Source organism: Cavia porcellus, unplaced genomic scaffold (genome assembly GCF_034190915.1).
Source record: "Cavia porcellus strain 051 isolate PalLab524CR breed Dunkin Hartley unplaced genomic scaffold, mCavPor4.1 scaffold_10, whole genome shotgun sequence".
Classification (NCBI taxonomy): domain Eukaryota; kingdom Metazoa; phylum Chordata; class Mammalia; order Rodentia; family Caviidae; genus Cavia; species Cavia porcellus.
In genome coordinates this window covers 5,876,185-5,948,273 of record NW_026947493.1, presented here as the reverse complement: position 1 = coordinate 5,948,273, position 72,089 = coordinate 5,876,185, and positions in this window count along the sequence as shown.

The following is a 72,089-nucleotide window of genomic DNA, read 5'->3' as shown; positions in this document are numbered from 1 at the left end:
ACATATGGAAAATTTGCTGGGAATGGGATTAACAGAAAACTAAAGCAAAGTGGAGACTCAAGACATCTTTTGACTGAAATCTGCAGATAGCATCTGAATTAGGCCCCACCTCAAATCCTCTTTGATTCATTTAGTAGCAAGAAACAAGGTTTTTCATGGTAAGTTGACCTGCCACAGTCAGGGTTCTCAGGGAGGGCAGGAGAAGGTGCCACACCCTCAGGGACACACTGCTCACACTCACATCCCAGTTAGGGAAGCCCTCTGTTGCACAGGGACCAGGAGTATCGTTTTCACTAATTGTTCAGTAATCGCTTTTGCGTATTCTGCCAGAGCTATTCTTCGGTTGCACTGGCATAAGACAAAAGAAGAGTGTAGTGAGATAGTGAAGCAGGGTCGTCACAGTGGTGGCAAAGGTGTCTGCAAGGTTGAAGTGGCCTGAGTGTAGTTCCTGCAGCAGTGGAAGCACTGCTTTCAAGCCTTTTGGAAATGCAAACTCTCAGTCCTAGAAATGCATTCTTTTTCTGGCACTCTAGGCAGGTCAGTTCCTCTGCATGGAATGCTTCAGCTCAAGTCCTGCAGGATCAAGAGCTGTCCAGCAGCTCATGGAGATTTCCATAAACTCTGAGTCTAAGGGGAAAGATGTCAAAAGCTTCTGCAGCTTTCAAGATGTGACTTCCATGCCTCTCCTTTCTTGTGCCCCTGGGGCTAACGTTTGTTATTCTAAACTGCTACAGAAGCCAAACAGCTGTTCTCACACCTAGGATATCTTCTGATACCCAGGGAAGGCTTTTACAAGCTTAAAAAAATGTGTTATGTGCAGCTCTATTAAGTCCACTGTGATGACTATTAATCAAGTTTGCAGCTAAGACAGTTAAAAGCGTCTTGACATGTGAATGATCTCACTTCACTTTATCACTTACTCCCTTTAGGAAGGAGAGAGGTTATAAAAAATAGTCTCTGATTGAATGGCTTCCACTTTTAGGTTTCAGATTTTTTAAGAACAGAATTTTGGCAATACATCTAACCTTTCTGAAGTACTTGATAGTACTAGGCAGGTAAACTCATGCATTATCAAGGGGTTTTGTGGTTTTAGTTTGGTACTTGTTATAAAATCCTTTTAAATTTTTCTTTCATAATAAACTCAGCTTTTCACAGAACAGAAACAAAGATGTCTGAATATGTATTAGGAATATAAAAACATATTTTACATAACGTATGTGCCCACCTTCTTGTAAAAGATTCAGGATTGTGAAATGCATTAGTCACAGCACACACACACACACACACACACACAAACACACACACACAAATGGGAGAGAGTGAAAATGTACTTATCAATAAAGCATCTAAACTTCACAAAGTACAGTTGTGGAAAAGGTTTAGGCAGTATCCCAAGGAGAAATCTAATTATGTAGTTTCTGGAATCACCCTGCCTGAGTTTGAATCTTAGCTCCACAATTTATTATCTCCAAACCTTTGGATAGGTTTTAAGACTGATCAATATCTGCGTCTGCAAAATGAGGGTCATAATAAAACTAGAAAAGTTAATCTGAGGATTACATTTGTTAATTCACAAAAGGCCACCAAATTAGTACCTAGCATCCATTAAGCATGCCTTACATACAGTAATACAGTGGTACCTGAGCTTAATTTGTTGTACTAGTCTGGAAAAGACGACTACATTCTTGTTTGTGTGGGAAGGAGGACTAGGGTTGTGTTTGTCACCTGGTGCAGAGTTTGCCAACAAAAAACCAAAACTTTTCCAAATGCTAAACAAAAGCACTTGACAAAATTTTGCTTCCATTCTCAAACTCTGCATTCAATGATAAATGTAACTATGGTTGTCTTCCTTGCACAAACACAAATGCTCCCCAAACAGTTACACAAATTAAATTGTAAAACAAGTTCGTGAACTGAGGTAACACTGTATTTGCAATCACAAAATTATTTTTTGACAAAACAGACAACATGGATTTCTCTTCACTTTGTCAACCCAGTTTGAGATGTTCGCAGCTGGCAGGGTTGTGGCAACTTAAAGAAGGGTTCTCCAGAAGACCGTGACAGGGAGTGTCCAGACAAGGCAGGACTGAGGACCAGTGGTGGTGTTTAACCCCACGTCTGCTGCTCCCCAGGGTTGCTTTTCTCATTCCCATTCTCAGGAACTCTCATTGGTCTGGACAGGAAAAGGGAGCCCGTCTTTGAAGTATGTGCGATTTTCTGTTTTGATGTTTACTTTGTCACTTGCAGCAGACTTCAGAGGGGCTTAGCTTTTCACTGACAGAAAACAGAATGCTATATCAGGTTCAAGCAGCCTCTCCTACATCACTCTTCACAGTTACATGCTATATGCAATGGGAAGATGACTGCACTCACCAATGGAACTATCTAGATGAGCTCCAGGTGCCTATAACATTGAAAGGAATCCTGGAGCACACTAAATCACATTGTATTTCTTAAACAGTAGAATAGACTGAAATGCAGGGTTACTCATTTTCTCATAGTCCATTTTCATGAACATTCAAAAAATAAATATGCAACGTTAAAAGAAAGGCAGATTTGAATTACATATACACAGCACAAAAACCTAACATATGCAAAAATGATGTTTACATTGAATTTTTTTCTGAAAATAGCTCATTTTATTACATTCCTAGGAAAGCAAGTTTATTTTAAAGAGTAACAGATTCATCATAACCTTTTAAATAAAAATACTTTCCCAATGAATATCTACAATTAAATTGAAAAGGAAAATATAAGTTACAGCTTTATTCAGACCAAGAAACATATGATTTTACCTCTTATAGCTTCCTTCCAAGTAGTTTTCCAATTTGAAAATCCTGCCACAGATGAGGCATGTTTTCCCTGAAAACAAAACAAAAGCCGATCCCCAGGATAATAATGTATTTTGTTTTATACAACCTTATTTAGTTTTGTGGTTCAAATAAGGATGAGTCATAGCAAACAAAATGTGGGCTAATCAAACAATTCACAATTTTCAGGAGTTTGTAAGACACAGCTAATCTGGGAAAGAAAGACTAAAGATAATGACATTGTTATTGGCTGTTCCAGATTTGGACTATTCCTAGTATGAACTTTAGTATTCATGATTTTCGATGAGGGTAAAATCGTTAATCCTTCCTCCCAAGAGGAAAATTCTTAACACAAGTGTCTGAGACTGGCTGATGCTCTCCGAAGCAATGATTTCCATGACGTAGAGGGAATAGGATTAGCTAAGGCCACATCTCAGTCTCCAGAAGGGCATCTATGGAGATATTTACGGCGAATTAATAAAATCTAAGGTTTTGTTATCACAGACAGACACAACCAAACCCTCTGGGTCCCGTGTTAAGTCTGAGAGTTTCCCATAAAGTGACTCAGCTGGTTTCATGCTATCTCACAGTGAGTAAGAGTCTCACAATGAAGCTTCACCATGAGCTGTGATATATTATACAGTAAATCAATAACATTTTACAACAGAATTACACGGTAAGCTTCTCTGTACTTTAAATCAGTGGAGATTCACAGTAAGATTCACCTTTCAGCATTCATGAACTGTATGGTACATCAGGAGTCTTTGTGCATTTTTTTCCCCCAGTACTTCGGATTGAATCCACGTGGTAGGCGAGTGCTCTATCACTGAGCTATACCCTCACCCTGAGAGTATTTATTCATTTTAAAGCCGAATAGCTGTCATCACATTAAAAGTAAAGCTGGAAGATACAATTTCTGGAAAGAATGAGGTCTTGTCATCAACATTTGATTCAAGCAAGTTTCTCAAGAATAAAGAAAGTAGGGCCAGGAATACAGCTCAGCGCTGTAGTACCTGGCTGGCAAGCCAGAGGTCGTAAATTCAATTTACAGTACAGAAAATAAAAATTAAAAAAAAAAAAAAAGAATAAAGGAAGTAGCTTCTATACTGTTAAATGTTAGAATCATTTAGAAGAAAGGAGCAAAAATTGTCAGAAGGAATGAGACAATTTGATTTTAAAATAACGTAATTTACAATCAAATGCTTTCAGACCATTCGAAGTGTGACTTTGAGCAGATACAGGAGCAAACATTTTAAGGATGTGAAAAACACCAATTGTTCCTTACTTTTGTTTTAAGGATGAAGAACCTAAGACCTGGAAAATTGTGGGACTGCTGTTAGTTATTGGCAGAGCTAAAACTTCATCTGGATCTTCTAATTCCTAGTTCAGTGCCTTACTTTTAACCATTGTACAATTGTCAGCTTTCTAGAATCCCCTATTTAAATGGAATTTTTGTCCTGTCACTGGAACTTGTAAAATATGTTTACCCTTGAATCTGTCCTTTTATCAGCATTTTGCTGTTTTAGAGTCCCATTGGTTTTCTGCCTAGAGGAATTTCAAATGAAATTGCCTTTTAGATTTTAAATTTGCTTTAAAACTCATTTTGAATAGGCTCATAAAACTAGGAGCTTGTCCTGTTTGAGTTTGGGTGCATGCGTTGATTTAAATTGACATAGATTGCAAATAATTTTTATTATTATTTTTCTATGTCCCAATCCCCAGTCAGACTGTTGCTGTTTTATGGCTTTAGGACAGAAGAAGGAAGTTTTCTCCACCCTCCAGGTGATGGCTGGGACTCACCGTCCTTCATTCCCGTATCACCTCATTGGCTTTGATGGCCGGCCCTGATGCTCAGGGGAGTAGCTGCTGGCTTCTGGTTTCCTATCAGGAATCCAAAGTACCCACCCCCAGCCAACTTGGAGCTCTTACCAGCACTGCGCAGTGGGTCCTAGAGGAACAGAGAAATGTAACATAAGCACAGTGCGTCCACCTTTGGAACTTTTATCTCTAACCTTGAATCATTTCGGAGATTTTATTTTCATTTATGTCTAGTTTCACACAGACAAAAATAGGCAAAGTCATTTGGACTCTCGAGTTCCTGATACTGCTGTTTCCTCTCCCCTGCAGTGCTGATGTGCACTCAGGGACATTGTCAGTGAATGTTTTTAATGAAGATTACATAATTCTCAGATTTTTTTTTTAGCTACTGAGAATCGAACTCAGTACCTTGTGCTTGCCAGGCAGGCACTGTGCCTCTGAGCTATGTCCCTAACCCCACATAATTCTCTCTGTTTGTCTCACAGTTTCTGTGTGACTGTAAGTCATTTGGAAGTAGAAAATCATTTGCATTTCTTTAAATGAGTGAAAGTTAATATTCACAATCAGTTTAAAAACCTGTTGGGTAAATAAGTAGAATTAGAATACATTTTTTTCTTATACATCTCAGTTTTAGACAGTGAAATACATTGATTCAGTGAAAGGCAGGACACTAAGAAACTGCAGGCCCAGTTAGTTCCTGCTCACAGCTGGAACAACATCCAGTCTGCAGACAATATTATACATCATCACATTCAGGATGACAGTGGAACAAGGAAAACAGAGACCTGAGCCAGCAGATGACTGTTCCCACCCCCTAGAGCAACAGTTCTCAGCATTGGCAATGCACTGTCCTTACCTGGAGGGCTTTGAAGAATGCAAGCTCACGTTCCATTTCCGGACATCCTGTTGTGATGGATCTGGGCAGGAATGGAGTACCAGGATTTTACAAAGGCGTGGAAGGGTGATTGTAATGTGCAACCAAGTCCTTCTTAATTTTGGCTGTAAGACATACTGGTTGTCAGTTCTGCTTCTGATGGAGATGGTGGCTTCCAAATCTCAGTGAAAGAGGATTCAGTCATTGACAGAATCTTAGACCTTTAGCCACCACTAGAGTGGCTCCATGAAATCTGCAGTTAAGCAAATACTTCTTCGATGGCATTTTATGAAGTCAGTTACTAAGAAATAGAGCATTATCATTTACCTGCTCTGACAGTCACTAGGCTGACTTGGTCTTGCATGCATCCACCAAGCTCTCCGGCACTCTGACTGAAGGTCCTGCATCTTTGTGGCATGTGAGCACAGGAGTAGAAATTAGGCCAGTGAACACTTTGTAAGTGTGAGGATGAAAAGGAGGAAAGACAGAAATGGAAGAAAAAAGTCAGTGTAAATTTAACACTATTTACTAAAAACCCTTTCTTCTGATGCATGTAGAAAGCAGTCAACGGACACTGCAGTGCTTGAGCAGGAGCTGCATTTGGGCCCTAAAGCTGCCTCTCACTGACATGGAAGTGCAGTTCATCTGTGTTTTAGCTCTGATGCCATAGATACAAGATCTCCTGCTTCGTAGGGTTACTGTGAAGTGACACATGAGAAGTGCTTTGCACAGTCTGCATGGCGCAGGTACTCAGTAAGAGGCTGCCACTACCTTTTATATTACCGTATACATAATCCCTTTCCTGAGCAGTAATATATGTAGAAAGGATGTCAGGGAAAGGAGAATAATTAAGTAGTGTCATGGTTTATGTTTGTGTCCCCCAGGCCTCATGAGTTTGCATTGTTCATTTTTTTATTTTATTTTATTTTATTTTATTTTTTTAATTTTATTTAAGGAGAAAAGAAAAAGAAGCAGAGAAAGGGTACAAGTTATACAGATTTGCAGAAAAAAAAATGAACAGTAGGAAATCACTAGTTAATGGATTACATATTGTCATCTTAGAAATAATTGTAAATTAAAGTTTGTAAAGTGGACATTCCATCAATGATACTGCAAACAGTTCTGTTCAATGATCCAATAAAACTCTGTGATATCATTTTCTATCTTATACACTTAAATATACATGCAGTTATATAGTATAGAGCACTTTCTTTTCCTCTCTTTTGTACAATGACTATTACACATTTTGGGTTTCATTGCTCCCATGGTTCTTATTACTTTTTTGGAAGAGAGTAAAACCAAATGTGACATAACAGAACAGAATCGGTCAAGTCAAAAGGGTGGACATAATAGATAATGTGAAAACATAATACAAGGTGATCAACAATGGTTACCATAATGCCTCCCGCTATCTCTAATAGAATTGCCTATATCGTTAGTTACAATACAATTGAACAAAACAGTAAAGAATAAAACCGACAAAACCAAAACATTGGAGACATTGTAGGTCTTCAAAAATAGATAAAAGTCAACGAGAATGGGCGTTATAATGAATCTCATTATCTTCACAGCTGATGCCTAAATTTTTGAACCTGATACTATCCAGCAAAACAGAATAGGGGAACATCAGTTAAAAACCAGATGGTGAGAGTAATACAGGGCTTTAAATCGAGGTAATGGAAAATCAAAGTGGGTTACTATAATATATCCTGCTATTTTTTCCCTTTAATTAAAAGGATAAAAATAAAAAAGTAAATAATGGAGTGGAGATTGAGATAAAAGAGGGCATAACAACGAAACAGCACAGATCAAAACATAACCATTTAAGCAGAATAGTGTTTCACCACCAGATAATCCTGACCTAAAAGTAGTTACCATATTATCTCTTTCCTTGAAATCCTTGAGTACAACTTCGTATACTGTAGCATTAAGTATATCAAAACAATGTAAAACCATTTAAGAGAATGACAGCATTACAGAGTATTTAGAATCGACTAACAGAAAATGAACAATGGTTTCTGTATAATCTCCTTGTCTTTAAAAGGTTTTTGCTTATACTATCGTACATAATAAAATCCAGTAAGATACAACCTATTTGGACCATTGGAGACAGAAGGACAAAAGCTAGATGAGACTTCAAAACAAGATGATACTAAATCAGTATTACCTATTAAGATGTCATTTTCTCCAAAATAGCTGTTCCTATCATCCAATCTTCTCTGCCTCATTTCTGTTGAGCTCTTATTCTGTCAGTAGCTGTCAGTTTGTCTTCTTCACTTTGTTCTCTGCTCCATTCATTGTGGCCTCCATTATTTCTGGATTCTTTGTATTTTTCTTTTTTTAGAATATCCTGCAGTACTCTCTGTAGAGTTGAATTGGTGGTTGCAAATTCCCCCAGTTCCTCTTTATCCTGTAAACACCTTGTTTTTCCATCAGTTTCCAGGGACAGTTGTGCAGGATATCTCAATCTTGGCTGGAGATTATTATCTTTCAAAGCTTGAATTATTTCCCCCCACGTTCTTCGTGATTTGATGGTTTGTGCAGAGAAATCTGCTGTAATTCTGATGGGTGCTCCCTTGTAAGTGGTTTGTTTCTTGTCTCTGACAGCTTTTAATATTCTGTTCTTGTATTGAATTTCTGGAATTTTTATTATTATATGCCTGGGTGTTGCTCTGTTTGGGTTGTAGGTAGCTGGGGTCCTGTATGCCTCATACATCTGAGTATCTTTACCTTTTGCTAAATTAGGAAAATTCTCCTGGATTATTTCTGTGAGTAGCTTTTGTAGTTCATTTGTTTGTGTCCCTACTTCTTCTTTTATGTTCTTAATCCTTAAGTTATGGATCCTCTTATCATCTTCTTGTCTTTGTATTATTGCTGTTTGTTTCTTTGTTATTTTTAAGAAGTTTTTCATTTCATTCTCCCATATTACAATTCTGCCCTCCAGTTCAGATAGTCTGTCCTTAGTTTCTTTCAAGCTGTTATGCCAGTCTTCGATAGACTTCTTAGTTTCTTGGTTGTCCCTTTGAACCTGCTTCATGTATTCTATGCTTTCCCTGTTTTCTCCATCAAACAATTCTCCCCTCTTTTTCTGTTCTTCCATTCCACCATCTGTTTTTTCTTGGGTGGTGCTTAGCATTTCTCTAACTATTTTGCATACTTCTAGCTTCAGGTCATTGATAACTTCATTCCTGAATTGGTCTATGAGGCTCTCTATATGGCGCCTTATGTGTAATGGTGCGGTGTCTGCTATTGCCTGTTTCTCAGAATTGGGGGCCGAGGAGCCTTTCTTGTTGCTGCCTCTTCCCATATTCTCTGTTCCTTATATATGCAAGCTTGTATGAGAGGCCCAGCTTCTCTCCCTGTCAGCCACAGCCTGATCGAATTGCGCCGGTCTCACTGCTGCGCACCAGGCAGCCTACGCGGGGCCCGCCCCTCCCGGCCTCCGTCAGGCTCTGGGATCTGGTTTGGGACAGCCTACTGGGTCCGCCGGCAGCATCACGCAGGCCAGGCACTTTTCACCAATCCCGCCCGAGAGGGGAATGTGTGGCTGGAGTCGCCACTGCGCCCTGCTCCCGCAGGACTGCCCGGGCCCAGAAAGTCTGCTGGAGTCAAACTGTGGTGGAGTGTCAGTTTCTCTCACTCACCTCGCCACAAGTCAGAACATGCCTCCCTGTCCGTCCTGTTTTTGACTCCGTTCGCAGACTCCCGTTCTCAGAGTTTCCGCGCGTCTCTCTCCTTGCCGAGCCGATGTAGAGGCAGCCAGCCACCGTGCGGCGGGAAACCCAAATCGCTGCTTCCAATGGCGCTGGGTCCAGCCTCAGCAGCGAGGCTTTTCTGTTCCTGTTTTAGCACCAGGACTGCATTCCAAGTTGGTTTCTCTCAGCGAGTTCGTTCCTGAGTCAGCAGAGCATAACTCCACCTGCTTATGTCTCTTTAGTCCGCACCATACCTGGCTTCTGAGCCTAGTTTTCAGAGAGCCTCCGGTAGTTGCTGTTATCTGTCCGCCATGTTCTCCCGGAAGTCTGCATTGTTCATTTGTGATGGTTCATTGTATAGTGCTTGGATTGATGGTGTCAGTGCTCCACCCACATAGGGGTGGAGCCAGGATGTGATGTAATGGCAGGAAGAAGGTGTGTTTTTCTTTTTGCTGGTTCGAGTTTTGCTGCTGGCGGCCGCCATGAACTGCAGCCCAGCCATGCCTGCCTGTCTTGGAGACAACTGAGTGTGGACTGAAACCTCCAAAAACTGTAAGAAATAAACCTTTCCTTTCCCAACTTTGGGCTTCAGGTATTTTGTCTCAACGACGAGCATAAAGTGACTAAGACAAGTAGGGTCATAGCAAGCCTGGAATAATCATAAAGCTTAATTGCTGTCTATTAAATAAAACAAAAAATTCAAGGTTGTTTTTTATTTTAGTCTCGTTATGGTACTTTTAAAATGTAGACAATCTCAAAATAAAATTTATTTTGAAATATTTTCTTTAGAAATTGTAAATATCTTCTAGCTAATCATGCCAAAATCCTTACAATTATCACCAGTATTATAATTATTGTCTATAGATTAATATTTTTTCATTTTAGATATGTAAGATAGACCAGAAGATGGCTTGGACTGTATATACTATGTTGTATTTTTCTTTTTTTTGGTTAAAATCCTATTTCTCAAATCACAGGAAAACATAATAAATGGAATTTGACTCTGAAATGTATGAAATAGCGTATCTGTTTGATATGATACATCAATGTTAATATAGCCCTGCTTCTGAGAAGTCCTTAAGTGCAGCAGGTGAGATACAGTTCTCTTGCTTCATTGGTAAAGTCTGTAATTACAATTGGCAAAAGGATTTAAAATATCACCTGATTTGGTGACAGAAAGTCATCCCAGCTACTACCTCACAGAATAAAGAAAGAGAACAAGGACACTGTATTACTGTGTGTACAGCAGATTTCCCTTTCCTAGTGTACTAGGAAATGCTCCTAGGATCCCAGCTTGAGTCATAAAACATTATTCCTTTATAAAATAATATGTGCTTGGTGATCTGTTTTAAAACATCAAGTGTAACTACTACAGACCTAGGAAAGCATATAAGAATTAAGAGAGAAAGTATGGGAGATAACTTGAGTGACTCCCCTTGAATGCAGGACAATTGCTACATTTTGATTATATGGAGACTTAGTTTCTTACACTGATACATGCAGAGCTGACTATGGTGTATCCTTCTCTCTTCATTTGGCTCTAAGCATTGCAAATAAGGCTAGCTGAGGTTCTGAAGTGTAGTCTCTAAAGCCATCAGATAGTCTCCTGTTTCCTCACTTAGTGCTTTCTCTAAAATATAGACGCATAGGGGCATGTTAGAGCCAGTCATGCGTATGAGCCTCAAGGTAAAGAGGCCTTCTGTACAGAACAGTTGTATTCCTTAATTTCTAATCTATAGTCTGCACTTCAATATACAATAACCTGTGACAACTGAACTATTTATAATTCTTGTTTTCACCTGGCATTTCTCGCTGTTGTTGGTGCCTTTTCTCTTTGGTATCTATTTCATGTGAACTTGAATTTTTATCGCATCTTTACCGATTTGGACTTTGTGTCTTCTATTCTTCAAAAGGTAGGTACAACTTTTTCTTCACCTTACTTTTTACTCACTTTGAGCAAGACATTAAACTGAAAACATATACTTTTCATTTGAACGGATTTATTTTAAACAGTAGGAAGTTTAATGGACATCACAAACTTAAACAGGATCTTGAATCCTAAACCAGACTCACAACAATAAACATTTTTCCTTACATTCGTGATGTCAAGAAATGGAAATGATCCAAGTGTCTGGTTAGCTAAAGAATGGACAAAAAATGTACATACATACATACAATGACATACCAAGAAAAGTGAAATTCATTACTTGGAAGGAACTGGAAGGCATCATGTTAAATGAAATAAGTCAGACACAGACAATGAACACCGTATGTTCTAACTATATATGGAAAAGCTAACTTGATGTCAAAGACGTGGAGGACAGAGTGGTAGTAACTAGAGCATGTTCCTGCTCAACCTAAGAAGATGTGAGTCACAGAACCAGAGAGTTCAGGGATGTGGTACCAGTCCACGGTCTTCAGCCAGAAGCGCTTTAGCGAGTCATGCATGTGAGCCTGCACTGGAAGGATGAGACAACAGAAAAATGGAGACCCCTCTCCAGAGGCCACAGCTGCAAAGGTGCACCTGCGTAGGAGGGTTGGAGCTCTTCAAAATGGGCATGCAACTTTCTTCTTTCCCTTTTTTAGTCCATCCAGTGTGGATGCTGAGTGGTTGATGTTATCCACATCTGGGGCGGTTTTTCACCCCAAAGTTTGCTGACCTACGTGTTAATCACCCAAAGACACACTCACATCTGCCAAGCATTTTGTAATCCGTTCAAGTTGACCTATCACAATTAACAGTCACAATACTTAGGAGAATGTGGTGGAAGTAAGTTTTCTTACTGAAAGAGACAAGAGGTCAGAATCTGAGAATGATGTTAGGAGAGCAGAGGCTGGAGTAATATGGTTATGAACTGCAAGAAGTAAGGAGCAGATTCTTCGCTGTAGCCTTAACGAAGGCCTATTGGAATCCAGGGGATATTTTGGCTTTAGTCAGTAAGACTGACTCTGGATTTTTTGCAGATCCTCCCTGATGTAGTGTGAGTTACTGCTTAGCCAGGAGAGAAAATGAGACTAAGACTCAAAACTGTGGAGTATTTGTTTTTATTGATAAATTCTTTATAAACCTTCATAAATATAATTAGACAGACCTCAAAATTTAAATTCCTTTTAAAGACTCAGCTATTGGACCATAATTTCTTAATTTATTTCTAAAATACTGATTTTTAGAATTTAACAAATCAAAATATATAGAAGTGTATATTATGTGTTTTCTTAGCAAAACTGAAAACAGTGTCAAGTGATATATTTGTTAATTAGCTAGATCTAGCCATTCTATAATGTATCTATACCTGAAAATATTATGTTATATACTACAAAACCATATGGTGTTACTTTAATTTTTTAATAGAACATTCACAGTGTTATAAAATTAGCATTAATAGGACATTCACACGATTGTAAGATTAAAGGTGCAAATGGTATCTTGGGTATTTTTAAGTGTATGTAGGAAATAAAATGACATTGACTTCCTCAATGATCAAGTATTTTATCAACTAATAAACAGCATACTTGTTAAGAGCAGCTGGGTGTCTGGGGTTATTTTCTGCTTGCAAGTCAACAGCGAGCCTGCCACTGTTTCACAGTGCTGTGTTGGAGTAAGGGACCTTATTACTCCAGCTTGGCATCACTGTGGGTCCTCAGCACAGCTCATGCCTGGTTCTGTTGCTCTCAAGCTCAACAGTGGAGGCATAAATGAGCTCAGACTGATGCTTGCACATGTGGTAGGTTGCAGTAGAGAAGGGGAGCCCAGTGTTCAGGGAACCTGGAAGTTTCATGGTATAGAGTAAGCACATCTAGCCCTTCTCTACAGAGGGACATACTGTGCAATGATGCTGAAGAACGTTGCTCAGGAGCATGATAACTGAGGTCATAAACCTTGATGTTCCATTAGTAGTGTGTGAATTGGGTCAGCAGTTTGCCCTCTGTGATTAGTTTTCTTAATAAGTTTCCTCAGTTGGATACTGTAAAGATCTAGTAAATTAATATGTGATTTTAATAGAGTAGGGTGAAACTCCTGGTAAAAGCAACACAACATTTAGTGTTATTTGAACTATTTTTTCCCAAAAGTTTTGAACCATATTCTTGTTTCACTGCCGCCCTGCTAAAGAGAAAACACCTTCCTTTGCACATGTCACATACAATCCCTGTGAGCACTAGTCAAGCATACTAGTTTCCAAGAGGAAATCTCTAAAGATGTCGAGAGATTTTTGTGTTACAACTCAGCTTTAAGTGGTTTCACACATGTCCTTCTCCCCAAGGAATCAATAGGGCAGGTCTTTCCCTTTCCGTAGAGTGCCTCCATGTGTCTGCCCTGAGCACCTCCCCAGATCATGTATACAACATAGAGACAAGGGGTGCAATTTCACTGAAAAGCATGATCCAGTACAAGCATGTCATACCAAGCACTGGGAAACATATTAATTTGTGACAGCTCTCCAGACTTCTGTCCAGGGCATTTTTCATGTCTCCTGAGTGGCACTTTCAGATTTAATTACATTAAAAATTATTCGTTGTTTATCTTAAATGCAAATTTAACTGGACATATTTTTCACTTGCTCCGTCTGTCAAGATTACGGATAGGGTAAGTATGCAGTTTTAAAGGATCACATAGCTTGATAACTTAAACTGAATGGAAACTTGTACTTTGTGAAGTGGGCTCTAAAGACACCATGCTTCTAACAGAATCTCCGATGTCCACCAAAGCAAGTCTCACCGATGCTCCAGCAGAGGGGACAGCTCCGCCCGCTGACGCCTCCCTCTTCTTCCTTCAGACCACACACATTAGGTTACTTATAGCTTCCCGGTCGCATTCCACACAGGGCTTGAACTTTGGGTATGACCTTTTGCTCTTACTAGTAGTGATAACAGTGTCTAAATTAGAAAAAAAAAAGAGTCAATGAAGAAAAACAAGTAGCTTTAATGTTCCTAGCAAGAAAATCTTCCCATATATCATTTGATAGAATAAATGCCTGGCATCTCCCACCATCATTTTTAGGGTTCGTGGGATTTTCATTTTTGATGTTGTCTAGTCTTGACACTTTTTCTGTGTCCTGGTGCATCCTGTTCCTCTAGCTCACTGGTACTAGTCCTTTCCTCAGCTTGTGTGAAACTTCTTCCAAGACACTCCTCTGGAAGCTTCAAGTCCAGGGGTGCTGCCCTGGCTGTCCCTCCAACTTCTTTTCTCATCCCAAGCCCTCTTCACAGGCTCCGTGCAGACAATCATCACATGTGTGTCTCTCATGTACAGATGAGTGCACATGTTCCTGGAAGCGCATGAAGCTATGACAGTTCTAGCTCCTATTTTAAAATGAAAAAGTTATTTCATCTTAATATCAGTATGACTGAATTGGGGAGGGGAAAGAGTTTCTCACGTTCTTCTTTCATAGGAAGAAAATGATTAGCTTTTATTCTGCAGACGAAGAGGTAAGGAATTTCAGATGTGAATAATTTTCTTATTGTCAACTGAAAGATCTATTTAGAGCTGTGTTTCCTTCAGGTCTATAGATGCTGCTTCCAGTTCTGTCAGTGAGGTCTCAGCCCTCAAATTATTCCATAAAACATTTAGCTTGACCAGAAGAATACCTTCAGAGGTTGTTGACATTTACTCTTTATTGCTTAAAGCAGGACCCCCCCCCAAAAAAAAACCCAATCCATTTGAGTTCAGTTTATTTTAGCAGTATTCCTTTTCTATTAGGTGCCATAGTTAATATACTGCAATACATACATTACAAAACTCTAAGAAGCTGGGCTGTCATAGGAGTTGATTTCTACCTCAGGTAACATTCCCGCTAGGCCCTGACCTCAGTGAGGTGGCCGTCCTCCATGCGACCACACGGAAACCCAAGCCCTTTTCTTCTTGGGGCTCCACCACCACCTAGAGCAGGCCATTTGTGCCTAGCTGGATGGCTGAAGACAGCAAGCCGACTGGGAGACACCTGTGTGTGGGGCACCCCTGCTTCCTAGAATCCTGGCCCAGATGACCCCTGAATCATTGCTGCTCACATTTACTGAGAAAAATTTAAGTCACATTGTTAATGGCAAAAAAATTGGAAAATTGTGTGTATCCTCTTTGACCTCTTAGCTTAAAGAAAGAGACAATGCATCTTGGTGGAGAGATAGTAGTCTCTGAACTGTGGTTTTCTTTTTTCTTTTTTTTTGTTTGTTTCTTGTCATCTGAGAGTCTACCTTAGTCCCTTCAGGGAGTGATAAAATAGGTTAGTTTCACCCTTTCCTCTCTATTACTCAGACATCATACAAAATTCCGATCCTTCATTTTTTGATACTTAGTGTCGCTGCTGTTCTCATGATACTGGTATAACCTATCAAGGGGCATCTCATTACTTCTGTTTTCTCTTTCAACAATTCCCACTCTACTTGGCATGGTAATTAATTAATATATAACCATTAAAAAGTGAATGATAGAGTGAATATGCTCTGTATTATTCCAGCTCGATTATAAATGTATACCCTTTCACCAATCACATCTTTAACTAGCAAGTGGCATCTCTGGGAAGGGCTAATTCTTTGTGGCTCCTTTGAATGGAAGCGACTCATTCCCCATGTTCCCTGTTGGAGAGGGCAGGGAGGATACTGCCTATTAGCCTGCTGCCACTTGGCCTTTGTGAAAATATGGCAGGAGATTTGTTCTGGCCCCAAAAGTCTAAGGCGATCTGCGCACAGCACTGTGAATCATCACCGTCATCTTTTTTTTTTTTTTTAATTTAAGAGGAAAAAGAGAAAAACACAAAACAAAACAAAGCAGTGTAAGGTTACATATAATACAGAACTACAAAAAAAAAACATAACAGTAAGAAATCACCTGTTAATAGATTACATATTATCATCTTGGAAATAGTTGCTCAAATCACAGTATCAAAGAATACAAAGGAGACATTCAAACAGAGAGACTGCAAACAGCTGTGTTCAATGATCCAAAAACATTAATATAGTCAGCTATTTAACACCCCTAAAGACACTTGCTGTTATATCCGTTAGAGCTCTTTTTTTTTCCCTTCCTCTCTTTTTTACAACAAAATATACACATTTTGGATTTTATTACTCCTTAGTTCTTATTACTTTTTTTTGGGGGGGGGTGAGAGAATAAAGTCAAATATGGCAGAACAAAGCTGTCAGTCAAAACCAAGGATAGACATAGCACATGATGTAGAACAGAGCACAAGGTTATTAACAATGGTTATCAACGTTGTCTCTTGTTTCCTTAAAAAGATTTGTCTATCTCATTAGATATTATAAAGTTGGACAAAACAGTATAGAACAAGACCAATAAAACTTAGGCATTGTAAACATTACAGGACCTCCAAAGGAGACAATAGTCAAACCAGAATGGGCATCTTAGTGAGTCTTATTGCCTTCAAAGTAGTTGCCTATACCCTCAGACTTGATACTATCACACAGAATGGAACAGAGTCTAATCAGTCAAAACAAGATTGTGGGAGTATTACAGGACTTCAAAACAAGTTAATAGGAAATCGAAAAGAGTTACTACTATATATCCTAATTTTTAAAATTTTTCCCTTAATTAAAATAAACATAAGAAATAACTAAATAATTTTTTTAAAGAATAGTAGTTACCATAGTGTCTGTCTTTTTCCTTGAAATATTTGAATAAAACTTCATATACTATAGCTTCAAATATTTCCATATCAAGAAGCCCAGAATAAAGCCTTTCTAATTAATAAGTGAAAATTTTATAAGGCTTCAAGGCCACATAATGGGGAATCATGATTGCCACATATTTTTATATATTTGAATCATTACTTACATTAGGGAAACTATTCAGTATTCACACATGCGAGATTGATTTTTTCACTTATGAGTATGGTCTCAAGCTGCGCCCATTTATTGATAAATATCTCAATGTGATCCTTCTTTATAGCTGAATAATGCTCCATTGTATAGAAATACCACAACTTTTTTATCCACTGCTCAGTTGATGGACACTTGGGTTGTTTCCAAGATCTGGTGATTACAAATTGTGCTGCTATAAACATAGGTGCACATAAATCACTGTGGTATGATGCTTTCAGTTCTTCTGGGAATATGCCTAGAAGTGGAATAGCTGGAATAAATGGGATTTCCAATCCCAACTTTTTGAGAAACCTCCAGACAGACTTCCACAAAGGCTGTACCAGTCTACACTCCCACCAACAGTGCAGGGGAGTTCCTTTTTCCCCACAGCCTCTCCAGCATTTGTTGTTGTTGGTTTTCTTGATCCTGGCCATTCTTTCAGGAGTGAGATGGTATCTCAGTGTGGTTTTAATTTGCATTTCTCTAATGACCAATGATGATGAGCATTTTTTCATGTATTTATTTGCCATTTGCATTTCTTCATCTGAGAATTGCGTATTCATCTCAGATGCCCATTTTTGGATTGGATCTTTGAATTTTGGAGGTCTGAGTTTCTTTAATTCTTTATATGTTTTAGACAAGAGTCCCTTGTCTGAGAGAGAGTTCACTAAAATCTTTTCCCAGTTTGTGGGTTTTCTTTTCACTATGCTGGAGATTTCTTTTGACATGCAGAAACTTTTTAGTAAGAGGTGGTCCCAGTTATTGATTCTGGGAAGTATTTCCCGTGCGGTTTGAGTCCTGTTCATGAATTCTCTACCTATTCCTATGTCTCCAAGGTTTCTACCCAATTTGTCTTCCAATAGATTTAGTGTTTCTGTTTTAACATTCAGATCTTTGACCCATTTAGATTTTAATTTAGTACATGGTGATAGACATGGGTCTAGCTTTAGTTTTCGGCAAATGGAGAGCCAGTTTTTCCAGCACCATTTATTAAAGAGACTGTCGTTCTTCCAGTGAACCTGCTTGGCTCCTTTATCAAAGATAAGGTGGTTGAGTGTGTTTGTAGTTGTGGTTGTATCTTCTAATCTATTCCATTGATCTTCACCTCTGTTTTGATTCCAATACCATGTTGATTTTACTACTGTTGCTTTGTAGTATAATTTCAAGTCAGGTATTGTGATGCCTCCTGCTTTGCCTTTGCTGCTTAGAATTGCCTTTGCGATTCTAGGTCTCTTCTGGTTCCAGATGAAATTTAGGAGTGATTTCTCTAGATCTATAAGGTATGTTGATGGTATTTCTATTGGGATTGCATTGAATCTGTATAAGTTTTGGGAGAATGGCCATCTTCACAATGTTTGTTCTTCCTATCCATGAGCAAGGGATGTCTTTCCATTTTCTGAGATCATCTTCAATTTCCTTTTTCAGTGTATTATAGTTTTCACTGTATAAGTCTTTCACTTCTTTCGTAAGAGTAATTCCTAAATATTTCATTTTTTTGCTTGCTAATGTGAATAGTCCAGTTTCTCTTATTTCCCTCTCTGTGATTTTGTTGTTTGAGTATAGGAATGCTATTGATTTCTGAGTATTGATTTTGTATCCAGCCACATTACTGAATTTATTTATTGTATCTAAGAGTCTTTCAATGGAGCTTAGGGGGTCTTCTATGTAGAGTATCATGTCATCTGCAAACAATGACAACTTAACTTCTTCTTTTCCTATCTTTACCCCTTTTATTTCTCTTTCTTGCCTAATTGCTCTGGCTAGTACTTCCAGTACTACATTAAATAGGAGTGGTGATAAAGGACATCCTTGTCTTGTGCCCGATTTTAAAGTAAAGGCTTTCAATTTTTGGCCATTTAGTATGATGCTGGATGTTGGTTTGTCATAAATGGCCTTTATTATATTGAGGTAAAGACCATCTATTCCAATTTTCTGTAGAGTTTTTATCATGAATAAATGTTGGACCTTATCGAAGGCTTTTTCTGCATCTATAGAAATGATCATGTAATTCTTATTTTTGGCTTTATTGATATGGTGGATTACATTTATTGATTTGCGTATGTTGAACCATCCTTGCATTCCTGGGATGAATCCCACTTGGTCATGGTGTATAATCTTCTTGACGATTTGCTGCATCCTATTTGCCAATATTTTATTGAGGATTTTTGCATCTGTGTTCATTAGGGAGATCGGTCTATAGTTCTCTTTTTTAGTTGTGTCTTTCTCAGGTTTTGGTACTAGAGTAATATTTGCTTCCAGGAATGACTTAGGAAGGATTGCTTCCCTTTCAATTTCATTGAATAGTTTGAGGAAGTGTTGGCATTAGGTCTTCTTTGTAATTCTTGTAGAATTCTGCAGTGAATCCATCTAGGCCTGGGCTCTTCTTGGTGGGTAAGGACTTAATTACATTTTCAATTTCAGTAACAGAGATTGGGTTATTCAACAGTTTTACATCCTCTTGATCTAGCTTTGGCACTTCATATGCTTCTAAGAATCTGTCTATTTCTTCTGTGTTATCAAACTTTTGAGAGTAGAGGTTTTTGAAATAGGTGTTGATGATCTTCTGTATTTCTATTGGGTCTGTAGTGATTTCTCCTTTTTCATTTCTTATTGCATGAATTTGAGCTTTTTCTTCCCTTTTTAAAATAAGGTTGGCTAGGGGCTTATCGATTTTATTTATTCTTTCAAAGAACCAACTCTTTGATTTGTTGATCCTTTGGATTGTTTTCTTAGTCTCTATTGCATTGATTTCTGCTCTGATTTTTATAATTTCCTCTCTTCTTTTGGCTTTGGGCTTGACTTGCTCTTCTTTTTCTAGCTGTTTGAGGTGTAGCATCAAGTTATTTATTTGTATTCATTCTGTTTTCCTGATGTGGGAACTCAGTGCAATAAATTTTCCTCTCAGGATGGCTTTCATTGCATCCCACAGATTCCGGTAAGTTGTATCTGTATTTTCATTTTCTTTTAGGTATTGTTTGATTTCTTCTTTAATTTCTTCTGTGACCCACTGATTACTCAAGAGTGTGTTATTCAGTTTCCATGTGTTTGTGGGATTTTCACAGTGTCTTTTATCATTAATTTCTAATTTCAGAGCGCTATGATCTGATAACATGCAAGGGATGATTTCAGCTCTTTTGCACTTGTTTAAATATGTTCTGTGAGCTAATATATGGTCTATTTTAGAAAATGATCCATGTACTGCTGAGAAGAATGTGTATTCTGATGTTGTTGGGTGGAACATTCTGTATATGTCTATCAAACCCATTTGTTCACAGGTGTGATTCAGTTCTGTTATTTCTTTGCTCATTTTCTGTCTGGTTGATCTGTCCCTTGGTGTCAGTGGCGTATTAAGGTCTACTGTTACAATTGTGTTACTGATAATTTGAGTTTTCATTTATGTTAATAAATGTTTTATATAACTGGGTGCTCTGGAGTTTGGTGCGTATATATTTAAGATAGTTATCTCTTCCTGTTGGAGTTTTCCCCTTACGAGTATGTAGTGACCTTCTTTGTCCTTTATGGTCATTGTTGGTTTAAAGTTCACGTTGTCTGCAAACAGAATGGCTACTCCTGCCTTTTTTTGGATTCCTGCTGTATGAAGGATTGTTTTCCATCCTTTGACTTTCAGTCTGTGAGTATCCTTCTGGATTAGATGGGTTTCCTGTAAACAGCATATGGTTGGATTTTGTTTCTTGATCCATTCTGCTAGTCTGTTTCTTTTGATTGGTGCATTGAGACCATTTACATTAATGGTTATTACTGTTAAATGCTGGTTAATTGTAGGAATGTTATCTCTCTGCTGTTGCATCTTTATCTTTCTGTTCTGTTTAATTATTTGCTTTGCTTAGTGGTTTTTTCCTTTGTGTATCTAAACTGTCTTTCAATATTTTTTGCAGGGTCGGTTTGGTGTTCATGAAGTTCTTCAGCTGTTCTTTGTCATGGAAGTATCGTATTGTACCATCTATTTTGAATGATAGTTTTGCAGGATATATCAGTCTTGGTTGGAAATCATTTTGCTTTAGGATCTGGAATATTTCACTCCATGCTCTTCTTGACTTTATCGTTTGTGCTGAGAAGTCTGCTGTGATTCTGATAGGTTTTCCTTTATAAGTGATCTGTCTTTTCTCTCTGACAGCTTTTAATAATCTATTCTTATGTTGGATTTCTGGGATGGTGATTATTATATGTCTGGGTGTAGTTTTATTTTGGTTATGACTGTTTGGAGTTCTATATGCTTCACTGATCCTGATGTCAGTTTCTGATCTCATGCTTGGGAAATTTTCAGCTATTACTTCTCTAAATATCCTCTTGACATCCTTTATGTTGTCTCCCTCTCTTTCATTAATCCCTATCATTCTTATGTTATTCTTCTTTGCATCGTCTTGCAGTTGTTGAATTGTTGTTTCCTGATTCCTTGTTATTTTTAAAAGATCTTTCCTTTCCTGTTCACTAGCTGCAATCATGTCTTCAATGTCTGAAATTCTATCTTCACTTTCATTAAGGTGGTTTTTACAACTTTCAGTGGAGTTTTTTATTTCCTGTATATCTCTGTGCATCTGCATTTTGTATTCTGTTTGTTTCTTATATTGCTCGTCTAGGGCTTCTATCTTTTTGTTTAGTTCCTCCAATTTTTTATCTGTGTTTTCTTTAGATATATTTAGAATCTCTTTCATTTCTTTTATCATTTCTTCTTTTATCTGGGAGATTATTTCGAGTTTGAATTTCTTTAAAGCTTCCTGGAGTTGCTTGTCAACTTCAGTAGCTATTATGTCCGATATATGAGGTGGATGGGATATATTTTCTTCTATATACATTGCTCCTAGGGTTTCCTGAGATGGGCTGGAGGTTTGAGGTTGTAATTTGGTCTTTCGTTTTGTCATTTTCTATATTTCTGTGTTTCAAGTGTTATTTGAAAGCTTCCTCCGGATCTGTTGAAAATCCCCTTCTATGTTTGGAGCTACTGAGACTCTGACACCACGCTACCCCAAGCCACTGGGCCTACAGAACCAGTGGCCCTCCTCTGCCTGCTCAGAACTCCGCAGTTCCAGACAAGCTGGGCCTCAGGGACACTGTGTGCCCACCTGCCCCTTGGAAGATCCACAGCTCTTCAATCGCAGCCGGGTTAGGGTACTCACCATAGGCCGCAGTGCCTCAGGAGCCTGTGATCCCTCCCTGCTTGCAGAGATATCCACAGTCCTCCAGACAAAGGAAGGGACTTCTGCAGGCACTCCAGATCCGCCCAGCTCCTCCTCTGCAGGCAGATGGCAGGCTGCAGGTAGATGGCTAGGCGCGGCTGGGCTCGGGGGTTAGTGTAGGCCCGCCCATCCGTCAGGAGCTCAGCAGAGCTCCAAGTGTAGCCGGGAGGGATGGGGAGGCAGCTGTAGTGGCCTCTAACCCACTGCTCCACTTCACTGCACCCAGAAGCCTGGGGGGTCTGGAACAATCTGAGATTTGGGCAGACTGTGCTGGGCACTCACCACAGGCTGAGGTGCCTCAGGAACCTGCGATCCCTCCCTGCTTGCAGAAATATTCAGTCCTTCAGACAAAGGAAGGGGCTTCTGCAGGCACTCCGGATCCGCCCAGCTCCTCCTCTGCAAGCAGATGGCTAGGCGTGGCTGGGCTCGGGGGTTAGTGTAGGCCCACCCATCCGTTGGGAGCTCAGCAGAGCTCCAAGTGTAGCCACAGGCTGAGGTGCCTCAGGAACCTGTGATCCCTCCCTGCTTGCTGAAATATTCAGTCCTTCAGACAAAGGAAGGGGCTTCTGCAGGCACTCCGGATCCGCCCAGCTCCTCCTCTGCATGCAGATGGCTATTCGCGGCTGGGCTGGGGGTTAGTGTAGGCCCGCCCATCTGTCAGGAGCTCAGCAGAGCTCCAAGTGTAGCCGGGAGGGATGGGGAGGCAGCTGTAGTGGCCTCTAACCCACTGCTCCACTTCACTGCACCCAGAAGCCTGGGGGGTCCGGAACAGTCTGAGATTTGGGCAGACTGTGCTGGGCACTCACCACAGGCTGAGGTGCCTCAGGAACCTGCGATCCCTCCCTGCTTGCAGAAATATTCAGTCCTTCAGACAAAGGAAGGGGCTTCTGCAGGCACTCCGGATCCGCCCAGCTCCTCCTCTGCAGGCAGATGGCTATGCGCGGCTGGGCTCGGGGGTTAGTGTAGGCCCGCCCATCCGTCAGGAGCTCAGCAGAGCTCCAAGTGTAGCCGGGAGGGATGGGGAGGCAGCTGTAGTGGCCTCTAACCCACTGCTCCACTTCACTGCACCCAGAAGCCTGGGGGGTCTGGAACAATCTGAGATTTGGGCAGACTGTGCTGGGCACTCACCACAGGCTGAGGTGCCTCAGGAACCTGCGATCCCTCCCTGCTTGCAGAAATATTCAGTCCTTCAGACAAAGGAAGGGGCTTCTGCAGGCACTCCGGATCTGCCCAGCTCCTCCTCTGCCATCACCGTCATCTTTGAACTGCAGCAGAACCAGACTCATGGAGGAACTGGGCTGCTGCTGGAATTCTTCTTTTACTCCTCCTCGGATTTTCTTTGCTTCCCATGTTGTGATTGCAAAACAGTGCTGTAATTCTTTCTCATGCACTAAATTATTATGGCAAGAGGCTCTCTTGGCCAGATGACAAACAATCAGTCCTCTGTTGTGATACCCAACCACCTGTCTCTAAGGAGTTCTCTAGAAGATTTCCTCACTTCTATCCTTGAAATAGTCCCTAATCCATCACTTGCTCCTCCCTTGTCCTGTCCGATGTGCTCCGTGAGCTGCTCCTTGGCATGGTTACCTGCTGTTGGTGATGTACATTTGAGGGAGTGCCTGGTATTCTACCCATGGCAAACCAGGCCAAACATTGGGTAGAGCTTTTCTGGTCATTTATCACAGGACAGCAATGTCACACTTAAAGACTTTTTAAAAACAATTTATTTTAAAGAGGATAAAATCAATGAACGTGAAATGGAATAAAATCAATCAAAATAAACAGTATAAGTGATACAGGACTTCAAAATCTTACAAAATCAGCAATAGTCACCATAATGCCTTTTGTTGTCTTCAAAATAGCTGCAGATCGCTTCGGACATAGTAAAAATGGAATAGAACAGAAACAATTTAAAGAAAACAATGACTGCAATAAAGGACTTCAAAATAAGCTAGTAGCAAATCCAAAATGGCTACCATAATATGTCTGGCTAACTTTTAAATAGTTGCGAATTGCCCTCAGGTTTAACATAATCAAACAAAACAAATGAGAATAAAACCCAACCTAAGAAAACAATGAAAATGGTTGGTTTCCAGGCAGGGATGGCTTCCTGGTGAGGCCAGGCTCTCTCCCTGCACAGTCCACCAATGGTGCTGACTCACAGAGAGAGGCTTGAGTATGGCCAGTCTCCACTCTGGCAGCAGCCTGAGCATGGCACTGGTTTGCAGTGGGGGATCACTTCCCAGTTGGGCCTGGTTCTCTCCCCACACTCAAACTTAAAGCTTTTAAATATGACTTTTAAAAGATCAATGAAAAGGAAATACACAAGAGGATAGGTATAATTTGCAATTTATTGTGAGGGTAGGTATAAACTGATATTTATTCTCACGGTCTAAAGAAAGATGAACTGCATACTATGCTTCTTACATATATTCTCAAGGTAGGAGTCCACTAAATTAAATTGCCTTTGCTTTCTGTTAGAAGCAATTTGCCATGTATGTGTAGATATGCTCCTAGCTACTCTGTTTGCTATTATTGGTCTGGTTGTTAGTGTTCACATATATATCAAACTATTTTCTTTTCTTTTTAAAAAAATTTTATTGAAAAGGAAAAAGAGAAAAAACAAAACAAAACAAAGTGTAAGGGTACAAGTAATATAGAACTACAAAACAAATAAACAAAAAAAAGAAAAACCAGTGAGAAATCACCTGTTAATAGATTATACATTATCATCTTAGAGATAGTTGCTCAAGTCACAGTATCAAAGAATACAAAGTGGACATTCAAACAGTGAGACTGCAAACAGTTGTGTTCAATGATCCAACCAAAAACATTAATATGGTCATCTATTTAACACCTCTAAATACACTTGCAGTTGTACCCTTTAGAGCACATTTTTTTCCCTCTCTTTTCTACAACAAAATTTACACATTTTAGGTTTTATTACTCCTTAGTTCTTATTACTTTTTTTTGGAAGAGAATAAAGTCAAATATGGCAAAACAAAGCTGTCAGTCAAAACCAAGGATAGACATAGCACATGATGTAAAAACAGAGTACAAGGTTATCAACAATGGTTACCATAATGCCTCTTGCTTCCTTAAAAAGAATTGTCTATCTCATTAGGTATTATAATGTTGAACAAAACAGTAGAGAACAAGACCAATAAAACTAAACCTTGTAAACATTAAAGTACTTCCAAAGAAGATAATACTCAAACCAGAATGGGCATCAGAGTGAATCTTACTGCCTTCAAAGTAAGTTGCCTATACCCTCAAACTTGATACTATCATACAGAACACAACAGAGTCTAATCAGTCAAAACAAGATAGTGGGAGTATTACAGGAATTCAAATCAAGTTAATAGGAAATCAAAAAAGTTACTATAATATATCCTGATAATTTTTTTGATTTTTCCCATTAAGTAAAAAATCATAAAAAATAACAATTTTTTAATGAATAAGGGAGAGATTGAGATAAAAGACGAAATAACAACATAACAATACAGGTCAAAGCATGACAGTTTCAGCAACCTAGTGCTTCACCACCAAATAACCTGACTTAATAGTAGTTAGCATAGTGTCTTTTTGCTTGAAATATTTGAATATAACTTCATATACTATAGCTTCAAACATATCAAGTCAGTGTAAAACCATGCAAGTGGATGAAAGCATTGTAGGGTATTTAGAACCAGCTAACAGAAAATAAACAATGGTTTCTATATTATCTCTTTGCCTATAACAATTTTTGTTTATACTATCACATATAATAAAATCCAGCAAGATATATCATGATAAAACCAATGGAGATAGAAGAGCCGTAGTTTGGTGGGGCTTCAAAACAAGATGATAGTAAATCAGTACTAGCTATGACTTATTTTCTTCAAAATAGCTGTTCATCACAGGCAGTAATATCAAGCAGCCCAGAATAGAGCCATTCCAATTAATTAGTGAAAACTTTATAAGGCTTCAAGGCCACATAATGGGGAATCATGATTAACCACATACTTTTATATATTTGAATCATTACTTACATTAGGGAAACTATTCGGTATTCACACATGCGAGATTGATTTATTTCACTTATGAGTATGGTCTCAAGCTGCGCACATTTATTGATAAATATCTCAATGTGATCCTTCTTTATAGCTGAGTAATACTCCATTGTATAGAAATACCACAACTTTTTTATCCATTCCTCAGTTGATGGACACTTGGGTTGTTTCCAAGATCGGGCGATTACAAATTGTGCTACTATAAACATAGGTGCACATATATCACTGTAGTATGATGCTTTCAGTTCTTCTGGGAATATGCCTAGAAGTGGAGTAGCTGGAACAAATGGGACTTCCAATCCCAGCTTTTTGAGAAATCTCCAGACTGACCTCCACAAAGGTTGTACCAGTCTACACTCCCACCAACAGTGTACGAGAGTTCCTTTTTCCCCACAGCCTCTCCAGCATTTGTCATTGTTGGTTTTCTTGATCCTGGCCATTCTTTCAGGAGTGAGATGGAATCTCAGTGTGGTTTTAATTTGCGTTTCCCTAATGACCAATGATGACAAACATTGCTTCATGTATTTACTTGCCATTTATATTTCTTCATCTGAGAAGTGTGTATTCATCTCAGATGCCCATTTTTGGATTGGATCTTTGATTTTTGGCGGTCTGTGTTATTTTTAATTCTTTACATGTTTTAGACAAAAGTCCCTTGTTTGAGGAGGAGTTCACTAAGATCTTTTCCCAGTTTGTGGAGAAATGCTGGAGATTTTCTTTTGACATGCAGAAACTTTTTAGTAAGAGGTGGTCCCAGTTATTGATTCTGGGAAGTATTTCCTGTGCAGTTTGAGTCCTGTTCATGAATTCTCTATCTACTCCTATGTCTTCAAGGTTTCTACCCAACTTGTCTTCCAATAGATTTAGTGTTTCTGTTTTAACATTCAGATCTTTGATCCATTTAGATTTTAATTTAGCACATGGTGATTGGCATGGGTCTAGGTTTAGTTTTCGGCAAATGGAGAGCCAGTATTTCCAACACCATTTGTTAAACAGACTGTCATTCTTCCAGTGAACCTGCTTGGTTCCTTTATCAAAGATAAGGTGGTTGAATGTGTTTGTAGTTGTGGTTGTATCTTCTAATCTATTCCATTGGTCATCGGCTCTGTTTTGATTCCAATACCATGTTGATTTTACTACAGTTGCTTTGTAGTATAACTTCAAGTCAGGGATTGTGATGCCTCCTGCCTTGCCCTTGCTGCTTAGAATTGCCTTTGCTATTCTAGGTATCTTCTGGTTCCAGATGAATTTTAGGAGTGATTTCTCTAGATTTATAAGGTATGTTGATGGTATTTTTATTGGGATTGCATAGAATCTGTATAACAGTTTTGGGAGAATGGCCATTTTCACAATGTTTGTTCTTCCTATCAATGAGCAAGGGATGTCTTTCCATTTTCTGAGATCATCTTCAATTTCTTCTTTCAGTGTATTATAATTTTCCCTGTATCGGTCTTTCACTTCTTTTGTAAGAATAATTACTAAATATTTCATTTTTTTGCTTACTAGTGTGAAGAGTGTGGTTTCTCTTATTTCCCTCTCTGTAATTTTGTTGTTAGTGTATAGGAATGGTATTGATTTCTGAGTATTGATGCTGTATCCAGCTACATTACTGAATTTATTTATTATATCTAAGAGTCTTTCAATGGAGTTTAGGGGGTCTTCTATGTAGAATATCATGTCATCTGCAAACAAGGACAATTTAACTTCTTCTTTGCCTATCTTTACCCCTTTTATTTCTCTCTCTTGTCTAATTGCTCTTGCTAGTACTTCCAGTACTATATTAAATAGGAGTGGTGATAAAGGACATCCTTGTCTTGTGCCCGATTTTAAAGTAAAGGCTTTCAATTTTTGGCCATTTAATATGATGCTGGATGTTGGTTTGTCATAAATGGCCTTAATTATATTGAGGTAAAGACCATGTATACCAATTTTCTGTAAAGTTCTTATCAGGAATGAATGTTGGACCTTTTCAAAGGCTTTTTCTGCATCTATAGAAATGATCATGTGATTCTTACTTTTGGCTTTATTGATATGGTGGATTACATTCATTGATTTACGTGTGTTGAACCATCCTTGCATTCCTGGGATGAATCCCATTTGGTCATGGTGTATAATCGTCTTGACGATTTGCTGCATCCTATTTGCCAATATTTTATTGAGGATTTTTGCATCTGTGTTCATTAGGGAGGTCGGTCTATACCTCCCAAAGGGAGGTCGGTCTCCCTTTTTAGTTGGGTCTTTCTCAGGTTTTGGTACTAGAGTAATATTTGCTTCCAGGAATGACTTAGGAAGGATTGCTTCCCTTTCAATTTCATTGAACAGTTTGAGGAGTGTTGGCATTAGGTCTTCTTTGTATTTCTTGTAGAATTCTGCAGTGAGTCCATGTGGGCCTGGGCTCTTCTTTGTAGGTAAGGACTTAGTTACATTTTCAATTTCATTAATAGAGATTGAGTTATTTAGCAGTTTTACATCCTCTTGATCTAGCTTTGGTACTTCATATGTTTCTAGGAATCTGTCTGTTTCTTCTGTGTTATCAAAACTTTGAGAGTAGAGGTTTTTGAAATAGGTGTTGATGATCTTCTGTATTTCTGTAGAGTCTGTAGTGATTTCACCTTTTTCTTTTCTTATTGCAAGAATTTGAGCTTTTTCTTCCCTTTTTTTGATAAGGATGGCTAGGGCCTTATCGATTTTATTTTTTCTTTTGAAGAACCAACTCTTTGATTTGTTGATTCTTTGCTTAATCTATATTGCATTGATTTCTGCTCTGATTTTTATAATTTCCTCCCTTCTTTTGGCTTTTTTGGGCTTAACTTGCTCTTCTTTTTCTAGCTGTTTGAGGTGTAGCATCAGGTTATTTACTTGTATTCACTCTGTTTTCCTGATGTGGGAACTCAGTGCAATAAATTTTCCTCTGAGGTTGGCTTTCATTGTATCTCACAGATTCTGCTAAGTTGTATCTGTATTCTCATTTTCTTGTAGGTATTGTTTAATTTCTTCTTTAATTTCCTCCCTGACCCACTGATTACTCAACAGTGTGTTATTCACTTTCCATGTGTTTGTGGGATTTTTGCAGTATCTTTTATCATTAATTTCTAATTTCAAAGCGCTATGATCTGATAACATGCAAGGGATGATTTCAACTCTTTTGCATTTGTTTAAATATGTTCTGTGAGCTAATGTATGGTCTATTTTAGAGAATGACCCATGTACTGCTGAGAAGAATGTGTATTCTGATGTTGTTGGGTGGAACATTCTGTATATGTCTATCAAGTCCATTTGTTTGCAGGTTTGATTCAGTTCTGTTATTTCTTTGCTCATTTTCTGTCTGTTTGATCTGTCTCTTGGTGTCAATGGTGTGTTAAGGTCTCCTGTTGTGTTACTGATAATTTGAGTTTTCATTTCTGTTAATAGTTGTTTTATATAACTGGGTGCTCTGGAGTTTGGTGCACATATATTTAAGATAGTTATCTCTTCCTCTTGGAGTTTTCCCCTAACAAGTATATAGTGACCTTCTTTGTCCTTTATGATCATTGTTGTTTTAAAGTTCACGTTATCTGCAAACACAATGGCTACTCCTGCTTTTTTTTGAATTCCTGTTGCGTGAAGTATTGTTTTCCATCCTTTGACTTTCAGTCTGTGAGTATCCTTGGGGGTTAGATGAGTTTCCTGTAAACAGCATATGGTTGGATTTTGTTTCTTGATCCATTCTGCTAGTCTGTTTCTTTTGATTGGTGCATTGAGACCATTTACATTAATGGTCATTACTGTTATATGCTGGTTTATTGTTGACACGTTATCTCTCTGCTGTTGTGTCATTATTTTTCTGTTCCGTTTAATTATCTGCTTTGCTTAGTGGTTTTTTCCTTTGTGTATCTAAACTGTCTCTCAATATTTTTTTCAGGGTTGGCTTGGTGTTCATGAAGTTCTTCAGCTGTTCTTTGTCATGGAAGTATCGTATTTCACCATCAATTTTGAGTGACAGTTTTGCAGGGTACATCAGTCTAGGTTGGAAATCATTTTGCTTTAGGATCTGGATTACTTCACTCCATGCTTTTCTTGATTTTCATGTTTGTGCTGAGAAGTCTGCTGTGATTCTGATAGGTTTTCCTTTGTAAGTGACCTGTCTTTTCTCTCTGACAGCTTTTAATAATCTATTCTTTTGTTGGATTTCTGGGATGGTGATTATTATATGTCTGATTGTAGTTTTATTTTGGTTATGACTATTTGGAGTTCTATAGGCTTCACTGAACCTGATGTCGGTTTCTGATCTCATGCTTGGGAAATTTTCAGCTATTACTTCTCTAAATATCCTCTTGACATCCTTTATGTTGTCCCCTTCTTTTTCATTAATCCCTATCAATCTTATGTTGTTTTTCTTTGCATCATCTTGCAGTTGTTGAATTGTTATTTCCTGATACCTTGTTATTTTTAAAGGATCTTTCCTTTCCTGTTCACTATCTGAAATCCTGTCTTCAAGGTCTGAAATTCCATCTTCACTTTCATTTAGGCGGTTTTTACAGCTTTCAGTGGAGTTTTTTATTTCCTGTATATCTCTGTGCATCTGCTTTATATATTCTGTTTGTTTCTTATGTTGCTTATCTAGGTATTCTATCTTTTTTTGTAGTTTCTCCAATTTTTAACTGTCTTTTCTTTAGATATATTCAGAATCTCTTTGATTTCTTTTATCATTTCTTCTTTTACCTGGGAGGTTATTTCGAGTTTGAATTCCTTTAAAACTTCCTGGAGTTGCTTGTTTATTTCAGTAGCTATTATGTCTGATATTTGAGGTGTGTGGCATATATTTTCTTCTATATACATTGCTCCTAGGGTTTCTTGAGATGGACTGGAGGTTTGAGGTTGTAATTTGGTGTTTTGCTTTATCATTTTCCTATATTTCTGAGTTTCAAGTGTTATTTGAAAGCTTCCTCAGGGTCTGTTGGAAATCCACTTCTATGTTCGCAGCTTTTGGGACTCTGGTACCCAGTTCCCCCAGGCTGCTGTGCCTCTGGAACCAGTGGCTGTCTTCTGCCTGTTTAGAACTCTGTAGTTCCAGATAAGCTGGGCTCCAGGGACACTGTGCACCTGCCTGCTTGCTCGAAATTCCACAGTTCTCTGAGCGCAGCTGGAATAGGGAGGTGAATGTAGGCACCTCAGACCCACTTAGCCACTTCACTGCACCCAGAAGCCTGGAGGGTCCCAAACAGTCTGGCCTTGGGGCAGAGTGCATGGTTACTTACTGCAGGCCTCGGTGCCTCTGGAACTGTTGATGCTCGCCTGCTTGCTGAGAGATCCACAGTCCTCCAGATACACGGGGAGGTGGATGCAGGCTCCCCAGATCCGCCCAGCCCTTCCTCTGCACCCAGATGGTGCAGTGCACGATTCCCAAATAGGCTGGGCTCCAGGGATAGTGTGCATTTGCCTGCTTGCTTGAAACTCCACAATTCCCAAACTATTTTTACTACTATGATTTTTTTCTAGTTGCTGGGGGAATGAATCCAAGGAGCACTGAGATGGTCACCTGTGCTTTTTATATATTTGTTTTTCTTTTATTTTGAGACATCTTCTCATTCAGATGCCCAGGTTGACTGTGTACTTGTGATCCTACTCTCCCGAACAGCTGGAATTGTAGGCAGATGCCACCATACCTGGCTTCAAAGCTTTAAAATAAGTGAAAATTAGGTAGTGCAAAGCCTCTCTTAGTAATGGGTTTCTTCTGTTATTGTATGCACAATTTTTAAAATTAAGCTTCATGTATGAAAGATGTTTTTTCTTCTCTGTATATAATCACAGGTGTGTGATTTTTTTCTTTTGTTATGGTAAAGAACTAGCATTGTGTAATTTGTGAGGTTCCTACAAGAAGTCTGTTTGTCTGTTTTCTTGTTACACAATTAATCTTTCTGTCTTGGGCTGCATCTAAGAAATTTGATTTTCACTGATTTTAGGTGGTTTTTTTGATATGTATCTCATTGGACTCTAATTTATGTTTCTTGTCCTCAGAGGACAGTGAAATTCTAAGATCTGTAGAGTTATAATTTTCCTAAATTTACCAACATTAGACCTTCACATATTTATATATTTCCTTTTCCATCTCCTTTAATGAATCCAATTACATGTTCATTAAGCCACTTGAAATTGTTGTGCAGTCCACCAATGATCTCTTCATTTTTCTGTCTCTACTGTGTATTTCTCTTCAATTTGTGTGGTTTTTATAGCTATGTCTTCAATTCACCAATTGTTTAGCTGGTTAAGTAAAATCTGCTCTTAAACTGCCAGTCTGTTCTTCACATCATACGTCATAGTTTTCATTTCTAGAAGTTCAATTGGAGTTTTTGTGTCTTCAGGGCCTTTCTACACAAGTCATTCTTTTTTTTTTTTTAATTTTTTTTTTATTTAAGAGGAAAAAGAGAAAAACACAAAACAAAACAAAGCGGTGTAAGGGTACACGTAATACAGAACTACAAAACAAAACAAAACAAAAAAAAACAAAAAAAAACATAACAGTAAGAAATCACCTGTTAGTAGATTACATATTATCATCTTGAAAATAGTTCCTCAAATCACAGTATCAAAGAATACAAGGTGGACATTCAAACAGGGAGACTGCAAACAGCTGTGTTCAATGATCCAAAAACATTGATATAGTCAGCTATTTAACACCCCTAAACACACTTGCTGTTATATCCGTTAGAGCTCTTTTTCTTTTTCTTTTCCCTCTCTTTTTTACAACAAAATTTACACATTTTGGATTTTATTACTCCTTAGTGCTTATTACTTTTTTTTGGGGGGGGGGGAAGAATACAGTCAAATATGGCAAAACAAAGCTGTCAGTCAATACCAAGGATAGACATAGCACATGGTGTAGAACAGAGTACAAGTTTATCAACAATGGTTACCATAATGCCTCTTGCTTCCTATCTCATTAGATATTATAAAGTTGGACAAAACAGTAGAGAACAAGACCAATAAAACTTAGGCATTGTAAACATTACAGGACTTCCAAAGAAGACAATAGTCAAACCAGAATGGGTATCTTAGTGAATCTTATTGCCTTCAAAGTAGTTGCCTATGTCTTCAAACTTGATACTATCATATAGAATGGAACAGAGTCTAATCAGTCAAAACAAGATCGTGGGAGTACTACAGGACTTCAAAACAAGTTAATAGGAAATCAAAAAGAGTTACTATTTATATATCCTAATTTTTTGAATTTTTTCTTTAATTAAGACAAACATAAGAAATGACTAAATAATTTTTTTTAAAACAATAAGGGGAATTTTGAGATAAAACAGGACATAACAATATAACAATAGAGGTCACAGCATGACTGTTTCAACAACCTAGTACTTCACCACCATATAACCTGACTTAATAGTAGTTACCATAGTGTCTTTTTCCTTGAAATATTTGGATAAAACTTCATATACTCTAGCTTCAAATATTTTCATATCAAGAAGCCCAGAATAAAGCCTTTCTAATTAATGAGTGAAAACTTTATAAGGCTTCAAGGCCACCTAATGGGGAATCATGATTACCACATATTTTTATATATTTGAATAATTACTTACATTAGGGAAACTATTCGGTATTCACACATGCGAGATTGATTTATTTCACTTATGAGTATGGTCTCAAGCTGCGCCCATTTATTGATAAATATCTCAATGTGATCCTTCTTTATAGCTGAATAATACTCCATTGTATAGAAATACCACAACTTTTTTATCCATTCCTCAGTTGATGGACACTTGGGTTGTTTCCAAGATCTGGCAATTACAAATTGTGCTACTATAAACATAGGTGCACATATATCACTGTGGTATGATGCTTTCAGTTCTTCTGGGAATATACCTAGAAGTGGAATAGCTGGAATAAATGGGATTTCCAGTCCCAACTTTTTGAGAAATCTCCAGACAGATCTCCACAAAGGCTGTAACAGTCTACACTCCCACCAGCAGTGCAGGAGAGTTCCTTTTTCCCCACAGCCTCTCCAGCATTTGTTGTCGGTTTTCTTGATCCTGGCCATTCTTTCAGGAGTGAGATGGTATCTCAGTGTGGTTTTAATTTGCATTTCTCTAATGACCAATGATGATGAGCATTTTTTCATGTATTTATTTGCCATTTGCATTTCTTCATCTGAGAATTGCGTATTCATCTCAGATGCCCATTTTTGGATTGGATCTTTGAATTTTGGAGGTCTGAGTTTCTTTAATTCTTTATATGTTTTAGACAAGAGGCCCTTGTCTGAGAGAGAGTTCACTAAAATCTTTTCCCAGTTTGTGGGTTTTCTTTTCACTATGCTGGAGATTTCTTTTGACATGCAGAAACTTTTTAGTAAGAGGTGGTCCCAGTTATTGATTCTGGGAAGTATTTCCCGTGCGGTTTGAGTCCTGTTCATGAATTCTTTACCTACTCCTATGTCTCTAAGGTTTCTACCTAATTTGTCTTCCAATAGATTTAGTGTTTCTGTTTTAATATTCAGATCTTTGACCCATTCAGATTTTAATTTAGTACATGGTGATAGACATGGGTCTAGCTTTAGTTTTCGGCAAATGGAGAGCCAGTTTTTCCAACACCATTTGTTAAACAGACTGTCATTCTTCCAGTGAACCTGCTTGGCTCCTTTATCAAAGATAAGGTGGTTGAGTGTGTTTGTAGTTGTGGTTGTATCTTCTAATCTATTCCACTGATCTTCGGCTCTGTTTTGATTCCAATACCATGTTGATTTTACTACTGTTGCTTTGTAGTATAACTTCAAGTCAGGGATTTACACAAGTCATTCTTTCCTCTAGTTACTTGACCCCATGAAACACCATTAAAATAACTGTTCAAATCTTCTGGGCAGTATTTTATCATCTGCATGAGTTCTGGGTCAGTTACAATGGATTTATTTGCTTCTACATTTTGAGCTGCATTGCCCTGTGTTTCTTTGCCTGGATTTCTGGCATTGCAAAATTTACATTTTTGGTTACTTGGTGTTTTTGAATTTGTAAATATATTCTAGAGATTTGTTCTTACGTATAGCTAAATGCCAGTGAGTTGATATTTCAGCATTCTTTTCATCTTGCTATGTGGGATTAGAATATGGTTTAGTCCATAACTCAGGCTCCCCCTACACCAAGGAAAAGTTCTGAAGAGTTTTGTATTTATTTTACAGTGAGTTCAGGTTCATGGGCAGAGGCACTCTTTGTGTCTATTTGTGTTCTTTCTTCTCTACTCTTTCAGAGTATTATGGTTAATACATTGTTTCAATTTGAAACAAGTTTAGAAGTTTGAGAGACTCAGCAGGGAGCCAGGGTTCTTACTTTGTAAATATCCTTATCCTGTGCAAAGGAGAGCAAGGAGATTTTACAAGTGCTATACCCGACCTACAGTGGGGGAGGTGGGTTGTATATAGTATTGCACTGGAGAAGAGGCTTGTTTTGCTCCCTTTTGCTCTGGTTGCTGCCTTGAGGTATTGGCCCAGTGCCATGCTGCCCTGCCTTGGAGCCAGCTGATCATGGATGAAACCTCCACAAACAGTGAGTTAAATAAAACTTTCCTTCCTTCAGTTTGACTGTCAGGTGTTTTGTCCGAAGAACAAGAGAAAAGTAACCAAGATGCAGAGTGATTATCTCCTTGGCTTCAATTTCTTGTCTCACTCACATTCTCTGGCCAGTAGTGAGGTATAGATTTGAGTCAGGCTGTCTTTAGCTCTTTGGAACTCTTTTCCCTTGAAAATAACAGCTGCCTTAACCTGCTCATCCTTCCTCCTACCTCAACTCAAGAGTCCAGTGGCTTCCACCAGCATTCTCCTCTTGGGGATTCAGCTTGAAACTCTATGGGGACACTAACCTGGGGACCTCTAGGGCTTGTACTGTTTCTCCCTAGATCTCAGGGTCCTTGGCTGCCTGATGTCCATTGCTTTGAGAATTCTTGTTTTCTACACTGTGATTATCAATGGTTTAAAGAAGAAGGATAAATCCAACCCTTGCGATTTCATTTTAGGTCAAATAGAAATAAAATCTTTCTTAATTTAGGATCTCCCTAAAATGATCTATAAAGGCAAATTTCATCTCTTCATTTCAGATAAATCTCAGTCCAACCAGAATGGCATTGTCTCCTTTTTTATTTTTTTCAAAAGTAATATTCAAAATACTAAAATTTATAAATATTTCAGAGACAACATTAATCAACACATTTAACAGCATTTGCTAAAATCGTCATTGGTGATCTGCACCATGTTGGAACTTAGGACCCTGGGAAACCTAGCAAGCAACTCCCCTCCCTGGTAAGCAACTGTGGTGTGGCAGGCTATGGCCCCTCCAGGGGAAGAACCACCAGTGTCTCCTGAGATCTGCACCATGTTGGATCTTAGGATGCTGAGAAACCAAGCAACCAGCCTACCTCCCTGCTAAGCAATAGTGAGCCTAGTGGAGCACGGGCTGAGAGTCAAACATCCCACTTTCCTTACCCCACTTTTTCTGCCCCCCATTAGCAAATGGGAACCAGAGATCTGAGCATCTCTTGGGAGGTTGACCATAGCAAATAAGGGGGATTTCCTTCTACCAATCTTTGAAGGCAAATATTTTTGTTACTGTTTTGCTTTATTCTGATTAGTGATACTGCTCTATTGAATACTCTGTTTTGATAAGTTCTATAATGTTCTGTATTTCATTTCATTTTGGTATAGATGATTGAAAGAACAACTATTGTGAAGATAATGAGATATAGTATGATACCTATTATCATTATTCCGGTAACCTGCTGTGAAATTCTGTACCAATTTCACTACACTGTCTCAGTTGGCTTTATTCTGTCTTGTCTGTTGTATTTTACTACCTTCAAAATAAAAATTAAAAAAATTGTCATTGGCTGCCAAAAGCTCAATTCAAGTACTTTTTGAAATTTTTCCTTCATCTTGATATCTTTGATGTTTTGTAAAGAGGAGGCCTGCTGGTATTTCCTGGATTTTTTTTTTTTTTTTTTTTGTACCAGAGATGGAACTTAAAACCTCACACTTGCCAGGCAGGCATTGTGCTGCTGACCTATATTCCTGGCCCTTCCTGGACTTTTTGAGATTCAGGTGTCTTTTTGATATAGGGAATAAAACTCCCAGCCTACTACTTGTCTGGTATGAGTCTGTATTCTCTAAATTGAAGAACGAATTTTAGGAACAGCAGAGGTTAAGAGCAGCATATATTTATTGAGAGAAAGAAAGCTTCTGTCTAAGAGAGACAGAATGGGAACTAAATAGGTTGCCAAAGACTGTTCTACAGACTTTTATAGAGTAAAACCATGAGGTGAGACAGGTCCAAAATGGATAAAACATGGAAACTCACAAAGTGGGCATAAGGTGGGACAGAAATGTGGTTAACTAATAAGGTTAACTGCTCACATAAAGTTGATTAAATCAGGAACAAATGGCAAAGCTAGTGAGTCACTTAGCAAGTGAGCATACTTAAAGGGCAGTGACTCTTCCTGTAGGGGGTTGGGATGGTGACTCCTGACTTCCTCAGGGTATTAGAGAACTATTTAGAATATCAGTCCATAGGATTTGGGTGCATTTACTTGGCTTCTGTCTTGAGATCTGGCCCACAGCAGGAGGTGTCTGTCTCTTTCAAAGTCATGGGATATCTGGTCCTCTGTGCTGGCTCCCTCCAGTGTCTAGTCCTGTTTGACTGCCTGTAATATTTCTATCTAGGTTAGCTGCCTATCACATTTTCATAATATCTAGTGAGAACCCACACGAAAACAAAAACAAAAACAAAAAAATGAATACATTAAAAAAAGACACAGCCCTCAAGTACATGCAGTCATACTAAGGAAAATGTGGTTTCAGTGAAAATGCACACACACATTTTTCTCTTTAGCAATTTCATTTTTGCTAAAAGGTTCTTGCCCTAGTATAAATTATGAACAATTATGGCTGTGGTCTAACATAGTGGAAGGCCAAAGTTGTAATACTTACCACTTTCTCATTCTTCTTCAGCCCTACTTGCAACTCCCTTTCCTGTTTGCGCACAAGGAAAATTCCAATCCGTTACTCACATATCATCAATGTCTGCCCCATGTGCCCCTTTGGACCAGAGGTCATACAACCCTCTGCTTCTCTGTAACCAGTTGGAGATAACCCAGCTGCCGTGCCACGGGTTGTGTGTTCCTTTCCATGTCCTCAATACACTCTGTTCTTTTCTTTTTTGTACTTTTTGCCTCTCTCTTGAGCCAGAAAACACTAACATTTACTCCAATTATTTATTTAATACTATTAGTTGTACCGATTAATGAGATTCTCTGTGATATTTCTGCACATACATACACCCACCTCTACCATCTCCCCAGTTCCTCTGCCCATACACCCTTCCCAGCCCTAGCAGTCCCTTTGAATTGGTTTCTGGCCCCATTCCTCTCTGCCCTTTTACATCCCTAGTGACCACTATTCCATTCCATACTTCTACAAAGTTGACTTTTGGGTTTCCTTAAATGAGTAAGAACTTGTGGCATTTGTCTTACTGCGTTGGGTTTGTTTCACTCAACAAATTGATCTCCAGTTCCATCCAAGTCTCTGCAAGTCATGATTTTATTCATTTTTGTGTCTGTGTAGCATTCCACTGAGTAACTATGTCACTCTTTTTAAAAACCGTTCTTCTGATGAAGCGAATCTGGGGTGATTTCATATTTTGGTTATTATGAACAGTGCTGCAATAGAATATGTGGCTGAAGGGTTCATTTCGTGTAAACATTTTATCTCCTTTAGATATATATGGCCAGTGGTGGGATCAGTGGTTCACATAAGTAGTTCTCTTTTTAGTTTTTTGAGAACCCTCCCCATCACTTTTTATACTGGTTGTACTAACTCGCACGCACAGCAACGTAAAGAAGAGTTCGCTTTTCTCTGCTTCCTTACCTGCTGGTCAGCATTTACTGCTTGTTTTTGATGCTGGTTATACTCTCTGGGGTGAGATGATATCTCACTGTCTTTTCCATTTTCATTTCTCTGATGATTAGCAAAATAATTATTTCATGTATTTGTTGGTCATTCCTATGTCCTCTTATTTTCAGAAGTATCTGTTTACTAAGTCCACTTTTAATGTTTTTTTTTCTGGTGTTCATTTTTAAAACTTCTATATGTGCACACATTTTTCTCTTTTAAATTTTATTTTAAAGAGATTAAGACAAAAGAGGACAGAACAAAGCAGATTAGAATAGAACAATGTAAGCAGCATAGCACTTCACAACAAGACAACCGGATATTAACAGTAGCTACCATAGTGGCTCTTTGAAATAGTTGAGCATACCTTTACACACAATAGTATTAAACATAATAAAATAGTATAAAACCATTCAAGAGAATGAAACTATTACAGGGCATTCAGAACCAAATAACAGAAAATGAACAGTGGCTACTATATTATTTCATTTTCTATAGAAAATTTGTATATACTATCACACATACTAAAATGCAATAAGACACAACATGATAAAACCAATGGAAACAGAAGAACAAAAGCATGGTAAGGCTTCAAAGCAAGATGTTATTAAATCAGCAATGGCTGCAATAATGTCTTGTTTTCTTCAGAATAGCTGTACATACCATCACAGATAATAAAATCAAATAAAACAGAATAAAACCATTCCTACTAATGATTGAGAACATTATAAAGCTTCAAAGCAATGTAATGGGAAATCATGATTACCGTGAAATCTTATTTACTCTTACCCTTACTTACACTAAGGAAGCTATACAGTACTTATACATGTGAATTTGATTTATTTTGCTTATGCGTATGATCTCAAGCTGCGCCCATTTATTTATAAATATTTCAATGTGATCATTCTTTATAGCTGAGTAGTACTCCACTGTATAAAAATATCATAACTTTTTTTTATCTATTCCTCAGTTGATGGACACTTAGATTGTTTCCAAGATCTGGCTATTACAAATTGTGCTGCTATAAACATGGGTGCACATATATCACTGTGGTATGATGTTTTCAGTTCTTGTGGGAATATGCCCAGAAGTGGAATAGCCTGGTCAAATGGGACTTCCAGTCCCAGCTTTTTGAGGAATCTCCAGACTGACGTCCACAGTGGTATGCACACATTTTTCTAAAGAAAACAGTCTATAGAGAGGAAACTTGCTCCACATCACAGTACCTTATTGTGCCATGTGGAATGGTTTAGCTCCTCGAACCACACTGATGGAGATTTTAGGCACTGACATTAAATTATAAATTCAGACCTTAACTTCAGAGGGAAAGAACCTCTTTAGAACTTTGACCTAAGTTGTTCAGAGTTCCCTCACTCAGACTCATGCTGTCACACTCCAGCCATCTTCTGCTCATCTGGGCAACCTGACATCTTCTGGGCACCTGCAGGTCAGTCCCAGGATTCGCTCCTGGTCTCTGTGCTTTCCGTGGCTCTCAGCCTTCCTCAACCATGGTCACCTTTCACACAGATGATCTGTATCTAAAATAATATTCACCTTTTCTAACTCCTTTCACTCTAAATTCTTTTATCGCTTTTCTTTCTATGCTTGTTAATGGTCTTCCTCTTTTCATCTTAGAGAAACTGAGGTCACCCACCCTCTTGTCTCTTTGTTTAAGAGGATTAGTGTGTTTGTTTAACAGGCATTCCTTCTTCTGCCACTTCTGCAAAACTTTGCTGCGTCAATTAACCACCTTCTTGTTTTACATCTTTTCTCAAGGTGTTATTGGGTATAAGTGTGACCTGTTGAGAGGTGATTGCCTGGTCATCACAGATATGCTTGCAGTATTGTGAGTCATGGCCAAATCGCCCATGACAGAGTGAGCTAACAGGAAACATCTGATGGTCACTTCTGTTTCTGGCTACCTGATGACTATCCATGTAAATATTTTCTAAGTTGTTCAAAGGAAAGATGATTTAAAATGGTATGTCACAGAAATTAGACATATTAATAACCACGGCTAGTATCTATTGTCTGCTTGGACTAGATCTTGTAGTTAGTGTGTTATAAGTAACATCACAATCATAAAATACTGCAAATGAGGCTAGTAGAAATTAGGCAGGACTGAGTTACCGAGGATTTAATAAAATCTTTAGTAAATGTATTCAAAGGGATATCATCTATGAGATGTGATTTAAAAAAGGGACAAAAATGGAAGTAGGAATAAGAGAAGGGTAAAACAAGGATGCATACATGAATTGACTTTATGAAAAGGGCCACACAGCTTTGCTCCTAGGGGTGAGGAAGTGTTCAATCAGCATTCTCATCGTGTGTTGGTCAGGGCTGCCCCTCCCTCCCGCCAGGTAATAGTCCCTGCACTCTGGGCGGGATGCATAGGAGAAGCCGTAGAGTACAAAGCCGTTTGAAGGTTGCATGGCTAGAGTGAAAGATGGAGCCAGGGGATTTGAAATGACACTGTTAGAACTGTCTAATACAATCCACCCTCACTTCATTCATAGCTTGTGTGCCTTTTAATAAGTTCATTAATATGGAGCATCTTTCAAGGTGGCAGCAAGGTGCTGTCTCTGCAAGGACTTAATGTGAAAGTCTGTTGCAGCTTGTTCCAAGCCTGTAACTGACACTCATTATCTTTTCTTCCATTCTCATGTCCAATTTCCTCCCTCTTGGCTAGCATTGAGGCTGCCAAGGAGGCACTCTGGACTTTAAACTTTGCCTTAATTTAGTGGGTTCTTATTCTCCAGTGTTCTGAGCCTTCCCTCCCTTGGGCTGGTTGGCTAGAGAACACAACTGTTTGTTCGTGGCTATTGTGTCCTATGGAGTGATGTAGTAAATGCATGCTGTTTGAGACAGACCCTGACCCATTGCTTTGTAGCTGCTTGGCATCCCAGAATAATGAGAGCTAAACATCCCTGTAGGCAAAGTAACTCCTTTCTTTGCCTGCTGGTCTGTCAGTAGAGGAATTCAGGGTAGTTGTCTGCAGCTTGAAGCGGAAATCTTTTATGGTACTTTGATAAAAGTGTTTTTCCTTCCTCATCTTACCCACCCTCCCAAGCTTCCTCCTTGGACCTTCCTCTTTTCCCCTAAAACCTTTGAAAATAAAGACATCTATTTTTCCAGAGTCTTAATATGAAGGGATACAAGAATAATTTCTGCAAATACACATAGAAATTATGGTAACAGGGAGCAATCCTAGGGATACAAGAATAATTTCTGCAAATACACATAGAAATTATGGTAACAGGGAGCAATCCTCCTTCTACTCCTTGATTTACAGACAGATCCATTTTTGTGTTGGTTAAGAGTGTTACAGAGAACATCAATGGGGTGCCCAGCCTGGGTGGCTGACGCTATTCTAGTGCTGTAAGAGCTTTTGCCTGCCCTGCCCTCAACCTTCTGGTTGCTTGTGGGTGAGGAAGTGCTGCAAGTGAGCAGACCCCAGAACCTGGGACCAGTTGCATTCGTCTCTGTTCTGTGCACTAACTGGGTTTTTAGGTCAGAGGCAATTTTGTGCAGTTTACCAGCAGATCAACATTCTCTAAGCCTGGATTAGCACTGTTGATAGGATCAACTCAGTCAAGGAAGGCAAAACCAGTTTCATGAACAAAATGCCATTCGCTCAAGGGAATTAAGAGAATCCATTTTAGACAAGCTTCTTCTAGAGCCTGACCTTTTCCTTACTGTATAAGCTTCAGAAAATTGGTAACTGCAATTTCTGTCTCTGTCTTTTGGAGAAGTGAATGTTTTTTTTTGTTTTTTATTTTTTAAACGAGTACCTACTTGTTGCACATGATGATTACAGTCATCAGGGCAGATGTGTGTACATATCACATTTTAATTCCTTTTATTCTCTCTTCCAACCTTCCTCCATCTCTTGGTTCCCTTCCCATTTGCAAAATTTATTTTTCTGGTTCCTATTATCTTCCTTTCTTTTGCTCTTCATTTTTACTTTGGGTTTCTTATATAAGAGAAACTGTAATAGTTAAAGCTTGTGCATCTGATTTGTTTCACTTATTATTATGGTCTGGTGCGGGGAGTGAGAGGGGGACAAAGAGCAACAGTATCCACTGAGTGCTGCCCCTTGTGATGAATGTTGTTGATATTCTGTTTGGGATTGCATTAAATCTGTACATTTTGAAAGTATGGCCATTTGGACTATTTTCATTCTGCCTGTGTAGGAACAGAAGATATCTTTCCACGTTCTGATACATTTTTAAGATTTTTCATCATAGAAGTCTTCCACTTCCTTGTTTAGATTAATTCCTACATATTTAATTTTTTTGTATGCTATTGGGAATGATATTTTTTCTTAATTTCTTCTCAGTGAGTTCATTGCTCATGAACAGGAGTGCTATTAGTTTTTGTGTGTTGATTTTATATCCTGCTATCTTGCTACATTTAGTTTTTAATTTTAGGAGTCTTTTGGTATAATTTTTTGGGTCTTCTGTGTAAAAGATTAGGTCATCCATAAATAGGATAGTTTGACCTCTTCCTTTTTCATACGTATCTCTTTTACTTCTTTTTCTTGCCTGATTGCTCTGGTTAAAGGTTTAAGTACTATACTGAACAGGAGTGGTGGTAGTGGACGTCCTTGTCTTCTTCCTGATGTCAGAGGGAATGCTTTCAACTTTTCTTCACTTAATATGATGTTGACAGTAGATCTTTCATAATTGAAATAGGGTCCCTTCCTATTTATTTTCTTCAGGATTTTTTTTTTTTTTTTGCTTTTTGAGACAGGGTCTCATTTTGCAGTTCAGGCTGGTCTTGAACTCACTTTGTAGCCCAGGATGGCCTCAAATTCACAATGATTGTCCTGCTTCATTCTCCTGAGTGCTGGGATTATAAACATGAGCCTCCATGCCCAGCTTTTTTTTCTCCAGGATTTTTATCATGGTCACTTTCTCATCATAGAGACACAATACCCAACACTTACAGGAGGGAAGGTTCATTTTGACTCACAGCTCATAGAAGTTTCAGTCCATAGTCAGGTGGTTGTAAAGCAGGGCATCAGGGCAGAGAGCCACTGCAGAGAAGGCTCAGCTCATGGCATGGCAGCGGGAAGCAGAGAGATCAAGAAGGAAGAAGGGAACCTTCCAAGCCACATGCCCAGGGACCCACCTCTCACCCATGCTTTATCTACCTACTCTGTATTTAGCTAAAAGCTCAATAGTGGACTAATTCACCAGCAAGTATCACACTCCCACAGTCCAGTCACCTCCCAACAGCCCCATATATGAGTACATTAGTCTTGGGGGAGACATCCAGATATAGAACTGCATTTCCAGTTCTTTTCCCTTTGACCATCTTCTATTGTTTGATATGTATAACTTGAAAAAAAAGTTTATGTGTTTACAAGGCTGATGTTTCAGTGAAAGTAAAATCTATGATATCAACACCAGTGGGTATGTGTTTACATTTTTCATTATAGATTATAATTATATAATACGTATACCTTCTTGATTTGTATTTATCTTTCACTTAAGTGCACTGGGTTTCTTTCTGTTTTTATCATTTCACATGCTCAGGTATGGATCTGTGAGTCATTACAAAAGCATAATATTTTACCCATGAAAAGTGAATGTGTTTTTATTCTCATAATATTGGTGGATTTTTGGTTTTTTTTAAAAAGAGAAGTAAAAAATTTATCAGTGCACATTAATGATTTACATATGTTATCTTTTAGTTCTTGAGAGCATAGTGTCTGTGCTCCAGAAAATATAGTTCTATATGGGTTTATTATGATTACTATCGTCCTAATTGCTTTTCTCACTGCTGACACAAAATACTTGACACACAAAGTTAAAGGAGGAAAGGCTTCTTTTTTAACTCACAGTGTGTAGAGGTTTCAGTCCATAGTTGGCTGGTTCCACGGAAAGGTGGCATGGCAGATGGGCATGGAAGAAAACAGTCCATGGAAAGAGAGACAAGAAGAAAGAGCAAGCATTGAGCCTTCCTCTCCTTTAATTCCATTCAGGATACACGCTTATTGATTGGTGCCACCAACACCCAAGGGTGGGACTTCTGTCTTTATTAAATCCATTTATCCATACCCAGAACTATGCTAAACCAGTGGACTAATCCAGTAACACATACACTTAATCCCAGTATCACATGATCCAGCCACTTCCCAAAAGATCCTCATATGAATGCATGAGGCTCTGGGGGGACATATAGATATCAGCCATAGCACTTTACAGTTAAAAGTTTCGATGCCAATGATTACCAAATCAAAACACATATTAAATTGTATCAGTTCTAGAACTGACAATACTTGCATCATTAATGCTTTTCAGTTGTAGGCAACTGAGTGTTTTCAACATGTAATGACAGAAAGAACAATGGACCAAACGCCTAATAATTTGCATCATAGTCTTTGTTTTGATGTATTTGACTAACTAACCTCCCTGGAAGAACTTGAACATTCTCTAATGTAGTTATAGTTTTCCCTGAAGAATTTCCTTTTTTTTAAATGAAAACACTAAATTGAGATTGGCAACTTTTACTTTTGCTTAACAGAACATTAAAGTATGTTATGAATAGCTATAAACAATGTTCCATAAAATAAAAGATATTTTAACTTACACACAAGCATGACCTTGGAATGAATATACAGAATATATAATGGCACTTCAGACTGACTATCATTTCATATAAAAAAAGGTTTACAGAAGGGAGGACAAAAAATTTCTTTTCATCTTGTCTTCTCTTCCTTCCTGATCTCATCCTTGACAGAGAAGTAGATTTTTTTAAAAAGAGAAAAATATACTAATATAATTGAACTACTGCATGGGAGGCAATTTATACTGGCAAGAAACAGATTTGCCTTGTAGATATTTCAATTTCAAAACCTCACAACATCCCTCTAGAGGTATACACTAGGACCTAACACGAAGTCTTCAGCCAGCACCTAGAAAACTGGAAGAAAAGCAGAAGAGAAGAGGTCAAGAAGGTCACAAGCACAGATGATGGAGAGAGGAGGTAAGAAGAAGAGAGAGAAGTGAGGGAAGGAGAAGGGAATTTGGAGGTACCAGGCAGACACTAAGATGACTTGTGTCTTGATGCAGAGGGTGGGAAAAGAAAACAGTTTTACTATGTGCATGATGTCCGTTTCCCAGGAAATGCACTTTTGGGTTATGGGTCACATATGGCTATGTCTTAGAGTATTACGGACATAATTTTAGGATGGCAGAAATTATTTGAAAAAAAAATTCCCCTCTTTGAAAACTATGTCAAAGGCTAGCATTTGCCGTCCACTAATGGGAAAATTAATTTTAGTTTGCCAGAAAGTGAGGATTTCATGCTCCCCTGTACATTTTTTCTCTGCTTCAGATGTCTGTCATTGCTTTTTTATTTGGATACTTGCTATTTATTTTTCATGATGTATGAAAAAAGACAAGAAAGGCTTTATTAGCTTTTCTTTCTTTAGATTTATCTGATGCCTTTTTTTCTGTATTTCACAGCAACTTGGTCATTTTTAATCTTATTTTTCTGCATCATATTTGTCTTATTTTAATTGTTTGTCTTCTAATCAGAATTCCTGATATTCTAAATGTATTTTAACTTCTTTTCAAATGTATTCTTAAAGTTGAATGAATAAATATTTATTATTTCACATTCATGGGTTTTTATGTCTATTTCCCTTGCCTATAATCCCTTTTATCCTTGTCTGCTGGGAATTTATTATTTTCTGTAACATTTTAAGTTTTCTGGTGAAGTCTTTCTTGACCTCTTCTCTTGAGCAGGCAAATTTAAATAATCATCTCTCTTAATTTGGTATGTGTTACAAAAGAGTGGCTTATGTTTTTCATACAGATATAAAATAAAATAAAATAAAATAGTTAAATACTTTAACCCATCAATCAATGGGTGAACAGTAACATGTTGTGACTTCTTCAAATGAGAATCAGACGGATGGAGATTTATGTATTTGGTAGGCAAATTCATTTATGTTGCCACAAGAAGAAGCCATTTTACATTGCTATCACAAGGAATATCTGCGTCACCATCACTTGTCTGTAGGTTAAGTCCATCTTTAGAAATTATTCTAACCAGACAATGAAACACATAAATGACCCTTATAGAAAGAAACCCTATAATCTTCTTACCCGTATGAAATTCAGTCACATTTTCCCTACATTGTTAACTTCTTACTCTTTCAAAATTATTTCTTATTTTCCTTCTTCATCTTTGCCACACTGACTCTGCTGGAAAGGAAGTGGATCCAAATTCTTCTCTGGTCCAAGAAAAAAAAATACTCTCTTTTCACCTTTCATTTATTTGAGTTAAACTGGCTTCTGAAAGGAAAGGTTTTTAATTGGTAGGTGTAAGTGTGCAGTGACTACGGTTCACAATAACCTATTATGTGCTTTATGAAGTTCTGGAAGTTAAGATGATGAAGGCTCCAGACACAAAGAAATAATAAGGATAGAACAAGGCTAATTACTCTGATTGGATCAGTGCACATTGAATAGCTGTGCTGAAATATCACAGAGAACGCCATCAGTACATATGATTAAGGTATGTTAATGAAAAACAAAGTCTGTGTGAATTTTAGAATTTAACTTTAAGCAAGTACTGGAGAAATGGGATTGGAAGGATAATTTGATAATTCTTACATTCTGCCTTTACAGTGTTTTTATTTAATTCCCAAGTACAGATAATTTAAATTCATGTCGCTTAAATTTATAGAGGGAGAGATTCTTCAAGGAGTTAGAACCATGAAGGAAGATAAGTTGATATAACTGTGGCCAAGGTAATGATAAGCACAAAAATAACTCTAACAGAATCCACCTCTGGCCAGGTTCTTTACAACAGAGTTTTGCTTAGTTTTTGGTCAGACCATTATCGATGTTTTAAGACAGATTGAGTAACACATGACAGATCAACCAGGACTTAAGGGTCAAGCAAGGCTTTAAATCCAGCACAATTGGATTCTGAGTTTTTAGCAACTATTTATTCATCCTGGGAAAAGCACAAGAAAGTTTCCCTGGGATGGGTTGTGATGTTTGATATTTGAAGCTTTATTTATCTAGAAGTTTTAAACTCATACTCTAAGGCCTGGTCTTTGAATTGCTTTATTAGTTGAATCATTAAAACTATAAAAGTAACCCCAAACAACAGCAAAAAAAGATGTTGAATTATAAGCAGATCACCTCAAATTTGGTGAGATCTATTATTTTCAGTAACAGGGATGATGAAAGGAATAGGGAGAAACACTCATAATTATGAATATTAGATCATTTAAACACTCTAATGTTCCTGTTCAAATACATTTTTGAAGTTTTCCGAGCACATACAAAACTTTTCTTTTCAACAAGAATGTTATCTTTTACTTTGTTCTGGTTGCTTTATAGACGTCTGTATATTATTAACTCATTTAATCCTGAAAACAGTCCTGCAGAATTGATATTCTAGCATTGCATGTATGAGAGGATTGAGGAATAAAGTATCAGAGCTGAGATTCAAACTCACAGAATCTGGCTCCACGAGACATGTGCTCATCACTGCACAGTGCCTCGCCAGGACCATACCAAGTTACCAAATGCAGGGGTGATAAGATTGGCCTATTTTCTCATGCAATTGTGCTTCTCTCCTTGCCCTGGAGATTGACAACTCACTTGGAGTAGAGTCCTTATTTTGTAGCTCATGGAGGCCTTGTTCATTCTGCACTTTTCCTGGGTAAGTGAAGGGTTGGGTTTTGAAGGCTTCCTTTTACAAATAAAACTTGAGATGTGAAGAAAATGACATTAAACAGAAGGGAAAGTGTAAATATTAAGATTAATCCTACAGAACATAACTTTGGGTTCCAACAATCCATCCCATATTTTTCTACCCTGAATTTGGATTCTAGTGTAATAGTAGCTGTCTGTGATTCTCAGTAGCTGTATTTGGAGGATAGAGGAAGCAATCTTCATATTATGCACTTCATATGATGAATAGTAAAGTGTGTGCATGTGTGCAAAAATGTCAATTTTATTTTAAATCCACATAATGCATTAACAGGTCTTGCATATGTTTACCTGAGCATCATGGGGGTAAAATACACCCACACCACCCTTCTGTTCTATAAACATGTGTTTTACCATAAATGGGATGTGGTTGTGACTTACAACAGCTGCACATGGGGAAAGTAAAAGCTTATCTGTACATTCATCCACTTGGCACACAAACACTCAAGGTGTTTACAGGAGATCCAGAGCATCAGCAGGTGGGTTTTACCCACAAAATGCTCACTGCTAAATTTCTGTGCATTTAGGCTTTGTTTTCAAAAAAAATTTTTTCTTTTGATTTTTCTGGTTGAAGTAGCCCAATTCAGAACAATGGCACATGAAAGATCAGATTTACAAGTTTTTGAGTAGGTCAAAAATCAATTATCAATTATTCATGCATGAATGATGATGATGAAGATGATGATAACTTGATGTTGGCAATGTGAGCCAAAGTTACTATGAAATTGAAATGGAGCAAGAATTGACTGATACAGACACAAGGAATGCAGCACTCCCTGATCCAGATGATGAAGAAAACAGCAATGTGAGTACATATTTGACTAGTAGATGCTGGTGCAAAATTGTCACGCAACCAAATGGAATGATCCAATATTAGATCCAAAAATATGGTGAAGATATTTAATGGAATTCCAACACTGCGGTTCAGTGGTGGAAACTGTAACTGACAAAATGTTACAAGATTTTTTGAAATGTACGAATGTTGAAATACAAGTAAAACGTTTTGTATGCGACAATAGCCATACTCAAAATTATATTTATTAAGACATCTCACTAGCTAAACTGCAAGTATTCGTAAGTCTGGTATACTTGCCAGGGATTTTCATTGGAAATCACTGGAATGTAAAAGATAGAAAAGCAATGGGTGTAGGCTTGAAGTTTGCAGAATAATGGTGGATTGAGCTTTGGTTTCCTTTAGTATTGCCTGAGGTTTGCTGACAAAACTGCCTGCTAAGAAAGAAAAAGAACTAATAATTTTGGTGCTATCCCCTCATGATTTGAGATATTTTTGGGTAGCTGACAAGCAGTTTACACACTATCTGAATGCGTGACTATCGATGAACAACTTGCAGCATTTCATGGTCCGTGTAACTTCAAGCAGTGTATTCCCTAAACACCTTCAAAACATGGCATAAAAATCTCTGCTGTTGTCAGTGCAAAGATTTACTATGCTTCAATTTAGAAATTTATCCTGAAACTCAATAATTAGGTCCTTATTCATATAATAATAATCTAAAGGATGTTGTAGACAGATTTGTTGCTCCCATCTCCCAAACTAATTGGAATGCTACAGTCAACAATTGCTTTTCCCATGTCCAATTGACGTTACTTTTGCTAACAAGGCACAAATTGATCTGTGGAGGAACTGTACACAGGAACAAAGCAGAAATTCCAAATGAAATGTTGCAACTTCAAAACTGGCAATTACATAGTAAAATCTTTGGATTTCAGAAAGATATAACATTGGCCTTCTACATGGCAAAGGGAAACTAACTGGTACTGCTGATGTCAACATTTCACCATGATGGAAATGTTGATAGAGAAACTTTGACAAAGTGGAAGTCTGAGATGGAAACTTTCTACATCAAAACAATAGATGGAGTAGATGTTGTTGTTGAGTTATGCAGCAACTATGATGTTAGTGGAAAAACAAAGCATTGACTGATGGTTGTGCTTTACTGAATCCTAAATATGTGTAGCATAAACAATTGGACAAAGAAAATAACATGTATAAATATCACAGAGGAAGTATGTTAGAAGATTGGGATTGGAACGCATAAAAGATCTTTTACAGTAGAGGAAAAACAAAATATTTCTGCCCAAGGAACTATGCAAAAATCTTGTGGAGCACACTGGTGAGCTGACATATAAACAGGCAAGTACAGCATCACAAAGACCTACTACACCAACAGATAAACCCGAAAGATACTGTGTCCTACAGGAAAGAATGGGACAACAGACCACACAGCAGTTGTGTACGGAACATGCAGTTTTCATATGTGAAGACTGCCTTTCATGTGACAGTTGAAACAAAGATTATTTTTGTTGTGGACTTTTGTTTGTATTTACATTACAATTGACATGTGCTTTTAATTTTGGTGATTTAGAGCCAGGGATTTAGCTCAGTGGCCCAAGTGCCTGCCTGGCTAGTGTGAGGTCATGAGTTCTCTCCCTGGTACAAAAAAAATTGGTGCTATGTTTACATTTTGTAAGCAAGTAAACAGCTGATGTAAAAAGTTTGATGCCTATTCTAAGCACTCATTATACATTTATATTATCTTTTATTGCTATCTTATTTTCTGGCTAAGTGCACCTTGTATGATATAGTGAGAAGCTCCTGACAGAACAGGAAGAGTAGAGAGGTGCTAAGAATGACCTGCCACATAGGAAAGGAAAGATAACCATATTTTTGGTCAGTGTGAGTGAGATGTATGCATGGAACACACAGTTGTCATGTGGGAAGACTGCTTTGGGTGGGACATTTGATGGAAAGATTATTTTTGTTGTAGAGTTCTATTGGTATTTTCACTCTAGTTCATATAGGAATTTACTTCTGATGGTAACTTTTAGGTTTTTAGAGCAAGTACACAGCTCATGTGAAAATGTTGATGTTTATTCTAAATGTGCAATATTTATTAATAATCTAATATTTTATTTTATTGATATTTTATGTCTTTTAACTACATATTGTATAATATGATAAGAACCTCCTGAAAAGCAGCAAAACTTGCAAGATGTCAACTATGTCCTACTGAAAGGCTGGGGAAGCACAATACATGTGCTGTAAGCGTAGGTGATGTGTGTGTGTGTGCGAATGCACCATTGTCATGTGTGAAGACTGTCTTAGGTGTGATAATTGAAATAAAAATTATTTTTTTGGTAGAGTCCTATGGCTGTATTCATTACAGTTTATAAAGGTATTTATTTCTATTGTTCACTTTTAGACTTTGTACACCACAAACATTAGATACTGAAAATTTGATGCTTTTTCATAAACAGTAAATATTAAAAATTCAATACTTTATTTTTGATATTTTTCCACTAAGTACTCATTGTTTAATATAACGAAACCCATAAAATTACAACTAATACTTCATTAACAGAAACATTATAAAGTATAAAGGTGGATATATACATACACTGTAATGTACCTTTATGTCAAGTGTGGTGTTATATCTCACAGGCTACATTAGTTCTTCACTGAGTGCTAACCTAGTTATTTGGAAGTAAATCTCAAGAGAACTACACTAGTAAAAAGTTGTAGTAGTAGAGTGACAAACGATAACAATGAATTTGGGTGATTTTAAAGATAAGCTATACCATAATCCCAGCACTCAGGAAGCTGAGGCAGGAGGACTGTCAGGAATTCAAGACCAGTTTTGGCTACCCACTGAGTTCAAGGCCAGCCTAAGCTATATGCCATTATCCTGTCTCAAAAACTAAAAATAAGTAAGTAAGTAAATAAATAAAGACAAGCTACAAATAATAAAGGAAATAAGAGCAATCCTCAGGAATTTAATAAAGTTCAGAGCAGTATTCCTGGCGTGTGACTTTTCTTAGCAGTGTGGCCTCCAGCAAGCTGACCACTGTAAGGCTCAGTTTCCTCAGCTAAAAATGGAGATACTAAAGATGTTTGTTACAGTGCTCAGTGTGGACCTGCTGGAACAGTGCTCATTCTATCCTGACTGTTGCTAGTGAGTCCAAAATTCTCACCTCAGTCAATGAAATATCCTTAAACATAGAAACAATGGATAACAGTGGAAATTTTAACTTCACAACCATACAGCAATGCATATGTGGCAATCACAAAATCAAAACAGTTCTTGAAAGGAGGTGCCACTTGACCTTGCGGCAGACAAAATGACTTGACAACAGCTAGAGTGTAGGTATTTCAGTACAGAGTCAGTGACAAAGATGTAAAGAATTCATACTTATAGTTTCCTTCAGATCTTATACAAAACTCCTTCCATAATGGAATAGAATAGAAGTGATTTTAAAAATTTTACTTCAACTTCTATCAAATTAGGTAAATGTCTACTATCTAAAACTTTTTTTTTGTACCAGGGTTTGAACTCACTAGTTTGCACTTACCGGGCAGGTGCTGTGTGACCGAACTATATCTCCAGCCTTATCTGTCTGCTATCTAATAAATAATTTTATTTACTTTTAAACTGTTACTAATAAAGCTTGCAGTACATGAAATTTGCATTCATCGTAGGTAGTTTGTACATGTACATAATAGTTTAATTCAAGTCCCATTTTCCTCTTTTATAACTCCCATATCTTGTTTTCCTTTTCATTTGTAAGATTTATCTGTCTGTCTTCTATTATTTATTTTGCTTTTAATTTAGTTATACTTTGGGTTTCCCATATAAGAGAAACCCTGTGATATTTAAACTTGTGTGTCTTCTTTCGCTTAACATTATGGTTTCAAGTTGTGTCCATTTTCCTACAAATGACTCAAAGTTATCTTCTTTACAGAAGAATGTTGTATATAAATACATTTTGTTTATTCATTCATCTGTTAATAAGCATATAAACCTCTTCCAATACTTATCTGTTATGAGTCATACTGTTAATATGCATGTCAGTATGCATGTATCACTATAATATAATGTCTTTAACTCTTTCAAGAAGACTCTTCCTAGAAGAAGAATAGTTGGGTTGAATGAAATTTCTAGTTTTAATTTTTTGAGGAATCTCCACACTGATTTCCAGAGTAGTGGTACTCATTTAGTCCAACAGTGTAGAAAGGTTTCTCTGCGACCTCACCAGCATTTGTTATCTGGTTTCTCAAAGATACCTATTCTTTTTGTAGTAAAGTGCAATCTCAGAGCTGTTTTAATTTGCATTTCCTTTAATGGCCTCAGATGTTGAAAATTTTTTTTTCATGTATTTATTGGCCATTTGTACTTCTGACAAATGCCTATTCATTTTAGCTTCCCATTTTATGTTGTCCATCTCAACGTGGAAATAATTCCTGAAAGTTTAATTTTTAATATCTAAAATTTTTAGTCTTATCATAGCTTATGAATTTAGAATCAATTTTCTATTTAAGATGTACTTTGATACAATGCTGATTTTACACCTGAATAAATAAGTGGAGATGTGGTTTAACTAAGGTGATTTTGAAGGATAATTGCTCAATATAGTAAGGCTATGTAGAAAAAATATTCAAAATGGAGACAAACTGAAAGTCTTTCAAATCAGGAACAACACAAGCATATCCATTCTCATCACTCCTGCTCATAGTGCTTGAAATTTTAGTTGGAGCAATTAGACAAATAAATAAATAAATAAATGAATGAATAAATAAATGAATACAAACAACAAAAGAAATCAATTCTTTTATTTTTGGATGATATGATCCTAGATTCAGAAACTCCTAAAGATTACGTCAGAAGGCTTTTAGAGCTGATAAGCAAATTCAACAAAGTAGCAAGATATAAAGTCAATATTAAGAAATTGGTACCTTGGGCCAGGGATTTAGCTCAGTAGCATTAGCATCTGCCTGGCAAGCATGAGGTTGTGAGTTCAATCCCTGGTTTAAAAAAAAAAGGGACACCTCAGCTGCCTGCCTGGAGGAGTGAGTTGGGCCCAGCTGCAAGACCCCGTTCTGGCCTTGCTGACTGCCCTCTCTCACCCAGAGGGCACACTGCAGCTGTCCTCCAGGAAGAGGGAGCTGGGCTGAGATGCGGGACCTTGCTCCAGCCTTGCTGACTGCCCTCTCTCACCCAGAGGGCACACTGCAGCTGTCCCCCAGGAAGAGGGAGCTGGGCTGAGACGCGGGACCTTGCTCCAGCCTTGCTGACTGCCCTCTCTCACCCAGAGGGCACGGCAGCTGCCCGCCTGAAGACTGGAACTGGACCAAGCTGTGGGAACCTGCTCTGGCCTTGTCTGCGACCTTCTTTTGACCTGGAGAGCACCAGCACTACTGCCACCTCCTGGAGAAGGGAGCAACCCTGCTGAGGAAGTTTGAGGCCTACCTAGGCTACAGGGGAACACCTTCTATCAGCCTGGGGAGCTTTGCCATCCAAGGAGCTGGATGGTTACACAGCATCCAACTCCCAGGAGAGTATGAGATCCTTGCTCTAGGGGCTTGGGGGCCTGGTGGGCTTGCAGCCACACTAGATTCGGCTTAGCGGGATTTGGGATTGCCTGGACCACATCAGGTGGCCTTCTTTCCCTCAGGGGAGCTTTGCTGCCAGAGAGGGGAGCTGTGTAGCTTGAGGAGGCTTTAGGTCTACCTGAGAGGAGCCTGGCAACCTTCTTTTAATGGGGGGCCTTGCCGCCCAAGGAGGGAGCTACACTACCAGAGGAGTCCCAGAAGCCCAGGACACAGAAGACAATTTCCAACATGAGCAGGGGAAGCTTTGGAACAACACTTGAAACATGGAGATTAAGGAAAATGACAAAACAAAAGACCAAAATGCAATTTCAAACATCCAGCCCATCCCAAGAAAGCCTAGGAGCCACGTACATAGAAGAAAATACATGCTGTATACCTGAAATATCTGAAATAATAGTAACCAAAATAAAGAAGCAACTCCAGGAATTTTTAAAGGAATTCAAACTAGAAATAATCTCTCAGGTAAAAGAAGAAATGATAAAAGAAATGAAAGAGGTGAACGTATCTAAAGAAGACACAGTTAAAAAATTGGAGGAACTAAACAAAAAGATAGAATCCCTGGATGAACAATATAAGAAACAACAGCAGAATATATAAAGCAGACGCAAAAAGATATACAGGAAATCAAAGATTCCATTGAAAGTTGTAAAAACCGCCGCAATGAATGTGAAGATAGAATTTCAGACCTCAAAGACAAGATTGCAGCCAGTGAACAGGAAAGGAAAGATCTTTTAAAAGTAACAAGAAATCAGGAAATAACAATTCAACACCTGCAAGATGACACAAAGAAAAACAACATAAGATTGATAGGGATAAATGAAAAAGAAGGGGACAACATAAAGGATATCAAGAAGATATTTAGAGAAGTAATAGCTGAAAATTTCCCAAACATGAGATTGGAAACTGATATCAGGATCAATGAAGCATATAGAACACCAAATAGCCATAACCAAAAATAAAACTATACCCAGACATGTAATAATCACCATCCCAGAAATCAAACAAAAGAATATAATATTAAAAGCTGTCAGAGAGAAAAGACAGATCACCTATAAAGGAAAACCTATCAGAATCACAGCAGACTTCTCAGCACAAAAAATAACATCAAGAAGAGCATGGTGTGAAGTATTTTAGATCCTAAAGGAAAATGATTTCCAACCTAGACTGATGTACCCTGCAAAACTGTCCTTCAAAATTGATGGAAAAATAAGACACTTCCATGAAAAAGAACAGTTGAAGAACTTCATGATCACCAAGCCAACCCTGCAAAGAATATGGAAAGACAGTTTAGATACACTTAGGAAAAAAACCACTAAACAAAGCAAACAGTTAAACAGAACAGAAAGATAAACATGCAACAGCAGAAATATAACATGTCAACAACAAACCAATACATAACAGTTCTAACCACTAATGTAAATGGTCTCAATGCACCAATTAAAAGAAACAGACTGTCAGAATGGATGAAGAAACAAAATCCAACCATACGCTGTTTACAGGAAACTCATTTAACCCAGAAGGATACTCACAGACTGAAAGTCAAAGGATGGAAAACAATACTTCATGTAACAGAGAAAAAAGTGGGGGTAGCTATTCTGTTTTCAGACAATGTGAACTTCAAACCAATAGTGATCAGAAGAGATAAAAAGGTCACTACATACTGGTTAGGGGAAAACTTAAAGAGGAAGAGATAACTATCTTAAATATATATGCACCAAACTCCAGAGCACCCAGTTATATCAAACAAGTAATATCAGAAATGAAAAGCCAAACTAGCAGTAATACAATTATAACAGGAGATCTTAACACACCATTGACACCAGCGAACAGATCAACCAGACAGAAAATCAACAAAGAAACAAAAGAACTGAATCACACTTGTGAATAAACGGACTTGATAGACATATACAGAGTATCCCACCCAACAACAACAGAATACACATTCTTCTCAGCAGTACATGAGTCATTCTCTAAGATAGACCATATATTAACTCACAAAACATATTTAAATAAATACAAAAGAGCTGAAATTATCCCTTGCATGTCATTGGATCATAGCACTATGAAAAAAGAAATTAATGATAAAAGATACTGCAAAAATCCCCAAAACACATGGAAACTGAATAACACACTCTTGAGTAATCAGTGGGTCATGGAGGAAATTAAAGAAGAAATTAAACAATACCTACAAACAAATGAAAACACAAATATAACTTACTGGTATCTGTGGGATACAATGAAAGCTGTCCTCAGAAGAAAATATATTGCACTGAGTTCCCACATCAGGAAAACAGAATGAATACAAATAAATAACCTGATGTTACACCTCAAACATCTAGAAAAAGAAGAGCAAGTCAAGCCCAAAGCCAAAAGAAGAGAGGAAATTATAAAAATCAGAGCAGAAATCAATGCAATAGAGTCTAAGAAAATAATCCAAAAAAAATCAACAAATCAAAGAGTTGGTTCTTTGAAAGAATAAATAAAATCAATAAGCCCTAGCCAACCTTATTTTAAAAAGGGAAGAAAAAGCTAAAATTCATGCAATAAGGAATGAAAAAGGTGAAATCACTACAGACCCTATAGAAATACAGAAGATCATCAACAGCTACTACAAAAACCTCTACTTTCAAAGATTTGATAACACAGAAGAAATAGACAGATTCCTAGAAGCATATGAAATACCAAAGCTAGGTATATAAAACTGCTGAATAGCCCGATTTCTACTAATGAAATTGAAAATGTAATTAAGTCCTTTCATACAAAGAAGAGCCCAAGCACAGACGAATTCACTACAGAATTCTATAAGAAATAAAAAGAAGACCTAATGCCGACACTCCTCAAACTCTTCAATGAAATTGAAAGGGAAGCAATCCTTCCTAAGGTGTTCCTGGAAACAAATATTACTCTAGTACCAAAACCTGAGAAGGATCCAACTGAAAAAGAGAACTATAAACCAATCTCCCTAATGAACACAGATGCAAAAATCCTCAATAAAATATTGGCAAATAGGATGCAGCAAATCATCAAGAAGATTATACACCAAGACCAAGTGGGATTCATCCCAGGAATGCATGGATGGTTCAACATACGTAAATCAATAAATGTAATCCACCATATCAATAAAGCCAAAAGTAAGAATCACATGATCATTTCTATAGATGCAGAAAAAGCCTTTGATAAGGTCTAACATTCACTCATGATAAGAACTTTACAAATTGGAATAGATGGTATCTACCTCAATATAATTAAGGCCATTTATGACAAACCAACAGCCAGCATTATACTAAATGGCCAAAAATTGAAAGCCTTTACTTTAAAATCAGGCACGAGACAAGGATGTCCTTTATCACCACTGCTATTTAATATAGTACTGGAAGTACTAGCTAGAGCAACTAGACAAGAGAGAGAAATAAAAGGGGTAAAGATAGGAAAAGAAGAAGTTAAATTATCATTGTTTGCAGATGACATGATACTCTGCATAGAAGACTCCCTAAACTCCATTGAAAGACTCTTAGATATAATAAATAAATTCAGTAAGGTAGCTGGATACAAAATCAATACTCAGAAATCAATAGCATTCCTATACACTAACAAAAAATCACAGAGAGGGAAATAAGAGAAACCACACTCTTCACATTAGCACGCAAAAAAAAAAAAAAAAAAAGAAATATTTAGGAATTACTCTTACGAAAGAAGTGAAAGACCTATACAGGGAAAATTATAATACACTGAAAAAGGAAATTGAAGATGATCTCAGAAAAGGAAAGACATCCCTTGCTCATGGATACGAAGAACAAACATTGTGAAAATGGCCATTCTCCCAAAACTGTTATACAGATTCAATGCAATCCCAATAGAAATACCATCAACATACCTTCTAGATCTAGAGAAATCACTCCTAAAATTCATCTGGAACCAGAAGAGACCTAGAATAGCAAAGACAGTTCTAAGCAGCAAAGGCAAGGCAGGAGGCATCACAATCCCTGACTTGAAGTTATACTACAAAGCAACTGTAGCAAAATCAACATGGTATTGGAATCAAAACAGAGCCGAAGATCAATGGAATAGATTAGAAGATACAACCACAACTACAAACACACTCAACTACCTTATCTTTGATAAAGGAACCAAGCAGGTTCACTGGAAGAATGACAGTCTGTTTAATAAATGGTGCTGGAAAAACTGGCTCTCCATTTGCCGAAAACTAAAGCTAGACCCATGTCTATCACCATGTACTAAATTAAAATCTAAATGGGTCAAAGATCTGAATGTTAAAACAGAAGCACTAAATCTATTGGAAAGGAACACTAAATGTATTTAGAAACACTAAATCTATTGGAAAACAAGTTGGGTAGAAACCTTGAAGACATAGGGGTAGGTAGAGAATTCATGAACAGGACTCAAACTGCACGGGAAATACTTCCCAGAAGCAATAACTGGGACCACCTCTTATTAAAAAGTTTCTGCATGTCAAAAGAAATCTCCAGCATAGTGAAAAGAAAACCCACAAACTGGGAAAAGATCTTAGTGAACTCCTCCTCAAACAAGGGACTTTTGTCTAAAACATATAAAGAATTAAAAAAAAAACAGACCCCCAAAATTCAAAAATCCAATCCAAAAATGGGCATCTGAGATGAATACACACTTCTCAGATGAAGAAATACAAATGGCAAATAAATACATGAAAAAATGTCTGTCATCATTGGTCATTAGAGAAATGCAAATTAAAACCACACTGAGATTCCATCTCACTCCTGAAAGAATGGCCAGGATCAAGAAAACCAACAACAACAAATGCTGGATAGGCTGTGGGGAAAAAGGAACTCTCCTACACTGTTGGTGGGAGTGTAGACTGGTACAGCCTTTGTGGAGGTCAGTCTGGAGATTTATCAAAAAGCTGGGATTGGAAGTCCCATTTGTTCCAGCTATTCTACTTCTAGGCATATTCCCAGAAGAACTGAAAGCATCATACCACAGTGATATATGTGCACCTATGTTTATGGCAGCACAATTTTTAATCGCCCGATGTTGGAAACAGCCCAAGTGTCGATCAACTGAGGAATGCATAGAAAAGTTGTGGTATTTCTATACAATGGAGTATTACTCAGCTATAAAGAAGGATCACATTGAGATATTTATCTATAAGTGAGCACAGCTTGAGACCATACTCATAAGTGAAATAAATCAATCTCACACGTGTGAATACCAAATAGTTTGCCTAATGTAAGTAATGATTCAAATATATAAAAGTATGTGGTAATCATGATTCCCCATTATGTGGCCTTGAGGCCTTGTAAAGTATTCACTTATTAATTTGAAAGGCTTTATTCTGGGCTGCTTGATATTATTGCTTGTGATTAACAGCTATTTTGAAGAAAATAAGTCATCATAATAGGTAGTGCTGATTTACTATCATCTTGTTTTGAAGCCCCACCAAACTATGGCTCTTCTGTCTCCATTGGTTTTATCATGATATATCTTGCTGGATTTTATTATATGTGATAGTATAAACAAAAATTGTTATAGGCAAAGTGATAATATAGAAACCATTGTTTGTTTTCTGTTAGCTGGTTCTAAATACCCTACAATGCTTTCATCCACTTGAACGGTTTTACACTGACTTGATACGTTTGAAGCTATAGTATATGAAGTTATATTCAAATATTTCAAGGAAAAAGACACTATGGTAAGTACTATTAAGTCGGGTTATTTGGTGGTGAAGCACTAGGTTGCTGAAACTGTCATGCTTTGTCCTGTACTCTTATGATGTTATGTCCTCTTTTATCTCAATCTCTTCCTTATTCATTAAAAAATTATTTAGTTATTTTTTATGATTTTTTAATTAAGGGGAAAAATCAAAAAATTAGTGGAATATATTATAGTAACTTATTTGATTTCCGATTATCTTGATTTAAGTGCTGTAATACTCCCACTATCTTGTTTTGAGTGATTAGACACTGTTCCGTTCTGCATGATAGTATCAATTTTGAAGGTATAGGCAACTACTTTGAAGGCAATTAAGATTCACTATGATGCCCATTCTGGTTTGCTTATTATCTTCTTCGGAAGTCCCGTAGTGTTTACAAGGTTTAGGTTTTATTGGTCTTGTTCTCTACTGTTTTGTTCAACTTTATAATACCTAATGAGATAGACAATTCTTTTTAAGGAAGCAAGAGGCATTGTGGCAACCATTGTTGATAACCTTGTACTCTGTTTTTACATCATGTACTATGTCTATCCTTGGTTTTGACTGACAGCTTTGTTTTGCCATATTTGACTTTATTCTCTTCCAAAAAAAAGTAATAAGAACTAAGGAGTAATAAAACCCAAAATGTGTAAATTTTGTTGTAAAAAAGAGAGGAAAAAAAAGTGCTCTAAGGTATACAACTGCAAGTGTGTTTAGGGGTGTTAAATTAATGCCCATATTAATGTTTTTGGTTGGATCATTAAACACAACTGTTTGCAGTCTCGCTGTTTGAATGTCGACTTTGTATTCTTTGATACTGTGACTTGAGCAACTGTCTCTAGGATGATAATTGTAATGTATTAAGTGGTTATTTCTTACTTTTTTTGTAGTTCTGTATTAATTGTACCCTTACACTGCTTTGTTTTGTTTTTTCTCTTTTTCCTTTTAAATAAAATTTAAAAAAAAGGAAATGCACACACTAATGTTTTTAAGTTTATTGTACAGATTCCAAAGATTATTAGTGCACAAAATACAAAAACTTGTACTGTGGTAGAGAAGGGTAGATAATGAACATTAAGAATTGATAAATTAAACAGTGGGGTTAACAGATACAAATACTGCGGAAATGTGAAAAGCCACAAGAAATGGGGGATTGGCGCGATCAGATCTTGGTGAGAAGCTGGTATGTGAGAAAAGATGCAAAGGACAGTGCCCGAAAGAACAGCATTTTATGCAGAAAGAGTGGGTAAGGGCAAGGTTCAGACGCCAAGTGCACCTTGTGCACTTGTGGGACAAACATGAGGTCAATGTCCCACCAGTACGAGTGACAGTTACAGGAGATTGGATCAGATAATGGGGATTTTAGGTTTTACAGAATGAGTGATATATGACTTGCATTTAAAAATGATCACTTGGAATACTGTCTTGAGAATAGATAGTACAAAGATACAGAGACAAAGGAGAGTTAAGAAGCTATTATATAATCCAGGTGACAGATGGAGGTGGTGTGGACTAGGGTTGTTGCTTAGAAGTTGGACGAAATAGTTAGATTCTGGATATATTTTGAAGTTTAAGCCAATAGAAACTCCTGATAGATCAGATGCATAGTATGAAGGAAAGGCAAGGATGACCCCAAAGTTTTTGCCCTGAATAACTGATAGGATGGAGCTGTCATTGCAGAAGTGGGACCAAATTGTGGAACACAGGAATAAGATCAGGAGTTCACTTTTGGATTTAAAATTAGAAATGCATATTACTAATGTAATTGAGATGTTAAGGAAGAGGTTAAGAGACTAGAGGTCAGAGTAAAGTTTGATTCTTGAGATGTAAATTGAAAGTCGTATTTATTTTAAAATAAATGAATGTATGAAATTACCCAGAAGCTATGAGTAAAGAGCACAGTTAGGACTAAGCTCCAGAAACATCGGTGCCAAGCCTGGCAACTAGGCCCGTGGAGCAGTGCTGACGCGTGAAGCAGTGTTTGGGAAGTGTACAGAAAGGGACTGGAAAGCTACTGGCTTTGCCTGAGCCACTCTAGTTAATCAGTGCCCAGCTAGGAGAGGTGAGGAGGAAGAGGTTTGTCTTCAGGTTCCCATGTCAGGCAGCTGTTTTATGTACATGAAATCTTAGTTTTCTTAGTAATAGATTTTTGCAGTTAGGATACTTTCTAAGCAAATAGATTGACAAGACAATTATATATGGGCCACAGCATGAGGGACTTGAAGAAAAATAGATGGTCTCTATTGTCTGGGTATCTGGTAAATTATTATTTTATGGAATGAGGCAAGCAAGTTTAGAGAAGCACCGTGCCACTCCACACAGTTGTAGGTATCTCTTGGTAGCTTTCTGTAGGAAGAAAAAGAAAGAAAATTTAAGGGCAGTGTTGGGAGAAGAAATGTAGAGGAGAAGAATAAAAAACAAAACTATCTAATAGGGAACTTCATTAAGTCTTTGCCAAGCGATGCATGACAAGAATATTTTCTCCAACCTCCCCATAACATACCATGCAATTTACTAGTTTTTCTTTTCTTCTCCTCTTCTCTTTTCTTTCCCTTCTTCTTCTTCTTCTTCTTCTTCTTCTTCTTCTTCTTCTTCTTCTTCTTCTTCTTCTTCTTCTTCTTCTTCTTCTTCTTCTTTTTTTCTTCTTCTCCTCCTCCTACTCCTCTTCCTCCTCCTCCTCCTCCTCCTCTTCCTCCTCCTCCTCCTCCTCCTCCTCCTCCTCCTTCTCCTCCTTCTCCTCCTCCTCCTCCTCCTCCTCCTCCTCCTCCTCCTCCTCCTCCTCCTCCTCCTCCTCCTCCTCCTTCTTCTTCTTCTTCTTCTTCTTCTTCTTCTTCTTCTTCTTCTTCTTCTTCCTCTTCTTCTTCCTCTTCTTCTTCTCCTCTTCCTTTTCCTTCTCCTTCTTCTACTTCTTCCTCTTCCAGGGACCAAACTCACGACCTTGCACTTAGCAGAAAAGTGCTGGCCTTTTTTTTTTTTTTTTGTACCAGGATTGAACTCACAGCCTCACACTTGCCAGGCAGCAATTTGCTATTTTTTTTTTTATTTAAGAGGAAAAAGAGAAAAACACAAAACAAACCAAAGCGGTGTAAGGGTACACGCAATACAGAACTACAAAACAAAACAAAACAAAACAAAAAAACATAACAGTAAGAAATCACCTGCTAGTAGATTACACACTATCTTCTTGAAAATAGTTCCTCAAATCACAGTATCAAAGAACACAAGGTGGACATTCAAACAGGGAGACTGCAAACAGCTGTGTTCAATGTTCCAAAAACATTGATAAAGTCAGCTATTTAACACCCCCAAACACACTTGCTGTTATATCCGTTAGAGCTCTTTTTCTTTTTTTTTTCCCTCTCTTTTTTACAACAAAATTTACACATCTTGGATTTTATTACTCCTTAGTGCTTATTACTTTCTTTGGGGGGGGGAAGAATACAGTCAAATATGGCAAAACAAAGCTGTCAGTCAATACCAAGGATAGACATAGCACATGGTGTAGAACAGAGTACAAAGTTTATCAACAATGGTTATCAACGTTGTCCCTTGTTTCCTTAAAAAGAATTGTCTATCTTATTAGATATTATAAAGTTGAACAAAACAGTAGAGAACAAGACCAATAAAACTTAGGCATTGTAAACATTACAGGACTTCCAAAGAAGACAATAGTCAAACTAGAATGGGTATCTTAGTGAATCTTATTGTCTTCAAAGTAGTTGCCTATTTCTTCAAACTTGATACTATCATATAGAATGGAACAGAGTCTAATCAGTCAAAACAAGATCGTGGGAGTACTACAGGACTTCAAAACAAGTTAATAGGAAATCGAAAAGAGTTACTATTTATATATCCTAATTTTTTTGAATTTTTTCTTTAATTAAGACAAACATAAGAAATGACTAAATAATTTTTTTTGAAACGATAAGGGGGAGATTGAGATAAAACAGGACATAACAATATAACAATAGAGGTCACAGCATGACTGTTTCAACAACCTAGTACTTCACCACCTTATAACCTGACTTAATAGTAGTTACCATAGTGTATTTTTCCTTGAAATATTTGGATAAAACTTCATATACTCTAGCTTCAAATATTTTCATATCAAGAAGCCCAGAATAAAGCCTTTCTAATTAATGAGTGAAAACTTTATAAGGCTTCGAGGCCACCTAATGGGGAATCATGATTACCACATATTTTTATATATTTGAATCATTATTTACATTAGGGAAACTATTCGGTATGCACACATGCGAGATTGATTTATTTCACTAATGAGTATGGTCTCAAGCTGCGCCCATTTATTGATAAATATCTCCATGTGATCCTTCTTTATAGCTGAATAATACTCCATTGTATAGAAATACCACAACTTTTTTATCCATTCCTCAGTTGATGGGCCCTTGGGTTGTTTCCAAGATCTGGCGATTACAAATTGTGCTGCTATAAACATAGGTGCACATATATCACTGTGGTATGATGCTTTCAGTTCTTCTGGGAATATGCCTAGAAGTGGAATAGCTGGAATAAATGGGATTTCCAGTCCCAACTTTTTGAGAAATCTCCAGACAGATCTCCACAAAGGCTGTACCAGTCTACACTCCCACCAGCAGTGCAGGAGAGTTCCTTTTTCCCCACAGCCTCTCCAGCATTTGTTGTCGGTTTTCTTGATCCTGGCCATTCTTTCAGGAGTGAGATGGTATCTCAGTGTGGTTTTAATTTGCATTTCTCTAATGACCAATGATGATGAGCATTTTTTCATGTATTTATTTGCCATTTGCATTTCTTCATCTGAGAATTGCATATTCATCTCAGATGCCCATTTTTGGATTGGATCTTTAAATTTCGGAGGTCTGAGTTTCTTTAATTCTTTATATGTTTTAGACAAGAGGCCCTTGTCTGAGAGAGAGTTCACTAAAATCTTTTCCCAGTTTGTGGGTTTTCTTTTCACTATGCTGTGGATTTCTTTTGACATGCAGAAACTTTTTAATAAGAAGTGGTCCCAGTTATTGATTCTGGGAAGTATTTCCTGTGCGGTTTGAGTCCTGTTCATGAATTCTTTACCTACTCCTATGTCTCCAAGGTTTCTACCTATTTTGTCTTCCAATAGATTTAGTGTTTCTGTTTTAATATTCAGATCTTTGACCCATTTAGATTTTAATTTAGTACATGGTGATAGACATGGGTCTAGCTTTAGTTTTCGGCAAATGGAGAGCCAATTTTTCCAGCACCAGTTATTAAAGAGACTGTCGTTCTTCCAGTGAACCTGCTTGGCTCCTTTATCAAAAATAAGGTGGTTGAGTGTGTTCGTAGTTGTGGTTGTATCTTCTAATCTATTCCACTGATCTTCAGCTCTGTTTTGATTCCAATACCATGTTGATTTTACTACTGTTGCTTTGTAGTATAACTTCAAGTCAGGGATTGTGATGCCTCCTGCTTTGTCTTTGCTGCTTAGAATTGCCTTTGCGATTCTAGGTCTCTTCTGGTTCCAGATGAAATTTAGGAGTGATTTCTCTAGATCTATAAGGCATGTTGATGGTATTTCTATTGGGATTGCATTGAATCTGTATAACAGTTTTGGGAGAATGGCCATTTTCACAATGTTTGTTCTTCCTATCCATGAGCAAGGGATGTCTTTCCATTTTCTGAGATCATCTTCAATTTCCTTTTTCAGTGTATTATAATTTTCACTGTATAAGTCTTTCACTTCTTTCGTAAGAGTAATTCCTAAATATTTCATTTTTTTGCTTGCTAATGTGAATAGTCCAGTTTCTCTTATTTCCCTCTCTGTAATTTTGTTGTTCGTGTATAGGAATGCTATTGATTTTTGAGTATTGATTTTGTATCCAGCCACATTACTGAATTTATTTATTGTATCTAAGAGTATTTCAATGGAGTTTAGGGGGTCTTCTATGTAGAGTATCATGTCATCTGCAAACAATGATAATTTAACTTCTTCTTTTCCTATCTTTACCCCTTTTATTTCTCTTTCTTGCCTAATTGCTCTGGCTAGTACTTCCAGTACTATATTAAATAGGAGTGGTGATAAAGGACATCCTTGTCTTGTACCCGATTTTAAAGTAAAGGCTTTCAATTTTTGGCCATTTAGTATGATGCTGGCTGTTGGTTTGTCATAAATGGCCTTTATTATATTGAGGTAAAGACCATTTATTCCAATTTTCTGTAAAGTTCTTATCATGAATAAGTGTTGGACCTTATCGAAGGCTTTTTCTGCATCTATAGAGATGATCATGTGATTCTTATTTTTGGCTTTATTGATATGGTGGATTACATTTATTGATTTGCTTATGTTGAACCATCCTTGCATTCCTGGGATCAATCCCACTTGGTCATGGTGTATAATCTTCTTGATGATTTGCTGGATCCTATTTGCCAATATTTTATTGAGGATTTTTGCATCTGTGTTCATTAGGGAGATCGGTCTATAGTTCTCTTTTATAGTTGGGTCTTTCTCAGGTTTTGGTACTAGAGTAATATTTGCTTCCAGGAATGACTTAGGAAGGATTGCTTCCCTTTCAATTTCATTGAATAGTTTGAGGAGTGTCGGCATTAGGTCTTCTTTATATTTCTTGTAGAATTCTGCAGTGAATCCATCTGGGCCTGGGCTCTTCTTGGTGGGCAAGGACCCAATTACATTCTCAATTTCATTAGCAGAGATTGGGTTATTCAACAGTTTTATATCCTCTTGATCTAGCTTTGGTACTTCATATGCTTGTAAGAATCTGTCTATTTCTTCTGTGTTATGAAACTTTTGAGAGTAGAGGTTTTCGAAATAGGTGTTGATGATCCTCTGTATTTCTATTGGGTCTGTAGTGATTTCTCCTTTTTCATTTCTTATTGCATGAATTTGAGCTTTTTCTTTCCTTTTTTTAATAAGGTTGGCTAGGGGCTTATCGATTTTATTTATTCTTTTAAAGAACCAACTCTTTGATTCGTTGATTCTTTGGATTGTTTTCTTAGTCTCTATTGCATTGATTTCTGCTCTGATTTTTATAATTTCCTCTCTTCTTTTGGCTTTGGGCTTGACTTGCTCTTCTTTTTCTAGCTGTTTGAGGTGTAGCATCAAGTTATTTATTTGTATTCGTTCTGTTTTCCTGATGTGGGAACTCAGTGCAATAAATTTTCCTCTCAGAACGGCTTTCATTGCATCCCACAGATTCCGGTAAGTTGTATCTGCATTTTCATTTTCTTTTAGGTATTGTTTAATTTCTTCTTTAATTTCTTCTGTGACCCACTGATTACTCAAGAGTGTGTTATTTAGTTTCCATGTGTTTGCGGAACTTTTGCAGTATCCTTTGTCATTAATTTCTAATTTCAGAACGCTATGATCCGATAATATGCAAGGGATGATTTCAACTCTTTTGCATTTGCTTAAATATGTTCTGTGAGCTAATATATGGTCTATTTTAGAAAATGATCCATGTACTGCTGAGAAGAATGTGTATTCTGATGTTGTTGGGTGGAACATTCTGTATATGTCTATCAAACCCATTTGTTCACATTTGTGATTCAGTTCTGTTATTTCTTTGCTCATTTTCTGTCTGGTTGATCTGTCCCTTGGTGTCAGTGGTGTATTAAGGTCTCCTGTTACAATTGTGTTACTGATAATTTGAGTTTTCATTTCTGTTAATAATTGTTTTATATAACTGGGTGCTCTGGAGTTTGGTGCGTATATATTTAAGATAGTTATCTCTTCCTCTTGGAGTTTTCCCCTTACGAGTATGTAGTGACCTTCTTTGTCCTTTATGGTCATTGTTGGTTTAAAGTTCACGTTGTCTGCAAACAGAATGGCTACTCCTGCCTTTTTTTGGATTCCTGCTGCATGAAGAATTGTTTTCCATCCTTTGACTTTCAGTCTGTGAGTATCTTTCTGGGTTAGATGGGTTTCCTGTAAACAGCATATGGTTGGATTTTGTTTCTTGATCCATTCTGCTAGTCTGTTTCTTTTGATTGGTGCATTGAGACCATTTACATTAATGGTTATTACTGTTAAATGCTGGTTAATTGTAGGAATGTTATCTCTCTGCTGTTGCATCTTTATCTTTCGGTTCTGTTTAATTATTTGCTTTGCTTAGTGGTTTTTTTCCTTTGTGTATCTAAACTGTCTTTCAATATTTTTTGCAGGGTTGGTTTGGTGTTCATGAAGTTCTTCAGCTGTTCTTTGTCATGGAAGTATCGTATTGCACCATCTATTTTGAATGATAGTTTTGCAGGATATATCAGTCTTGGTTGGAAATCATTTTGCTTTAGGATCTGGAATACTTCACTCCATGCTCTTCTTGACTTTATCGTTTGTGCTGAGAAGTCTGCTGTGATTCTGATAGGTTTTCCTTTATAAGTGATTTGTCTTTTCTCTCTTTTAATAATCTATTCTTGTGTTGGATTTCTGGGATGGTGATTATTATATGTCTGGGTGTAGTTTTATTTTGGTTATGACTGTTTGGAGTTCTATATGCTTCACTGATCCTGATGTCAGTTTCTGATCTCATGCTTGGGAAATTTTCAGCTATTACTTCTCTAAATATCCTCCTGACATCCTTCATGTTGTCTCCCTCTCTTTCATTAATCCCTATCATTCTTATGTTATTCTTCTTTGCATCGTCTTGCAGTTGTTGAATTGTTGTTTCCTGGTTCCTTGTTATTTTCAAAAGATCTTTCCTTTCCTGTTCACTAGCTGCAGTCCTGTCTTCAAGGTCTGAAATTCTATCTTCACTTTCATTAAGGCAGTTTTTACAACTTTCAGTGGAGTTTTTTATTTCCTGTATATCTCTGTGCATCTGTATTATGTATTCTGTTTGTTTCTTATATTGCTCGTCTAGGGATTCTATCTTTTTGTTTAGTTCCTCCAATTTTTTATCTGTGTTTTCTTTAGATATATTTAGAATCTCTTTCATTTCTTTTATCATTTCTTCTTTTATCTGGGAGATTATTTCGAGTTTGAATTTCTTTAAAGCTTCCTGGAGTTGCTTGTCAATTTCAGTGGCTATTGTGTCCGATATATGAGGTGGATGGGATATATTTTCTTCTATATACATTGCTCCTAGGGTTTCTTGAGATGGGCTGGAGGTTTGAGGTTGTAATTTGGTCTTTCGTTTTGTCATTTTCCTATATTTCTGTGTTTCAAGTGTTATTTGAAAGCTTCCTCAGGATCTGTTGAAAATCCCCTTCTATGTTTGGAGCTACTGAGACTCTGGCGCCGCGCTACCCCAAGCCATTAGGCCTACAGAACCAGTGGCCCTCCTCTGCCTGTTCAGAACTCCGCAGTTCCAGACAAGCTGGGCCTCAGGGACACTGTGCACCCACCTGCCCCTTGGAAGCTCCACAGTTCTTCAATCGCAGCCGGGTTAGGGTACTCACCACAGGCCGCAGTGCTTCAGGAACCTGTGGACCCTCCCTGGTTGCAGAGATATCCACAGTCCTCCAGACACATGGAGAGGCTGATGCAGGCACCCCAAATCTGCCCAGCTCCTCCTCTGCAGACCAATGGCCAGGCGCGGCAGCTAAACAGGCTGGGCTAGGCTGGTAGTGTGGGCCATCCCACCTATCGGGAGCTCAGCAGGTCTCCAAATGAAGCCGGGAGTGGGGAGGCTGATGTGGAAGCCTCAAACCCACCTCTCTCCTTCACTGCACCTGGAAGCCTGAGGGAACTCCAGCAGTCTGGGCGCAGATATCCAGAGTCCTCCAGACACGCAGAGAGGCCAGTGAGGGCACCCCAGATCTGCCCAGCTCCTCCTCTGCAGACCTATGGCCAGGCGCGGCAGCCAAACAGGCTGGGCTAGGCTGGTAGTGTGGGCCAGCCCACCTATCGGGAGCTCAGCAGGTCTCCAAATGAAGCCGGGAATGGGTAGGCTGATGTGGAAGCCTCAAACCCACCTCTCTCCTTCACTGCACCTGGAAGCCTGAGGGAACTCCAGCAGTCTGGGCGCAGATATCCAGAGTCCTCCAGACACGCAGAGAGGCCAGTGAGGGCAATTTGCTATTTTAAAATGCCTCACTGAACTAAATATGACACATCAGTGAATAAAAAAAATGCTTCTTATTCTACATAGGGGCTAAGATAACAACAGAGACACAATGTTATACTTAAATACTTCCTTGCAGCCTTTCCTTGCCATGTAGATTTCCTTGTGTTCTAAACAATCATAAGTTTTGACAGTTATGCTACTATTATCTTAGATATTTTTTGTGGAACAATTTCTGTATGAGAACTTTAGTGTAATTTGAAAATATACGACTTAGTCACTCTTAACAGCTTCTTCTCCCCTAAGCACTCTCAGGACTATTTGCTGTATATTTGTTAATGTAAATAATACAGTAAGGTAATAAGGTCTGTATTATTTTAAGAGTGTATTTTATAGAATTGTATTCTACGTCACATAATTTAAAAAGATATTCAATGGTACCATTTTTTGTCAATTCTTTTGTGTTGATTTTAGTTTTTCAGCTACAAAATCTTCACCAAATGACTTAATTTGAGTCCTAACATACATTACTATGACATTAGATAAATGAAAGGGATTATTGCAGTATTAATGGAGTGAGTCAGCTTGATGGCTTCAAATTCTAGGAAACCATGAATTCTGGGTTGGACCCAAGTCATCTGGTGGTAGTTACCTGACTTGGCCTGAATTTCAGTGGGAAAGACCCTTACTCCTGTTAGTGGCCCAACTGTAGTACCAACTGATTCCAGAAATCTGTCAGTTCTTTGGCACAGAAGCAGCCTGGAAAAACAAACTAGCTCTCTGTCCACAGCTCCTCCCTGAGAGATCCTGAGAATGTCACCAGGGATTTCCCTGGGTTTATCCTTCCCTCTGTGTTCCTCTTTACTCTCATTTAGAAATTAAATCTGCCCCGCCTGGGAACTAGATGACAGATGGGGGCCATCACAAGTGAGATGCATATGAATACCAGTTACCATGAGACTTTGCTATGAATGTTCTTGAAAGTCAGGAAATGTGCATGGTTCTGCTGACTCTCTGTCAGGTTTGGATTTGAGATGTCCCCAGAAGCTCCTGTGTTTCAGGCTTGTGCCCAGTGGAGCAGTTCGCAGAGGTGGGATCGTAG